Source organism: Mirounga leonina, unplaced genomic scaffold, assembly GCF_011800145.1.
Source record: "Mirounga leonina isolate KUSES-001 unplaced genomic scaffold, KU_Mleo_1.0 Mir_180, whole genome shotgun sequence".
Classification (NCBI taxonomy): domain Eukaryota; kingdom Metazoa; phylum Chordata; class Mammalia; order Carnivora; family Phocidae; genus Mirounga; species Mirounga leonina.
This window is the reverse complement of record NW_023270469.1, coordinates 36,085,702-36,138,761: the sequence shown is the minus strand read 5'-3', so window position 1 is coordinate 36,138,761 and position 53,060 is coordinate 36,085,702. Positions and strand designations below refer to the sequence as shown.

Below are 53,060 nucleotides of genomic sequence, written 5' to 3'. Positions count from 1 at the left end.
CAGGCCCACTGTTGAAGGAGTTAGTAGTCCTAGAAAACTTTTTGGAAAAGTTGTCACCAAAGCTGAATCCCTAAGGATATCAAGTGGCGTTCTCAATCAAAAGTGAAGCCCTACCAGGCAGATGGGGACAGTGTAAGCAAAGGCAGGAGAGGTCAGCAATTTGGTGTTGTGGGAACACCAAGTCCGGATCAAAGAGTTAAGGCTGGGGAAGTGGGCCATATCCTGTTATGCAGGGTCTTTGCTACCACGGGAAGAAGTTAAAGCTTTATCCTGAGGGCAATGGGACACCAGGGTGGCTCAGTCCGTTAAGCATCTGCCTTCGGCTCAGGTCATGATCCCAGGGTCCTGGGATAGAGCCCCAGGACTTCCTGCTCAGTGGGGAGGCTGCTTCTCCCTCTCCCTCTGCTCTGCCCACACACTGTGCCCACATGCGCGCTCTCTCTCAAATAATGAAATCTTACAAAAAAAAAAAAAAAAGGTCAGCAAAGAAGGAGATGGGAGGGATTAACAAAGTATGAAGGCTGTAGTATTAGCAGAACTTGAAAAGCCATTTTGCTGGGGCAGAGAGTGATCAGGGATATTTCCAGATGACTCTGAAGTTTCTATTGCAAAGGACTGGAGGCATAGAAGTAACAGTGGAAGATAGCACTGCAGTTTTCCCAGAATGGTGTGGGGCACAAATGAGAAATCTAAGCCTGCAATCCAGGCCCTGAGGAGTTTTCTGAAATTTTCATTTGAATAGGTCCTTTTTCAAAATTTCCTCAAAAGGCCACTTGGCTGGAGTAGTGTTAAGGAAGTGGTCTTTAAAATTTTTATGGGGTTTCTGAAATGGTTTATGTGCCAGAGACTGAGAGTTGGCTGATGCAAACTCCATCTAGGTCCCCCCTTCTCTCTAGCTGCCTTCTAGCTAAGAGTGATCATGTGGTGTTCTCTGGCCAATAAGATATAAACCAGTCTGCTGAGTGAGATTTTTTTTAAAGGTTCTGAGTTCTTGATAAAAATGAACAGATTGATGTGAAAAACCTCTTTGTCCTTTGCCTTTCACACTTTTTCTTACTGTGTGTGGAGCATGAACATGAGACCCTGAAGGTACAGAAGCCATCTTATGATATGCGATAATGAGGTGTCGTGTTAGTTATCTATTGTTATGTAACAAATTACCCCAAAACTTGATGGTTTAAAACAACAAACATTTATTATCTTGTTTTCTGTGGGTCAGGAATCCAGGTGTGGTTCTGCAGTCTCATCTGAATGCTCAACTAGGGGGAGATCTTTTTCTAAGCTCACTGTTTTGATTGTTGGCAGGCCCCATTGTCCCTCGTCACATCCACGTGGTCTCTTCACAACATGGCAATTGTGAGCTGCCTCATAATATGGCAATTTGGCTTTCCCGAGAAAAAAGAATGAGAAAGAATGCACATGAAAAAAGCAACATTCTTTTTATAACAATCTGAGAAATGGCATCCCCTTACTTCTGCTATATTCTATTAAAAGCTAGGGGTGCCTGGATGTCTCAGGCAGTTGAGCATCCAGTTTTTTATTTTGACCCAGGTCATGACCTCAAGGTTCTGGATCGATCCCTGGATCCAGGCTCCATGCTCTGCAGGGAGTCTGCTTGAGGATTTCTCTCCCTCTCCCTCTGCCCCCACCCTGGGGGCATATGCGTGCACGCACTCTCAAATAAATAAATCTTAAAAAAAAAAAGCTAGTCACTAAGTCCAGCCCACAATCAATGAGAGTAGATTACACAAGGGCAGGAATACCAAGAGGCAGGACTGCCTACCCCAGATGCCATGCATGGAACTATGATCAATCCACTAAGGATGAACAAAAAGCTATAAAGTGCCTGGGTCCCTGACTGCATTGTTAAGTACCTACCCCAGACATGGCCTGTCTCCCTAGATTCCTTAAAATGTGAAAGAGGGAAAATAGTTCAAAATAAGACACAGCTCCACCCCCACCAGAATAGATAAGAAGAATAACATCAAATGTTGGGGGAGGGGGGGCAGTAAAAAACGGTGTAATCACTTCGGAAAAAGGTCTAGGAAAACCAAATATACACATAGCCTATGACCTGGTATTTCCAATCTTAGGTATTCATCCAAGAGAAATGAAAACAAATGTCCACAGAAAGACTTGTGCAATAATATGTTTTATTTATAATAGGCTCAAATTGTGAAAAAAAAAAGAACCCACAAAGGTAAATAGATAAATTGTTATATTCATTTCATGGAAAACTAATCAGCTTTTAAAAGGAATGAAATATTGATACATGCAACAAAATGGATTAATTTCAAAAACACTATGCTTAGTAAAAGAAGCCTTACACAAAAGAGCACATACTGTATTTATGTGTAGTTCTAGAACAGGCATAACTATTCCATGGTAGAAAAAAATCAGAGCAGTGCTTGCCTCTAGGGGTAAGAGTGGGGATAAAATGAAAAGGTATGAGAGAACTTTCTGTACCTTCATAGGGGTTTGTGTTACATAAATGTTTGCATTTATTAAAACATACTGAATAGTACAATTAAGATTTGGGCATTTTATCGAATTTAAATTTACAAGAACAAGAACCTTAAGCCAAGGGCGCCTGGGTGGCTCAGTTGGTTAAGCGACTGCCTTCGGCTCAGGTCATGATCCTGGAGTCCCGGGATTGAGTCCCGCATTGGGCTCCCTGCTCAGCAGGGAGTCTGCTTCTCCCTCTGACCTTCCTCCTTCTCATTCTCTCTCTCTCAAATAAATAAATAAAATCTTAAAAAAAAAAAAAAAAAAAAGAACCTTAAGACAATATTGAACTCCAGGTAATGACAGGTATGCTGAAGTATTTAGGGTGAAATGTGCTAATGCCTGCTACTTTACATTGAAATGCATTAAAAAAAAAAAAAAAAGGATAGCTACATGAGTAGCTAAGTGATAAAGTATAGTAAAATGTCAATGGTATAATCTAGGTGGTTGGCATACAGGTGTTCACTGTAAAATTCAGGTATTTTGTATGTTTGAAAATTTTCTCTTTTTTTTAAGATTTTATTTATTTTCCTGACAGAGAGAGACACAGCGAGAGCAGGAACACAAGCAGGGGGAGTGGGAGAGGGAGAAGCAGGCTTCCCGCGGAGCAAGGAGCCCGATGTGGGGCTCGATCCCAGGACCCTGGGATCATGACCTGAGCCGAAGGCAGACACTTAAGGACTGAGCCACCCAGGAGCCCCCAAAACCTACTTATTTAAGCCACTGTTCATTAGGTTTTCAATTATTTGCTATCAACATATTCCTTACTTACACTGATACCAAAACAAGGGTTTTCTACAAAGTGGATGAGACTGGCCCTAACACTTATTCATTCATTTAACAAACATTTACTAGGTATCTACCATGTGCTGGACCTTGTGCTCTCAATGCAGGTATGATCTTGTGAGCAAAAACGTCCCTGCTGTTGTGAATTTTATAATCTAGCAGAGAAGATGACAAACACATACTATCACACAAACACATGTGATCACAATTATGAAGGAACCATACTGGGGTCCTAAGGCCATGACAAGGGGACCTGACCGATGGTGGGGTGGGGTAATCAGGTTAAGATGTCCTGGAGGAAATGTGTGTGACAGGTAGAGGTAACGACGTGAAGAGCAGTAGCAGCACAAACAAATTAGCTGAGGTCAAAGGAAGTGAAAGGAGGCTACTGTGGCCAAAGCACCAACAGAAAGAGGAATAGAGAGTCCAACATACTGACAGGTCCTAGAAGAGTCCACTTTCCATTGGCTTTTGATGCTTTCTCTAACTTCACCCAAGATCTTTCATGCATACTGTTAAAGTGGCTGTAGGTAGGCAAGAAACAACAAATGTTGGAGAGGTTGTGGAGAAAGAGGAACCCTCTTACACTGTTGGGAATGCAAGTTGGTACAGCCACTTTGGAAAACAGTGTGGAGGTTCCTCAAAAAATTAAAAATAGAGCTACCCTATGACCCAGCAATTGCACTTCTGGGCATTTACCCCAAAGACACAGATGTAGTGAAAAGAAGGGCCACATGCACCCCAATGTTCATAGCAGCGATGTCCACAATAGCCAAACTGTGGAAAGACCTGAGATGCCCTTCAACAGATGAATGGATAAAGAAGATGTGGTCCATATATACAATGGAATATTACTCAGCCATCAGAAAGGATGAATACCCACCATTTGCATCAACATGGATGGGACTGGAAGAAATTATACTAAGTGAAATAAGTCAAGCAGAGAAAGTCAATTATCATATGGTTTCACTTATTTGTGGAACCTAAGGAATAGCATGGAGGACATTAGGAGAAGGAAGGGAAATATGAAGGGGGGGAAATCAGAGGGGGAGACGAACCATGAGAGACTATGGACTCTGAGAAACAAACTGAGGGTTCTAGAGGGGAGGGGGTGGGGGATGGGTTAGCCCGGTGATGGGTATTAAGGAGGGCACGTACTGCACGGAGCACTGGGTATTAATACGCAAACAATGAATCATGGAACACTACAACAAAAACTAATGATGTACTGTATGGTGACTAACATAATTAAAAAAAAATTGCCCTGTCTGAAAATATTGAATTTGCTAACTAGTTGATTTATCCAGAGGTCCCTGCATATTTCAGTGTGCAATCAATTGTACTTTTAATACCATAAGCCATGAAAAACAAACAAACAAAAAAGTGGCTGTAGGTGCTCTAGTCTCACTGTAAGCAATTAGACCAAGGCAGGAGCTTCTTTAATAACAGCTATTATGTACATAATAAACCAAAATTCAAAGCTACTTTTGTTTTTTGTTTGTTTTTAAGTAAACTCTACCCCCAACATGGGGCTCTAACTCATTACTCCAAGATCAAGAGTTGCATGCTTTACTGACTGAGCCACCCAGGCACCCCTCAAAGCCACTTCTTACTCCCTTTTGTAATCAGGACCCAAGCTACCTCAGGGACATGGTGGGGAGATGAGATGTAGCAACCTCTACTTCCACTTTCTTTCTTTCTTTTGATACTCAACCAAGGAGCTTTTTAAAGCTTTGTTTTCTTTTCTGGGAAAGGAGAATAAGAGTACTAGGATGCTTGGCAGATGCTTGGTGTGTATAAAATTTATCATTTTTCCTGAAAATCCAATATAGCTCCTAAATACTTACAAATTTAAAGCTACAGTTCCGGGCGCCTGGGTGGCTCAGTTGGTTAAGCGACTGCCTTCGGCTCAGGTCATGATCCTGGAGTCCCGGGATCGAGTCCCGCATCGGGCTCCCTGCTCGGCGGGGAGTCTGCTTCTCCCTCTGACCCTCCCCCCCATGCTCTCTCTCTCTCTTATTCTCTCTCTCTCTCTCAAATAAATAAATAAAAACTGAACTATAATTAAAAAAAAAAAGCTACAGTTCCTACTTTTCCAAGGTAATGGAAAGATGATCATCATCATCATGAAAATGTCATCATTCCATGTTGAGTCTGTTGACTCCATATTTATACTCCATATTTTCAAAAAGGAATGATTTTTAAAAAGATACAAATAACTGCCATGGGGCGCCTGGCTGGCTCAGTCCGTGAAAGTGTGCAACTCTTGATCTTGGGGCTGTGAGTTCAAACCCCACACTGGGTGTAGAAATTACTTAAAAATAAAATCTTAAAAAAAAAAAAAGCCAAAGTAAAGACAAAGAAAGAGAAGCCTCTCTTTGTCCTGAAAGAGAGCTTTTCTTTTGTTCCTATGGGGCCAATAATGCCCTGGGTCAGGGAGCACTTACTGCAGAAAAGCCATAGGCTCACAATGACTGAAGAAGTCAGCCCTCTTTTACAGCTGCAAACCTCTAGACAGTCCAAGGCAGGCACCAGCCTTCACTGAGCACTGAACGCAGCTCAACTGGCCTGCCCTGGACACAGAGGGGCCTCCAGAGGTATCCCACACACCTTACTTTGCCTTGTTTGCTCCTACTTTTCATGGTATTAAATCATATCTATTGGGCATCTACTCTGTGCCTGTGCTTTACATTAACTGTCCCTCTTCCTCCCCAAGCCCTGCAAGGTAGTATCATGAATTTCATTTCATAGTTAAGTAAAGTAAGACTCAGGGATGGTATCTATCAGTCAGGAATCTTTCTTTTGCCAAAATGGAAAGCCTAGCTCTCCAAAATGGCTTAAGCAAAAAGGGTATTTACTATCTCACATAACCAATATACATTAATAGTAGTACAGGCACAACTCAATCCATATGCTTGCTCACAAGAACTACAGGGTCCATTTCTGCCTCTCAAATCTACACCCCTTGTTGGAGGTGGTAAGGATGATTGATGGGATAACTCAACATCCTGTAACTGCTCCTTTCCCGTCTCATCACATTTCACTGGTTCTTTTTGGAAGAAACCACTCATTTGGGCTGAACAGATCTGCTGTTTTAGACCAAAGTCCAGCATCCAGCTTGGGAAGTCTGACAAGGGGTCTGAGAATTGAGGGAAGGATGGATGGCCATAAAGCAACTACTACCCAGACTAAGTAACTATACAATACCACTTTCTTTCACATTGGTCCTCTGTGACCATTTGACTTCACCCTTGTGCTTGCTGCCTTTCATATAAAGTCCTTCCCACACTTCTGGTTTTAGCCTTGTTACCCTATCTAAATCTCAGGCTTCATTCTTCATCCTATACCCTAAATCTCAGGCTTCATTCTTGAGAGTAAGCAGGAGTCCAAAAAAACACTGAATAGATTCCTTGACAACCCAAGGATGGAGCAGTAAAATGAGCAGGGGACTCCAGACCAGGGCACCCAGCCAGGGGAGTAAATTAGAACTGAAAGACACTGCTTACAAATCTTGTGTCATAGTACTGGGCTGCTTCTACTCAAAGGAAGGGACTTTTTTTTTTTTTTTAATTTGCAGTAATGCATCCCATGGTCTTTAAATCTTTGGCTCATAGTCAAATTCTACTTTAGGGGATTTCCATTCCAGCTTTCCCTCCATTCCTCGCCTTCCCCCCTCCCCCCTCTCTCTCTCCAGGTAAGATCCATTCCAGATGTCCTTCTCTCACCTCTTAGCTTTTAGGATTCCTTAATTCTCCTTCACAGATTAGACACAGCAGATCACCAAGAGGGAGAGAGGCAGGAAGAGGACCATCCCAGTATCTTTACCCCAACTTAATCCCTGGATGCCAGAAGGTAACTGCAATCTAGCTACACAATCATAAAGAGGCCATTAATTATGATCTGATAGGCCACTTACATTTTTCTTAAAATAAAGAATCAGAGTGGAAAACACATGAAAGAAGGGACTGGCTTTGTGTGACAGAATAAGTATCATCACTCAAAAGCACCACTGTGCCATGCATGTCTACCATGTGCATGGCTTTTGTGTTAGAAACATGATTTCTTTATTCAAAAAATATTTTCTGAGAGCCTGAGAGCTTTTGATGAGGTTGCTCATCTCCCTAAAACCCTCTATACCTGGATTTTTGCATGACTGAGTCCTAAGCATCTTTCACACATACCTACACTCTGGGTTGTTCCACATTCCTCCAATGAAGAAGCCCAAAATTCAGGGGCAGCTTATAGTTTTCCAGTACATTACATATCTTAGAGTCTTCATGTTCTGCCAGGATCTGGGAAGGTATCAGGTTGAGCCATATGAAACTGCCTTTATATAAAAATGAAAATGTTGTAATTTTCAGGAAAAGAAAAGTTTTATTCAACCAAAATATGCACTGTTAGCATTAACTGCTTTCCCCCAATGATAAATTTCTCCAAATACTATATATTTGTAAAATTCAGCATTGTTAAAATTTATTCAAATCCTTCAATTACTGTTCTCTATTAGAGAATGTTCTGTTTCTTAGAGTTCCAAATGATGACAGAGTGCTAATCTGTTGAAAAAAGGTCAGATGAGTGTGATGGATATGGCAAAAGTTCTTGGCCCAATGCAGTCATTCCCTATGGTAGTCTGGGATTTCAGTGATCAAATGTTGTCATGTAAAAGTGTATGTCCATCCATGTCTGCTAACCAATGCAGAGTGCTTTTAGATCCATTTTTGATACATAATTTCAACTTCTTGACAATAAGATGCTACTGTTTTGCCTGAGTTAAAAGGAATGAAATACTCTCTTTGCAGACCACCATACAGTTACCAGAACCTTCTTTTTGGTTACAATGATGGTTTTAACACGTTTGGGAACTTCTTCAACATCCAACCATTGTCCAGACCACTTTCCTTTTTTGTCAAAGCTTACGATATTCTCCAAAATAGGTCTCTGCTCTTTTAAATCTTCAGGAATAAGCACATCTCTAAATATCTCAGTTTATGATTATCCATCAGTTGGTGTTACCTACCCACTTGTCCAACTTTTTCACCTTTCCTATTGCAGCCAGGTGTCGAGAAATTGTTGTAGCAGAAACTCCTAAGTCTGCTGCAAGGCCTCGAATTGCTGTTTTGGGGTTAGCTTCCACCATGGCTCTCAACTGATCTTCATTTAAAACAGATTTGGGTCTCCCTCGAGGCTCATTTTTCAGACTCAGATCCCCAGAACGAAATTTTTCAAACCACCACCGGATAGTCCTTTCACTAACAGAGCCTTTTCCAAAGACAGAATTGATGTTTCTACTTGCTGTGGCTGCACTATGTCCTAGTTTAAATTCATATAAAAATAGTATTCTCAAATCTTTCAAAGATATGGTACTGTTCACTTCTGTGGAAGAAATAAATAATAAAAATTCAACCATCAAAGGAAACTGAAGACCATAGTATCATTATGAATACTACACACAACTGAAAATAGACCTGATATCAACTTTATCAATCATGGTCAAGTTTCAACTAGTCAAATATCAGCAATTTAATCTGGAGGATACATGTTTTTATCACTGTGTTCTGCTGCCATCAGTTTATATCAGGCGATGACTTTACAGGAGGAATACAATTTCCAGTGATTTTATAAGCATTACCATAAAAGAAATACTTTTGAACTAAAATATGAGTTGTGCTTTTAAATCTACAAACTCAATGCCTGCCACACAATTTTTTCAGCACTATCAAATTAAGATCTCAGATCAATTTAATGCTTGGAAAAAAATGCTCCCATAATGGGTTGATAAATACTTGCTTCTGATGTTTTCTGACAGAAGTATTTGTAGGTCTTCCTCTTCCCTATTTCACATGATCTGAATGACTGCTACTTCACAAGTTCTTTGTTTTCTAAATCCTTATTTACTATGGAATTTTCCTTCTTTTGCCTATTTCACCTTCTTGGGCTTCATAGTTAATTTTCGTATAAATGAATAAAAATAATATTTCAGGTATATGAAAGAACTGTCTTCCATTTTCCCCTGGCAGTCACGTATTCTAAATGGCCCTAGGGTCCACTGCCCAGTGGACTTTTTAAAACAACATTACATACATGTGCCCTAAACCTACCAAAGGGTTAAAAAGGAGAGGGAGAAAGAGAGAGAGGGGGAGGGATTAATTCAGCAGAATTCAAATCTGGACAATGTTTGGGAGGAACCTTGGGGTAGGAAGGGGGAAGTTTTTCTTTTCAGCAGCTAAATTTAATTCCAGCCCCTTATAAGTATATATTCCTCCAATAGTAACTTGTCTGCCTTTTTCCTCCCCTATGCTTCCAAGATAGTAAAGTGGAAAGGGAAAAGGTTTCTATTCCTTTCTACCATCATTTGAGTTCTAAATTATTTCAAATAAGTTGATAATCTTCTATTACGAAAGCAGAAAAAAAATTCTGACCTTAACGATAATATACTGTTACCAAAAAACAAACAAAAACATATACTGCAAGTGTAAGATAAATAGTAGGAAAGTGAGTAGCTTTATTTTAGCCCCTAATACACTGAATGTAATTACCCTATTGTTTGTAAATGGAATAGGAATAGGGGAGAGGTTTCCCATCAATATAGTAGATTTAATTAATGCAAGAAGTCACCTCTTCCACTTCCAACATGCTAGTTGAGATATAACCGAAAAACAAAACTTGTTTTAATACAGAGCTAAATCCAAAAGCAAAAGAGAATTTCCCAAGTGCAAAAAAGTGGGAAACACTCAAAAAAAAAAGCACAGTGGTAAAGGACATGTGAATAGAATTCATATCTCAGAACTACATACAAATAATGGAACAATCTGAAACAGAGACATTTTAAGACAAAATAAGATATTTTAAAACATGCCTTTAATATTCAAAGAGAAAACAAAGAAAACAGATTTCATTTGGCAAGAACAGGCCATTGTCAAAGAAAAAAACTCCCACATTATATTTAGTCGTCACATCTTCTTAGATTCCTCCAATCTCTGACGATGCCTTGGGCTTCCCTATTTTTCATGTCCTTGACTCTCAGAGTACCGATTGCTTTACCTTGTCAAATATATCTCATTTGGGTTTGGCTGATGTTTTCTGATGATTGGACTAAGGTTATACATTTCTGGCAAGAATACAAAGAAATGATGTATCCTTTCTCTATCATGGGTCTCAAGATGTGAATATGTTTTATTATTGTGATGTGCACCTTGATCACTGATTAAGATAAATTTTGGCAGGTTTCATCCCAGTAAAGTTACTATATTTCCCTTTGTGATTAATGAAGATCTTGGGGGACATACTTTTAATCTTTAAAAATTTTACTTCTCAAATTTTCACTCACTAATTTTATAATCAATTGGTGGATGTTGTCTGCAACAATTATTACTGTGTTTAGCTAATGCTTATTTTCTACTTCCCTCAATCCATCCATCCTTCCACAGTTATTAACTGGAATTCTACTATAAGTGAGAACTGTTCATTTCCCCTTTTTATGTCTCTATCAGTATGGACTCATGGATATTTACTTTATTATTCTATGGATTATAATCCAATGATTTCATTATTTCTTTTGCTCAAATTGCTCCAGCTTTGGCCATTAGAACTCTTTTAGTTTGGCTCCCATGTTCTTTCAAACACTATCCCCCATCTTTTTTTAAGATTTTTTTTTTTTCTTTTTTTGACAGAGACAGCCACAGCGAGAGAGGGAACACAAGCAGGGGGAGTGGGAAAGGGAGAAGCAGGCTTCCCATGGAGCAGGGAGCCCGATACGGGGCTCGATCCCAGGACCCTGGGATCATGACCTGAGCTGAAGGCAGACGCTTAACCGACTGCGCCACCCAGGCGCCACCCCCAATCTTTTTTTTTAAGCACTTTGTTATCTGGCACACATCAAGGTGTTCCAGGCACCTTTCGTATTTTCTGTCTCAGTCCTGGAATCAAACTGGATCCTAGGTTTGTTCATTACTGCTGGGGTATCATACCTTTTAGTCACTCTCAGTAGACACAGCTAGGAAACATATGCAAAGTAACCCGATACATATACTGATATCTCAAACTCCAAAACCAACCCGCCAGAGTTCATTTTAGCCTTCTCCTTTCTTTATTTGTTAGAAATCCAGTTTTTGTTGTCCAAACATATTTACCTATTTGTTCAATTTGAGTACATACATAAGGCAGTTTCAGAACTGTAAATCTATGCCCTTGTGACAAATATATTTTATTTACTGACTATATTACAAATGCTGTATTACAGCATTAATGTGCAGTTCTTTTTATCTTTACCATATCTTTACCAAAATAACCTGGTCAGTTCTTTTTATCTTTACCATAACAGTACAGTCAAGATGTTATTTTCCAAAACAACTTGGAATAAAGTTCTTTTCTTCCCCATCCCCTCTAATGTCATTCCTTCCTCATTCCTGATACCCAGAGTTCCAATATCCTCACTTTTTTGCACCCATTTCCCACCTACCCCCTATAGGTTACCAATAATCACTTTAGTTTCCAGTGTATCCTTCCAGTATTGATTCTACAAAAATAAGCAGATACACGTGTACTGTCTTATATCGCTTTCTTACACAAAAGACCATATACTATAGCTACTCCTGTGCTTTACTTTTGTCATTTAACAGTATATTATCTCAGAAACACTCCATATCAGTTGATACAGACCACTTTTTTTTTTTTTTTACAGCTCCATTACTTCACTGAATGGATTTACCATTTTAATCACTTTGCTATGTATGGGCATTTAGACTGTTTCCAATATTTTCCAGTTACATTGCATTACATTGCTGTAGTGATGTATGTATTTTTATATTGTTGGAGGTATATCTTAACAGTAGAGTCCCAGAAATGGTCTTGCTGGGTCAAAAAGTAAATAAATACATATGTAGTATTTTTAAGTATTGCCAAATTTCCCTTTGGAAGGGCTATAACAACTCACATTCTCACCAGCAATGTACGAGAGTGCCCATTTCTCCACAGCTTCACCAACAAAGTACACTGTCATATTTTTAAATTTTTGCCATTGATAGGTATTATTTTAATTTGCAAAATAATCTTGAAAAAGAATGAAGTTGGAGAACTCACACTTCCTAACTTTGAAACTTACTACAAAGCCACAATAATTAAAACAATATGGTATGGGCATAAGAACAAACAAGACCAATGGAATAGAAAGCCCAGAAATAAACCCTCACACATATGGTCAACTGATTTTCGACAAGGGTGTCAAGACCATTATGGGAAAGCATGGTTTCTCAACAAATGGTACTGAGAAAACCGTGTATCTGCACGCAGTGTGAAGTTGGACCATAACCTATACCATATACAAAAATTAATTCAAAAATGGATCAGAGGGGCACTGGGTGGCTCAGTCATTAAGCGTCTGCCTTCGGCTCAGGTCATGGTCCCAGGGTCCTGGGATCAAGCCCCACATCAGGCTCGCTGCTCTGCAGGAAGCCTGCTTCTCCCTCTTCTACTCCCCCTGCTTGTGTTCCCTCTCTCGCATGTCTCTGTCAAATAAATCAATAAAATCTTAAAAAAAAAAAAAAAATGGATCAGAGACCTAATTGTAAAAACTAAAATTACAAAAGTCTTAAAGAGAACATTGAGGAAAATCTTGATGGCATTGGGATTTGGCAACAATTTAATGAATATAACAACAAAAGTAAAAAAAAAAAAAAAAACAGGTAAACTGGACTACATCAAAATTAAAACTTCTGTGCAAAGGAAAGGCAACCTACAGAACGGAATATTTGCAAATCACATTATCTGATAAGGCATAAATATCCAGAACATATAAAGAACTCCTACAACTCAACAAAAAAATACAAATAGCCTGATTTTAAAATGAGCAAAGGACTTCTATAACTGTTTCTCCAGCAAAAATATACACAAAGACAACAAGGATTTAAAAAGATGCTCAACATCATTAATCATTAGGGAAATGCAAATCAAAACCACAGTGAGATTATCAACTCACACCCATTAGGATAGCTACTAACGAGAGAAAACAAGTATTAGCAAAGATAAAGAGAAATTGAAACCCTTGGGCACAATTGGTGCAAGCCTCTATGGAAAACAATTATGTTAGTTTCTCAAAAAAATTAAAAATAGAATTACCATATGATCCAATAATTCTACTTCTGAGAATATATCCAAAAGATCTAAAAACAGAGTCTCAAAGAGGTATTTATACACCCACATTCATAGCATCATTATTCACAAGAGGCCAAAAGGTAGAAACAACCCAAGTGTCCATCAACCAATAAATGCATAAACAAAACATAGTAATTACATACAACAGAATATTATTCAGCCTTGAAAAGAAATTCTGACACATGTTACAACATACATGAACCATGAAGACATGATGCTAAGTAAAATAACCTGGTCACAAAAAGACAAATACTGTATGATTCCACTTAAATGACATACCTAGAATAGTCCTATTCTTAGAGACAGAATGTAGAATAGAGGTTAACAGGGGCCAGCGGGAAGGAAGGAATGGGAGTTGTTTAAGGCTATAGAGTTTGTTTCGGGAGACAAAAAAGTTCTGGAGATTGATAGCAAAGATGTGAAACTACTTAACACTACTGAACTATATATTTGAAAATGGCTAAAGATGGCAAATTTCGTATTTTTGTATGTTAACACAATTAACAATAAAAATCAAAGAAAAAATAGATAAGTTGGACCTCATCAAAATTAAGAAATTTGTGCATTAAAGAACACTATCAAGAAAGTGAAAGGAAAGGGACTCCTGGTGGCTCAGTCCGGTTAAGCATCTGCCTTCAGCTCAGGTCATTATCCCAGGGTCCTGGGATCTAGTCCCATGTCAGGCTCTCTGCTCAGTGGGGAGCCTGTTTCTCCCTCTGCTTCTGCCTGCCGTTCCCCTGCTTGTGCTCTCTGACAAATAAATAAAAGCTTTAAAAAAAAAAGTGAAAGGACAACCTACAGAATGGCAAAAAAATACTTGCAAATCATACTTCTGACAAGGGATTAATACTGAAAATATATAAAGTGCTTCTACAGCTTAACAAACAACCAAAACAACACAATTAAAAATGGGCAAAGGAGTTGAATAGACATTTCTCCAGAGAAGATATACAAATGGCCAATAAGCCCATGAAAAGATGCTTAACACTGTTAGTCTTTAGGGAAATGCATGTCAAGTAAGATAACAGTTTACACCTACGAGGGTGGCAATAAAAAAAAAAAATCGGGGGCACCTGGGTGGCTCAGTCTGTTAAGCATCTGACTCTTGATTTTTGGCTCAGGTCATGATCTCAGGGTCATGAGACGGACCCCCGTGACAGGCTCCTTGCTGAGCATGGAGCCTGCTTAAGATTCTCTCTCTCTGCCCTTCCCCACCTCCTCCAACCCCTGCTTACACACTTTCTCTCTGAAAAAAAAAAAAAAAAAAAAGGAAAATCTAACAAATTTTGGTAGGAATATGAGATATTGGAACCCCTGTGCATTGCTTGTGGGAATGTAAAACAGCACAACCACTATGGAAAACAGTTTGTCATTTCCTCAAAAGGTTAAACACAGAACTATCATATGACCCAGCAATTCTACTCCTAGGTATATATCCAAAAGAACTGACACCAGGGGTCTGAACAAATATCTATACACCAATGTTCATTACAACAACCCTAGTTGTTGCCCATTAGCAGATGAATGGATTAAAAAATGTGGCATACACCTAAAATGGTAATTATTCAGACATAAAAAGTAATGAAATTTTGATATATGCTACAATATGAGTAGACCTTGAAAACATTATGCTTAATAAAGTAAGCCAGACACAGGACAAATATTGTATGGTCCCACTTATATATGAGGTGCCTGGAATAGATAGGCACATTTACAGAGATACGAAGGAATGATTGCCAGGGATTGCGGGGAGGTGTTTGGGGGCAGGGCAGGGGTGGGGAGGAAGAGATTGCTTAATGGGTACAGGGTTTATGTTGGGGATGATAAAGTTTTAAGTAAAATACCAATGATGGAGACACAGTATTGTGAATGTTTTTAATGCCACTGAATTGTACACTTACAAATGGTTAAAATGATAAATGTTATTTATATATATTTTACCACAATAAAAAAAGGTCTAACTTTACCCTAGTGATCTGAAATACCACCTTTGTCATATATTAACTTTCCGTATGAATTTGGGTCTAATTCTGCACTGTTTATTCTTTTCCACTGGTCTATTTGTCCCTGCCAATGCCACAGTGTTTTAATTATAGAGGCTTTATCATATATATATATATATACTTTTTTTTTTCTTTTAATTAAGTAGGTTCCACATACAATGTGGGGCTTGAACTCACAACCCTGAAATCAAAAGTTGCATGCTCTACCGACTGAACCAGCCAGGCACCCCAGAGGCTTTATAATATATTTTAATGACTGGTAGGGCTATCCAACCCTGATAGTTTCTCTTTTTCAGTATTTTCCTGGCTATTTCTAAAATCAGTTTTATTGGGGCACCCGGGTGGCACAGCTGGTTAAGCATTCAACTCTTGGTTTCGGCTCAGGTCATGATCTCAGGGTCCTGAGATCAAACCCCAAGTCAGGCTCCGTGATCAGCGTGGAGTATGCTTGAGATTCTCTCTCCCTCTCCCTCTGTCCCTCCTGCTCATGTTCTCTCTCTAAAATAAATAAATAAATCTTTAAAAATAAATAAAATACAATCAGTTTTATTGAGATATAATTCACATCCCATACAATTTACCCATTTAAAACGTACAATTTGGTGGTTTTTAGTACACTCACAGGATTGTGAATCCAGTTTTAGGACATTTTTCTATAAAAGAAACTCTGTACCCATTAACAACTGTTTCCCACTCTCCCCCCATCCCTTTCCAAGCCCTAAACCATTAATCTATTTATTATCTATAAATTTGCCTATGTGGACATTTTCTATAATTGGAATCATAAAGTATGTGATCTTTTGTGACTGGCTTCTTGCACATAGCACATTTTCAAGAGTCATTCATTTTGTAGCATATATCAATACTTCCTTTCTTTTTAGTGTCAAATAATATTATCATCAGTTGATGGATATCAGGACTGTTTCCACTTTTTAGCTATTAGAATAATGCTGCTAATAACATTCATGTGTAAGTTTTTGTGTCCACTTCTGTGTTCAACTGTCTTGAATTTATACCTAGAGTAGAATTGTGGATCATATTATAATTCTATATTTAATCATCTGAGGAACTGGCAGATTGTTTTGAAAGTGTCTGCACCATTTTACACTCCTAATAGCAGCATATGAGGGTTTCAACTTTTCCACTTCTTCACCAATACTTGTTATTTTCTCTTATTATTGCACCTTAGTGGTGTGAAGTAGTATCTCATTATTTTGATCTGCACTTCCCTAATGACTAATAACGTTGAACATCTTTTGGTGTACTTACTGGTCATTTGCATACCTTCTTTGGACAAATTCCACTCAAATCCTCTGCCCAATTTTTAAATTGGGTTATTTCTCTTTTTATCATTGAGGAGTAAGAGTTCTTTATATATTAGGGATACAAGGTCCCTTATCAGATATGTGATTTGCAAATATTTTTCCCATTCTGTGAGTTGTCTTGATATCATCTGCAGCAAAAAAAAAAAAAAAAAGTTTTAAATTTTGATATAGCCCTATTTATTTATTTACTTATTTATTTATGTCATTTGAGCTTTGGGTGTCATATTTAAGAAAACATTGCCTAACCCAAAGTAACTAAGATTTACTGTTACGCTTTCCTCTAGGAGTTTTATAGTTTTATTAGCTCTTACACTTAGGTTTATGATCTATGTTGAATTAATTTTTTTAAGATTTTTAAAAAATTTATCTTAGAGATATAGAGTGAGAGGGAGTGCATGAGCCAGGGGAGGAGCAGAGGAAGAGGAAGAAGCAGACTCCATGTTGAGCCCAACACGGGGCTTGATCCCACAACCCTGATATCATGACCTGACCCGAAATCAAGACTTGGATGCTTAACCAACTGAGCCACCCAGGCACCCCATATTTTGAATTAATTTTTATGTATGGCATGAGATAGGGTCCCAACTTCATTCTTTTGCATATCCAGCACGGTATCCCAATACCATTTGTTGAAAAGACTATTCTTTCCCATTTAATTTCCTTAGACCTTCACTAAAAGTCAATTGACAACTTTTCCGGCTATTTTTGCATGTTTATTTTTCCATATGAACCTTAAAATCAGCTTGTCTGACTCAATTAAACAAGCTGTTAGGATTTTTATTAAAATTGCATTGATTTTACAAATTAACTTGGGAGGATTAACATCTTTATGTTGAATCATCCTATTCAAGAACAAGGGATGCTTTACCATTTGCTTACATCTGCTTTAGTGTCTTTTAGGAGTGTTTAAAATTTTCCTTGTATAGGTTTTAGGCCATTCTTATTAAATTTATTCCTAAACATTTAACCCTCCATGTTGCTATTGTAAATGGGCTTTTCTCTAACATTATGTTCAGTATAAGCTATTTCTATATATGAAAGCTGATTTTTGTATGTTAATTTTAAATCCCGGTACTTCACTCAATTCTTTTACTGTATGAGTTAGTTTTATTATTAATTCTCTGGAGTCCAGCTATACATGATCTGCAAAGAGATATTGTTCTACTGTTCTTTACCCATTTTTATGCCTCTTACTGATTTCTCTTATCTAATTGCCTTGGCTAATTTACCTCTAACATAATGCTGAATAGTAGTGAAGATAGAGAGGATGCTTGCCTTGTTCCTAATATGAATGGAAATGCCTGTAGCATTTCCCCATTTAAATAAGATACTAGCTTTAATGCTAAGATATATACTTCTTCAAGTTAAAAAAAGTACTCTTCAAATTCCCTGTGCCTAGAATTTACTTTCCCTGGTTTTCGTATGTCTAGCCCCTTCATCCATTCATAACTTATAAAATATCTCCTCCTCAGAGACGCATTCCCTGGACCACTCAATCAAAAGGAGCCTTCCAGTTAACCTATAGGACAGTATCCTTTTTTAATTTCCTACCCAGCACTTATTACTAGCTGCTATTTTCCCTGTATATCCCGTATGTGTATTCCTATGCATATGTCTTCAACCACTATGACAGTACTGAACCTGTCTTGGAAGTAGATTTATTGCTGTATGCCCAAGATACATAGTACCTGGCATATGTTAGGCCCTCAGTAATTGTTTGTAATAAAACTACTACCATTTAGGGTTGACTACTGTTACAACATGTGATTTTATCATAGGAAAAAATAGGAATAAAGCTAGAAACTCAAACAAAGTTGAAGTGGGCAATTTTTTAGATAGTCTAAATCAGTGAATCAAAAAAAATAACTGGTATTTAAAAAAATTATAATACTAAAATCGAGGTTCCCTTTCTTCCAATTAACATTTTCTAATTAAAATTTCTCCTTAAAATTTGTTACAAAATTTATCAGTAAAGGAGTTAACATTTAAATTGGATAAAGATCAACGTAAATGACTTATTGTACCCAGTAAAAACCAAAGATACACTTCAATAGATTTTAGTACTACAATTCATCAGCAAAAATTTAACTCACAAAAAATTAATTTTAACTTTATATAATGGAAACCATAAAAAAACAGAAAGGTGGTACTCTCTCAATTACCTGTAAAAGGTGATGATTTCTCTGAGTGTTTTACTTTTAGAAGTTTCCTATTAATAAATACATAACCACAGGGACAAGATTTACATGCAACAGGAACCTGGAGGGGGAAAAGAGGAAAAAAATATATTACTATTTCACTATTTATTAAATTTCTGAAGTGTTTATGTAGTCTCTTCAACTAAGCAATAAGTTACCTGAAGGTAGATTTACATCAAGATAGTGAATATATCCATCATCCCTAAGTTTCCTCATACACCTTTGTCATTACCCACCTACCTCTCCTTAGCGTCCCCCTCAATATCCCCAAGCAACTACTGATCAGTTTTCTGTCACTACAGATCAGTTTGAATTTTCTAGAGACTTATGTAAATGGAATCGTAAGTACATGCTCTTTGTTTAGCTTCTTTCATTTAGCATAATTATTTTGAGATTTGTCCATGTTTTTGCATATAACAAGTTCTTTCCTTTTATTGCTGAATATTATTCCATGTGAAGATACACCACAGTTCATCTGTACATGTTGACTGTTTTCTAGTTTTAGCTATTACAAATAAAGCTACTATGAACTTTCATGCAGAAGTCTTCGTATATATATATACACACACATTCTTTTCTCTTGAATAGCTAAAAGTGGAAATGGCTGGATCATATGGTAGGTTTAACTTTTTGAGAAAATTGCCAAACTATTTCCCAAAGAAATGTCCCTCTACATCCTCATCAATATTTGGTATGTTCTTTTTAACTTTAGTTATTCTAGTAGGGTCTCACTATGGTAATATGCATATCCCTAATAACTAATGATGTTGAGCATTTTTCTATAAGCTTATGTGTTGTCTGTAAGTCTACTCTGGTGAAGTGTCTATTCAAATTTTTGCCTATTTTTTAATTGAGTTGTTTGTTTTCTTATTATTAACCTTTAAGAGCCCTTTATATATTCTGGATACAAGTCCTCTAGTACATATATGCTTTGCAAAGGTTATTTGTTTGTGTCTTCTTTCCTTTTTCTAAACAGTGATTTTCAAAGAACAGAAGTTTTAATTTTGATTAGGTCCAATTTATCATTTTTTTCTTTTATGGGCCATGCTTTTGGTGTTATAACATCAAACAATTGCCTAAGTTCACAAAGATTTTTTTTGTATTTTCTGGAAGTTTCATAGTTTAAAATTTTTCATGTAGGTCTATAATCTATCTTGAAATACTATTTGTATATGGCACAGGTAAGAATTAAAGTTCATTTTTTTTAAAGAATTACTTATTTGAGAGAAAGAAAGAGAGCAGGGGGAAAGGGCAGAGGAAGAGGGAGAGAGAGAAACCTAAGCAGACTCTATGCTGAGCACAGAGCCTGACGCTGAGCGCAGAGCCTAACATGGGGCTCAATCTCACGACCCTGAGATCATGACCTGAGCCAAAACCAAGAGTCGGATGCTTAACCGACTGTGCCACCCAAGTGCCCCAAGTTCATTTTTTAAGACAGATATCAAAGTAACTTTTCCAACCACAACATGACAAAGTTAGAAACCAACAACAGAAAGTAAAACTAGAAAATTCAAAAAATTTTAGAAATTAACAACATACTCTGAAATAACCAATGGTTTAAAAAAGAAATCATAAGGGGCGCCTGGGTGGCTCAGTCATTAAGCATCTGCCTTCGGCTCAGGTCATGATCCCAGGGTCCTGGGATTGAGCCCCGCATCGGGGTCCCTGCTCACCGGGAAGCCTGCTTCTCCCTCTTCCATTCCCCCTGCTCGTATTCCCTCACTCGCTGTCTCTCTCCTGTCAAATAAATAAATAAAATCTTAAAAAAAGAAAAAAGAAATAAGGAAAATTAGAAAATACTTAGAGAGGAATGAAAACAAAAATACAACCTACCAAAACTCATAGGACACAGTGAAAGCAATGCTAAGGAGGAAAGTTATTGACCTGTAAAAGCTTACATTAAGAAAGAAGATCTCAAATCAACAATCTAACTTTATAACTTAAAGAACTAGAAAAAGAAGAGCAAACTAAACCCACGCCAACATAAAGAGGGAAATAAAGATTAGAGATAAAATAGAGAAAAGAGAACCAATAAAGAAAATCAATGAAATGAAAGTTGGTTTCTTTAAAAAAGCTGAACAAAATTGGGGTGCCTGGGTGGCTCAGTCGGTTTAAGTGTCTGCCTTTGGCTCAGGTTGTGATCCTGGGGTCCTGGGATGGAGCCCCACATTGGGCTCCCTGCTTGCCGGGAAGCCTGCCTCTCCCTCTCCCACTCCCCATGCTTGTGTTCCCTCTCTCGCTGTGTCTGTCAAATAAATAAATAAAATTTAAAAAATTAAAAGGGGGCGCCTGGGTGGCTCAGTCGTTAAGCGTCTGCCTTCAGCTCAGGTCATGGTCCCAGGGTCCTGGGATCGAGCCCCGCATCGGGCTCCCTGCTCAGCGGGGAGTCTGCTTCTCCCACTCCCACTCCCCCTGCTTGTGTTCCCTCTCTTGCTGTGTCTCTGTCAAATAAATAAAATCTTTAAAAAAATAAAAATAAAACAAAATTAAAAATTAAAAAAAAAAGATGAACAAAATTGACAAGCCATGGGCGCCTGAGTGGCTCAGTCAGTTAAGCATCTGCCTTCGGCTCAGGTCACGATCCCAGGGTTCTGGGATCGAGTCTCGCATCTGGCTCCCTGCTCCGCAAGGAGCCTGCTTCTCCCTCTGCCTCTCTCTCTCTCTGTCTCTCATGAATAAATAAAAATTTTAAAAAATTGACAAGCCTTTTGCTAGAGACAAAAAAAAAGAGAGAAGACTTAATTACAGACATACCTTATTTTATTACTTTGCTTTATTGTGCTTCACAGATACTCTGGGTTTTACATATTGAAGGTTAGTGGCAACCCTGCGTGGAGGAAGTCTCTCAGCACCATTTTTCCTTTTTGTTGTTGTTGTTGTTATGATACGATTTTTTTTATTATTATGTTATGTTAGTCACCATACAGTATATCATTAGTTTTTGATGTAGTGTTCCATGATTCATTGTTTGTGTATAACACCCAGTGCTCCATATAATACATAATACGTGCCCTCCTTAATACCCATCACCAGGCTAACCCATCCCCCCAACCTCCTCCCCTCTAAAACCCTCAGTTTGTTTCTCAGAGTCCATAGTCTCTCATGGTTCGTCTCCCCCTCCGATTCCCCCCCTTCATATTTCCCTTCCTTCTCCTAAGTCCTCCATGCTATTCCTTAGGTTCCACAAATAAGTGAAACCATATGATAATTGACTTTCTCTGCTTGACTTATTTCACTTAGCATAATCTCCTCCAGTTTCATCCATGTTGATGTAAAAGTTGGGTATTCATCCTTTCTGCTGGCTGAGTAATATTCCATTGTATATATGGACCACATCTTCTTTATCCATTCATCTGTTGAAGGGCATCTCAGCTCTTTCCACAGTTTGGCTATTGCGGACATCGCTGCTATGAACATTGGGGTGCATGTGGCCCTTCTTTTCACTACATCTGTGTCTTTGGGGGTAAATACCCAGTAGTCAGCACCATTTTTCCAATAGCATTTGCTCACTTCATGTCTTTGTCATATTGTGTTAATTTTTGAAATATTTCAAACTTTTTCATTATTATCTTTGTTATGGTGATCTGTGATCAGTGATCTTTGATGTTACCATTTTAATTGTTTTGGAGTGCCATGAAACCACACCCATACAAGACAGCAAACTTAATAAATGCGTGTGTTCTGAATGCTCTACCAATTGGCCATTCCCCCATCTATCTCCCTCTCCTCAGGCCTCCCTGTACCCTAAGACACAGCAATATTGAAATTAGGCCACTTAATAACCCTACAATGGCCTTTAAGTATTCAAGTTAAAGGAAAAGGCACACGTCTCTCATTTTAAATCCAAAGCTAGAAATGATTAAGCTCAGTACAAAAGGCATGTCAAAAGCCAAGAAAGGCCGAAAGTTAGGCCTCTTGAGCCAAACATAAATGCAAAGGAAAATTTCTTGAAAGAAATGGTGCTACTCCAGCGAACACATGAGTGATAAGAAAGTGAAACAGCCTTATAGTTGATATGCAGAAAGTTTTAGTGGTCTGGATAAAAAAAGATCAAACAAGCCACAACATTCCCTTAAGCCAAAGCCTAATTCAGAGCAAGGCCTGAACTCCATTCAATTCTATGAAGGCTGAGACAGAAAGCAAATTAGTAGTTGCTAGGGGCTGGAAAGAGGGTGGCACTGAGAGTGACTGCTTATTGGAAACAAGTCTCACTTCAGAGTGATAAAAATGTTCTGGAATTAGATAGTTGTGATGGTTGTACAACACTGTAAATATATTAATGCCACTGAAATAGATCCTTTAACATGGCTTAAATGGTGAATTTTATTTTTACCACAATGAAAAAAATCAATTGTATTTCTATACATAAAGAACACTGATAGGGCGCCTGGGTGGCTCAGTTGGTTGAGCGACTGCCTTCAGCTCAGGTCATGATCCCAGGGTCCTGGGATCGAGTCCCATATCGGGCTCCCTGCTCTGTGGGGAGCCTGCTTCTCCCTCTCCCACTCCCCCTGCTTGTGTTCCCTCTCTCGCTGTGTCTCTCTCTGTCAAATAAATAAATAAAAACCTTTAAAAAAAAAAAAAGAACACTGATAAAACAAAAAACAATTCCACTCACAATAGCATCCAAAAAATTGAATTCATAGGGATAAATTTACAAAATATGTACAAAATCTGTACAATGAAAACTACACACACTGCTGAGTGAAATATTTAGAGGAGGCAGTAAATTTCTCTTAACTAAGGGAGAGAAAGTAAAAAGAGGTAATTATTTTGAAAAGATAGACACTGCATTATGGCATAAAAGATGTCTTACAGATGGTTTTAATTGAAGGAGTTTCAAATGAATTCTACTTTTTCTAGTTAATAACAACCAAATTTTATAGACCAAGGAAACAGTTAAAAAATTTTCAAGGGGGGGGGGTGCCTGGGTGGCTCAATCGGTTAAGCGTCTGCCTTCAGCTCAGGTCATGATCCCGGGGTCCTGGGATCAAGCCCCACATCAGGCTCCCTGTCCGGCGGGAAGGCTGCTTCTCCCTCTGCCACTCCCCCTGCTGTGTTCCTGCTCTTGCTATCTCTGTCTCTGTCAAATAAATAAGTAAAATCTTTAAAAAAAAATTTTTTTCAAGGGATTATGACATGTTAGTAAAGGGTTAACAAAAGTCTTTCCTGAGGAAAAAAAGACCTTTGGTTAAGTCTAGCACTCTGACCCTGGCAGCCTAATCAAATAATATTATTAGACAATATTGCTTATGGTAAAAATGGCCCGTAATTGGCATCTGGACTGGAAGGCATGGGGTGACAAGCCACAGTTTTAGGCTTCCCTAAGTACAAAAAATATAATCATGCCATTCCCTGCAAAACCCTGGAAGCAAAGGCCTTACTCCTGGGCTAAGAAACATGTAATTTCTAAGCCATGGTTAGGTCTTGCAACCACTCCACCGTTTTGTTTTCACATCTGAGCTGTCATCTGGGGAGGCAGAGAAGGCCCCTAGTATGCTGTGAGGATCCTTACTGACCACAATTCTGATGCTGTTCTGATTACATGCAGTGTTTGTATCTGGGCGCAGGGTAGGCCTGAATGGCTAGCTGAACCCTAGACCACTGGTGGTCACAAAGCCATTGAATGACCTCACGAAATTAGTTTATAAAGCTGTTATTAAAAATTCAAGAAACCACACACAGGTAGGAATGGCAAACTCATCTTTTTAAAAACTTAGACAAATACATACCATTTTAAGAGGGGAGTGCTTAGAAAAGTAGGGCTTTTCAGCAGTGCTCTATCAAAAATTTAGAACAAAGTAATGATTATTTGGGTTATATGAAGTATTAAAAGACATATTAAGATCACCAATTTATTGACATCTAAAAGGAAAATATCATAATCGCTGCGGCCCTTTTTGTCACAGTATACGTCTGATGGGAACAAAGCAGCCCTGCGTGGCAGGAGCGGCTTTCGCAGCCAGGAGCCAGGAGCCTGGACTCGGAGTCGGGCACATTGGGCATTCTCGTCGGGGCAGGGGGGGCTGAAGGGGCCGTGCTCGTCCACTTAGGCCACTGCCCCCACACTCCCGCCGCTGTCACCCAGAGCCGGCCGGGCGACTCTCGGAGGCTTCGGACAGGGCGCCCCGACCGCTCCAGACAAACCCACGCCTCCCTCCCGCGCCACGGGCCGCAGGACACACACAGTCGCCCGGCTAACGCCGCCAGGTGGGCACCGGCCGGACTGAGACCCGGGAGTCTCCCTGGCATGCCCTCGGCTCAGCCCGGCCTCCCACCGGGCTCCCACCGTGGCCACCGAGCCCAAGGGCCAGACCACCCGGCGAGGCGGCCTCTCCACAGCCAACGGCCGCCGGCGACGGCCGCCCGGCCGCCCGCCCGCGCACCCGGCCCGCCGGCCCCCGGCGCCCACCTGTTGGTCGCACTCGGGGCACGATTTGGTGGCCATCTTCACTTTCTTGGCTCGAGTTGCAGACATGCTCATCTACAGCAGCAGCGGCGGCGACGGCGACGGCGGCAGGGGCGGCTCCTCCCCTCGTACCTCGGCGGCCCAGCCTCCACCCGCCCGATCGCCGCTGGCCAGACCGAAGCTTGAACGGGAGCGCGCGCGGAGCCTGCGTGCCGGGGAGGGGGCGGGGCAGGGCGTGCGCCCGCAGCGGCCACGGGCCTCTCGCGCCAGCTCCGCGGGGACGCGGAGCGCGCTCCCACGCGCACCAAGCCGGTCCTCGGGCACGTCCCGATTCTCACGAGAGGAGACCGTCTGAATCATCCAGCGGCACTATAGCCACGCCTTCTCTCGGCCCTGCGGACTGCGTGGGGGCGCGGCTTGGGCGGGACTCGGCAGTAACGGGCGTCGGGTTTGGCCAACGAATGCACAGATAGGGCGGGTCGTGGTGCTGGGCACGCCCTCTCCCCGGGAGGAAGGAGAACGTGAGTGAAAGAGGCGAAAGGGAAGAGCTTACGGAGGTCCTGGTATTTAATACACTTTTTTTTTTTTTAAAGATTTTATTTATTTATTTGACAGAGAGAGACACAGTGAGAGAGGGAACACGAGCAGGGGGAGTGGGAGAGGGAGAAGCAGGCTTCCCGCTGAGCAGGGAGTCTGCTTCTCCCTCTGACCTTACCCCCTCTCGCGCACTCTCTCTCTCTCTCAAATAAATAAATAAAATCTTAAAAAAAAAAAAAAGAATAAAGATGTCTGCAACTGTAATCATTGAGGGACTGTAACAGACATCTGATTAAGGGTGTGGGCCTAAGGTCGAGTATTGAAAATTCATTCATTTATTTAATTAATAATTGTCTAAGGCCCACTATCAGGCGAATCTGAATTAAATGCAGTCTGCTCTCAAAGAGCACACTACGTATTTAGACCAGTGCTACTTACAGTCCACGATGAAGGACCAGTTTTCTTTTAATCCATCGGTCACTGATACTTAACTAAATTAAGATTAAAAATAAATTACACGTAGATTAAAGTGGAAAAAATTGTACAAAACGCTATTTCACTTTTTAAATGTGAAATTCAACAGACATAAAATTACATTTCAATAAACAATCAGAACAGAGAGAAAGTAATTTAAGAAATTGTACACTTTGCTTAGAGAAAAACTACCAATTAGCATTTATTACAGTGAATGGATATTACACTAAATTTTTGTTCTACAATTGTAACTAAAGCAAAGATATGGGGCGCCTGGGTGGCTCAGTCGTTAAACGGCTGCCTTCGGCTCAGGTCATGATCTCAGAGTCCTGGGATCGAGCCCCTCATCGGGCTCCTCGCTCTGCGGGAGGCCTGCTTCTCCCTCTCCCACTCCCCCTACTTGTGTTCCCTCTCTCGCTGTGTCTATCTCTGTCAAATGAATAAATAAAATCTTTGAAAAAAAAATAAAGCAAAGATGTGAGTGAAATTCTATTCTCTTATTAAATGCCTGTAAGCACACTTTGAATGAATACACTGAATATAAATATTTAAAGCTTTCAATGTGACAAATGATATTGTTTCTTGTTTGGTCATTTATCTAAAGTAGGTTGGATTGATAAAAGCTCTACTTAACAGGAAAATTTATGTCTAAACTAGTTCTAAGGTCTCATGGTAGGAAAACTATCTCATGGAGGTATGTTAATGGAAATGGAAGAATAGATTTTAAAGCAACTTCATTAAATTTACGGTTCATTCTTGACCTTTACCCAAAATGAACTGATGATGTATTTTCAAAATTCATATTCAAACCTCATAAGTGGCTAGGTCCAACAGTTTATCCCATACAGTAATAATTAAAATTTTAAATATCTTTCAATAAAAGAAATGGGTTCTAGATCATCATTTTCCTATTCAGCAAACTTCTTTTGAGGGAAAGTACAATTCGAACTGTTCTATCATATTTGTAAAATATTTAATTATATTTTTCACAGGTGTGCAATGTGAAGTCTTATTGATGTTTTTAAAATATGAAAATAACAACATGTAAAATCTCTGTTCCTCCAATTTTTCTAAGTTAAATTTTTGTTCTTCCATATGTTGCATTCCTTCATTCCATTAAAATAGTAAGTTCCAAATATCACCCACCAAATACTAGCAAACTAAATTCAGCACGTATTAAAAGATTTATAGATTTAAAAAAAAAAACCATGCTGTTCTAATATGATAACATGTTTCCAAAAAAAAGAAAAAGTTTATACATCATGACCAAGTGAGATTTATTTCCAGAGTGCAGGGATGGTTCTACATACAAAAACCTTTCAATGTAATAAACTATAGGAGTAGTAGTTTTCTAACATCTTCCCCTCAAAAAACCCTGATTTTGACAACACTGGCGAATGAGAGTATCCGTTGTGGGAGTCCGACAGTCCAGTGGAGAAGTTCTTTTTTTTTTTTTTTTTAAAGATTTTATTTTTATTTATTTGACAGAGAGGGAACAGCGAGAGAGGGAACACAAGCAGGGGGAGTGGGAGAGGGAGAAGCAGGCTTCCCGCCGAGCAGGGAGCCCCATGCGGGACTCGATCCCATGACCCTGGGATCGTGACCTGAGCCGAAGGCAGACACTTAATGACTGAGCCACCCAGGCGCCCCCAGTGGAGAAGTTCTAGCACATCCTTGAAGAAAGAAAAAAAAATCCAAGATTGGATTTGAAGAAATCCATTGCATTGAAGAAAGTAAGAGGGGGCGCTTGGGTGGCTCAGTTGGTTAAACGACTGCCTTCGGCTCAGGTCATGATCCTGGAGTTCAGGGATCGAGTCCCACATGGGGCTCCCTGCTCAGCAGGGGGTCTGCTTCTCCCTCTGACCCTCCTCCCTCTCATGCTGTCTCTCATTCTCTGTCTCGCAAATAAATAAAATCTTAAAAAAAAAAAAAAGAAAGAAAGAAAGAGGAATAGTTTTACGTTGTCTTTGTCTCCGTTCCCACAGGGTGGCACAGCTTAGTACCAAGAGGAGCACATTGGCCTGCAATTTCTCCCACAGCAGAAAGTGAGAGCGTGTGAGTGAGTGCCCAGCTTCCCCAGCTATGTGAGACACTGCCAAAGAGGCCCACCCTTTTCTTACCCCATCTGGAATACTGAGGTAAGCTGCACACCTGAGGGTGAGGAGGGAATAGGAGCATAGCAGGCAGGACTTAGAGTGCATCACAGAGACGTGGAACGTACTTAACTGCTTTGTGGACTTCATTACAAAGGCCACCACAAACCACTCTAGAGGTCTTGCCTGCAGATTCCCCCAACTAGGCCACAGGCATCCCTAATGCTCCCTACACCTCATCCACATAACCTGCCCCCCCCAACACACACCTTGTGGTCAGTTCCCTGTGTGTCCCCGTGAGAGTGGCAAGTGCAAGCACTGGCAGAGGGTTCATGGACATACACGGAAAACTGGCCCAACTCTGCAAGATTGTGAAAAAGCAAACAAACTTGAACATTTACCACTATCCTGGGGAAAGTAAAGCTGAAGCTGTCAGTTAGCAGTAGGTCTAGCTTTGCAAAAAGAAGGCATATAATCTTAAGAATCACACACACACACACACATACACACACATAAAGGGACAAGAAGTGTGGAGCAGGCATACCCATAGAAAAGGTCTGAGGAAATCTCAGAATCCCTAGATAGGCTGACAGAAATTATTTCTCTCCCAAAGCCAAACAGTAAAGACTAGAGGACGTTACCATTTCTTCAAATGCCAAGACAGTATTCCAACACTTCAAGGAACATGAAAAATCAAGGAAATATGAAACCACCAAAAGAACACAATAATTTTTCAGTAACTAACCCAAAAGAAATGGAGATCTATGATTTGAATAAGACAAAATTCAAAATAGTTGCTTTAAGGAAGCTCAGTAAACTACAGAGAAACAAAGAAAAACAATTCAATAAATTCAGAAAAACAACACGTGAACAAAATGGGACGTTTAACAGAGAGAAAGAAATCACAAAAAAAGAACTAAACAAATTCTGGAGCTGAAGAACACAATGAATGAAATGAAAATTGCAATAACGAACATCAACAACTGACTTGATAAAAAAAAGAATCTCAACTCAAAGACAAATCACTTAAAATTATGTATTCAGAGATCAAAAACAACAAAAAGAATGACAAAGAGTGAAGAAAGACTACATGGATTATGAAATACCATCAACTGAAACAATTTCTGCATTTTGGGAAATACCAGAAGGAAAAGAGAGCAAGAAAGGGGCAGAAAACTTATTTAAAGGAGTAATGACTGAGGGGACGCCTGGGTGGCTCAATTAAGTGGCTGCCTTGGGCTCAGGTCATGATCCCAGGGTCCTGGAATTGAGTCCCGCATCCGGCTCCCTGCTCAGTGGGGAGCCTGCTTCTCCCTCTGCCTGCTGCTCCGCCTGCTTGTGCACTCTCCCTCTGACAAATAAATAAGTAAAAATCTTAAAAAAAAAAAAAAGAAAGAAAGAAAGAAAGAAAGAACGCCTGAGAACATCCCGTATCTAGAAAGAGATATAGGCAGCCAAGTTTATGAAGCTCATCAGTCCCCAAACAGATTCAACCCAAAGATATCTTCTACAAATATATTATAATAAAACAGTCTCAAATCAAAGAGAAAATATTAAAAGAAAAAAAAATCTCACTTACAAGGTAAACTCCATAAGGCTATTGGTGTCATTCTCAGCACAAACCTTGCAGGCCAGGACAGAGTAAGATGAAAAATCAAAGTGCTGCAAGAAAAAAACCAAAATACTTACCCAGGAAAGCTGTCGTTCAGAAGTGAAGGAGAGATAAAGAATTTCCCTGACAAAGTCTGAGGAAATTAATCGTCACTAGATCTGCCATAAAGGAGTTCCTCAAGCTGAAATGAAAGGATGTTAACTACTGACATGAAAACATATGAAAAAATAAAACATATTGGTAAAGGTAAGAAAATAGTAAATTACAGAATACTCATACTATAGTGTTGTATAAATCACTTAATTCTAATGCAAAGGTTAAAAGACAAAGCATTAAATAACTTGCTACAATAGTTTGTCAACAGATACAAAATATAAAAAACAGATGTGACATCAAAAACAAAATAGAGGGAGTAAAAGGGTAGTTTTTGTATGCAATCGAAGTTACCAGCTTAGAATACACTGTTACAACTATAAGATGTTTTATGTAAGCCTCATGTGAATATTATTCAGTCATGAGAAAAAAGGAAATCCTGCTATGTGCGATGATATGCATGAGCCTAGAAAACGTAATGCTTGGTGAAATATGCCAGACAGGTAAACACAAATACTGTATGATCTCACTTATATGTGGAATCTAAAAAAACAAAACAAAACCATAGAAAGGTCTAACTCATAGAAACAGAGAGTAGAATGGCAGTTACCAGGGCTGGGGAATAGGGAAAGTGGAAAGATGCTGGTTAAAGTGTACAAGCTTTCAGTTGTAGGATGAATAACTTTTGTGTATCTGATGTACATACATCATGATGAGTATAGTTAATAATACTGTCTTGTATACTTGAAATTTGCTAAGAGAGTAAGCATTCTCACCTCTAAAACAAAAGGTAATATAACTATGTAACATGATGTATATGTTAATTAATCTGAGTGTGGTAATCATTTCACAAAGTATATGTATATCAAATCAACACATTATACATGGTAAATATATACAATTTGAGTTGTCAATTATATCTCAATAAAGCTGGGAAAATGGAATGTACCAGATTAATAGAAAGAAGGGGGAAACCACATGACCATTTTGATTGAGGCAGAAAAAGCATGTTAACAAAAATCAGCACCCTTTCATGATAAAAACACTCAACAGCAAGTGTTGGTGTGGATGGGAGAATTTGGAACTCTTGTGCATTGCAGCTGGGAATGTAAAATGGTGCAGCTGCTGTGGAAAGCAGTATAGAGCTTCCTTAAAAACTTCAACATAGCATTACCATCTGATGCAACAATTTCATATCTGGGTATGGACACAAAAGAATTTGAAGAACAGACTCAGATTTTTTTTTTTATATGGGGATTTTTATTCTTTTTCTTCCAACTTTTTATACTAAGTGACTTTATTTTTTTTCTTCAAATTTTTATTCAAATTCTAGTTAGTTAACATACATTGCAATATTGGTTTCAGGAGTAGAATTCAGTGATTCATCACTTGCATACAATTCCCAGTGCCTAACATGACAAGTGCCCTCCATCACCCATCTAGCCCATCCCCTTCAATCAACCCTCAGTTTGTTCTCTATCTTTAAGAGTCCTTTATGGTTTGTTTCTCCTCTCTCTCTTTTTTCCCCTTCCCATATGTTCATCCTTATTGTTTCTTAAATTCCACATATGAGTGAACTCATATGATGTTTGTCTTTTTCTGACTGACTTATTTTGCTTAGCATAATACACTTTAGCTCTATGCATGTCCTTGTAAATGACAAGAGTTTATTCTTTTTTTTTTAAGATTTTATTTATTTATTTGACAGAGAGAGAGAGAGCACAAGCAGGCAGAGTGGCAGGCAGAGGGAGAGGGAGAAGCAGGCTCCCCACCAAGCAGGGAGCCGGACGTGGGGCTTGATCCCAGGACCCCAGGATCACAACCCGAGCCTAAGGCAGCCGCTTAACTGACTGAGCCACCCAGGCGCCCCAGGAGTTTATTCTTTTTGATGGCTGAGTAATATTCCATTGTGTATATATACCACATCTTCTTTATCCATTCATCGGTCCACAGACATTTGGGCTTTTTCCATAGTTTGGTATTGTTGATAATGCTGCTATGAACATTGGGGTGCATGCACCCCTTTGAATCTGTATATTTTTTTCCTTTGGGTAAATACCTAGTAGTGCAATTGCTGGATTGTAAGGTAGTTCTATTTTTGACTTTTTGAGGAACCTCTGTACTGTCAAACAGATATTTTTATACCAATTTCCATAGCACCATTTGTCACAATAGTCAAAAGGTGGAAACAATCCAAATATACATTCATGAAAGGGTGGCTAAGCAAAATGTGATATATATAGATAATAGAATATTATTCAGCATGGCTGAATCTTTTTTATGAAAAAGGAATGAAATTTTGATATATGCTACAGCAGGATGGATCTTAAAAAACAGGCTTAGTGAAATAAGACAGACACAAAAGGACAAATATTGTGTAATTCCACTTGTATGAGGTACCTAGATTAGCCAAATTTATAGACACAGAAAGCAAATAGTAGTTACCAGGGTCTCAGGGGAGGAAAGAGGGGAAATTTTTTGTGGATTTTTTCCAGTTTTATTAAAATGTACTTGTATAAGTTTAAGGTGTACAATGTAATGATTTGCTATATGTATACATTGTGAAATGATTACCACAATAAGTTTAATTAGTATCTATCACCCCACATATTTACATTTTTTTCTTGTGATGAAAACTTTTAAAATCTACTTTCTTAGGAACTTTCAAATATACAATACAATGTTGTTAACTGTAGTCAACATGCTATATATTACATCTCCAGAACTTACTTATCTTACAACTTCAAGTTTGTACCTTTTGATCTCCTTCACTCATTTCTCTCCTCCTGTACCCCCCCCCCGCCATTGGTAATCACCAGTTAATTCTTTGTTTTTATAAGTTTATTTGTTTGTTTAAGATTCCACATATATGTGAGATCATACAGTATGTTTTCCTCTGGCCATATGACCTTCTCACCCTACTTGGGCTTTGACATCTCGCCCTGACTCATACTACCTCCATCCCCATTGCATGTGTGTTTCTCACCCTGTTTAGGGTCTAACACCCCATACCAGCTGCTGCTGCTATCACCCCAACACACACAGTTGCTCTCCTTACCCTTCTTAAACCTGAACCCCGTGCTGGCTCCTGCCACCTCACCTTATGGATGCCCTCTTTACCCAGCTGGATCTGCAGCACTCCACACTGCGTTACCATAGTTGCCCTCTTCATCCTGCTTGAGACCCCATAGCCCATGGACCTTCCTATTATTGCCCCAACCCCACGTATGGATACATTCTTTATTCTTCTTAGACTTCAACACCTTGCACTGGGTCTTCAGCACAACTGCTCCCACCCCCATTTGCACACTCTGACATTCTACCTCATGCTGCAAGGATGTCTTCCTACCCTTGTTTGTACAACCTCTCACCAGGCTGTTCTACAACCCACACGGACTTAGCTTGCTTGGACTCACCTAATGGTTTTGGACTGAACTGTTCAAGAAGAAAGAAAGGAAGAAAGGACAAAAGGAAGGCAGGAAGGATTGAAGGATGGAAGGAAGAAGGGAAGGTAAGAAGAATGGAAAGAAAGAAGGGAAGAGTTACTTTCTGTTATAGCTAACATTGATTTTTTAGTTACAGGATTTTAGAGTACAATTTCTTTTTTTTTAATAGAGCAATTTTAGGTTCACAGAAAAATTAAGCAGAAGGTACACAGATTTCCCACACATATTCTGCCTGCACATAAACAGAGCCTTCCCCACTGTCAAAATCTGGCAACAGAATAATATATTTATTATAGGGGCACCTGGGTGGCTCAGTTGGTTAAGCGACTGCCTTCGGCTCAGGTCATGATCCTGGAGTCCCGGGACCGAGTCCCGCATCGGGCTCCCTGCTCGGCAGGGAGCCTGCTTCTCCCTCTGACCCTCCCCCCTCTCATGTGCTCTCTCATTCTCTCTCTCAAATAAATAAAATCTTAAAATATATATATATATATATTTATTATAATCAGTGAGCCCACATTGACACATCATTGTCACCCAAAATTCCTAGCTTATATTATGGTTCATTCCTGGTATTGTACATTCTATGGATTGGAATAATATGTAATGATTTATATCCACCATTATAGTATCACGCAGCATAGTTTCACTGCCCTAAAAATCGTTCATGTTCCATTCTTCCCTCCTCACCCTTAACCCTCAGCACCCACTGATGTTTTTACTGTCTCCTTAGTTTTGCCTTTTCCAGAAGGTCATGTAGTTGTAATCATACAGTGTGTAGATTTCTCAGATTGGCTTCTTTCACTAAGTAATATGCATTAAAGTTTGTGTTAAAGTTTTCTCTGTGTCTTTTCAGGGCTTGATAGCTCATTTCTTTTTAGTGCTAGATAATATTCCATCATCTGAATGGATGGAATATTCCATCATCTGAATAAACCACAGTTTATTCACCATTCACCCATTGAAGGATGTCTTACCTGCTTCCAAGTTTTGGCGATTATGAATTAAGCTGATATAGACATCCACATACAGGTTTTTGTATGGACATAAATTCTTAAGTCACTTGGATAAATGTTAATGGCACAATTAATGGATCGTGTGTTTAGTTTTGTAAGAAACTGCCAAACTGGGGTGCCTGGGTGGCTCAATTAGATAAGCACCTGCCTTTGGCTCAGGTCATGATCCTAGGGTCCTGGGATCAAGCCCCACATCAGGCTCCCTGCTCAGTGAGGAATCTGCTTCTCCCTCTCCCTCTGCCCCCCACCCCCGCTTGTATGCTTGCTCTCTCTCCCTCTCTCCCTCTTTCTCAAATAAATAAATAAAATCTCTTAAAAAAAAAAAAGAAAAGAAACTGCCAAATTGCTTTCCAAAGTGACTGTACCATTTTGCAGTCCCACCAGCAATGAATAAGAGTTCCTGTTGCTGTACATTCTCACCAGCATTTGGTGTTATCAGTGTTATGGAAATTAGCTATTCTAACAGATGTATAGTAGAATTTCATTGGTTTAATTTGCATTTCCCTAATGATATATGATGTGGCTTTAGGCTTCATTTGTTGTTCTTTTTCTAGATCCTTTAGGTGTAAGGTTAAGTTGTTTATTTGAGAGTTTTCTTGCTTCTTAACATAAGCCTATATTGCTATATACTTCCCTCTTAGAACTGCTTTTGTTGCATCCCAGAGGTTTGGACCATTGTGTTTTCATTTTCATTTGTTTCCCTGTTTGTTTGTTTTTTTCATTTCTTCTTTGATTTCCTGGTTAACCCACTCATTGTTTAGTAGCATGTTGTTTAACCTCCATGTATTTGTGGTCTTTCTAAATTTTTCCTTGTGGCTGACTTCAAGTTTCATAGAGTTGTGGTCAGAAAAGATACATGGTATGATCTCAATCTTTTCATATTTGTTGAAGCCTGATTTGTGACCTAATATGGGATCGATTCTGGAGAATGTTCCATATGCACTTGAAAAGAATGTATATTCTGCTGTTTTAGGATGAAATGTTTTGAATATATCTGTTAAGTCCATCTGGTCCAGTGTGTCATTCAAAGTCATTGTTTTCTTGTTGGTTTTCTGTTTGGATGATCTGTCCATTGATGTAGTGGGGTGTTAAAGTCCCCTTCTATTATTATATTATCACCAATCAGTTCCTTTATGTTTGTTATAATTGTTTTATATATTTGGGTGCTCCCATGTTGGGTGCATAAATATTTACAATTAGATCTTCTTGTCAGATTGTCCCCTTTATTATCATCTCATTACAATCTTTGTTTTAAAGTCCAGTTTGTCCAATATAAGTATTGCTACTCTGGTTTTCTTTTGACATCCATTTGCATGATTAATGTTTCTCCATTTCCTCACTTTCAATCTGCAGGTGTCTTTAGATCTAAAATGAGTCTCTTTTAGGCAGCATATAGATGGGTCTTGTTTTTTTTAATCCATTCTGACACCGTATGTCTTTTGAATGGAGAGTTTAGTCCATTTACATTCAAAGTAACTACTGATAAATATGTATTTAGTGCCATTTTATTACTTGTTTTGTCATTGTTTCTGGAGATTTTCTCTTGATTCTTTCTTGTCTTTATCACTTTTGGTCTCTCCTTTCCACTCAGAGTCCCCTTTAATATTTCTTGTGGGGCTGGTTTAGTGGTCACAAACTCCTTTAGTGTTTGTCTGAGGAACTCTTTTTCTCTTCTTCTATTCTGAATTATAGCCATGCTAGATAGAGTATTCTTGGCTACAGAGTTTTCTCATTCATATCATGCCACGCCCTTATTCTGGCTTGCCAAGTTTCTGTTGAGAAATCTCCAGCTAGCCTTATCAGTTTTCTCTTGTAAGTTAAGGGCTTCTTTTGTCTTGCTGCTTTTGAGATTTTTTCTTTATTACTATATTTTGCAACTTTAATAACAATATGTCTTGTGGTTGGCTTGCTTTTGTTGATTTTGATGGAAGTTCTCTGTTTTTCCTTGATCTGGATGTCTGTTTCCTTCCCCCAAATTAGGGAAGTTTTCAGCTATTATTTCCTGAAATAAATTTTCTCCTGCCTTTTCTCTCTCTTCTTATTCTGGCACATGAATGTTACAACATTTGAAGGAGTCACTGAGTTCCCTAAGTCTATTCTTGTGTTCTGTAATTCTTTTTCTCTTTTGTTCAGCTTCATTTTTTCTCATTATTTTTTCTTCTATATCACTTATTTATTCCTCTGCTTCTTCCAGCCTTTTGTTCATTGAATCAAGCCTGTTTCCAATCTTAATTATTGCCTTCTTCATTTCTGGCTGATTTTTTTTTTTATGTTATGTTAATCACCATACATTACATCATTAGTTTTTGATGTAGTGTTCCATGATTCATTGTTTGCATACAACACCCAGTGCTCCATGCAGAACATGCCCTCCTTAATACCCATCACCAGGCTAACCCATCCCCCCACCCCCCTGGCTGATTCTTTTTTAACGCTTTTATCTCTGTGGTAAGGGTCTCCCTGATGTTTTCCATTCTTTTCTCAAGCCCAGTGAGTATCCTTATGATTATTGCTTTAAATTCTTCATCAGGCATGTTACTTCTGTTTCATTCAGATCTGGCTGTGGCCTTATCTTATTTTTTCATTTGAGATAAATTCCTCTGTCTTGGCATTTTGTCTAAGTCTCTGCCTTCTTCTCTGTGTTAGAAAGCCTGTTGTATTACCTGCTCCTAAAAGTAATGGCTTTATGAAGAAGAGGTCATATAGTGTCGAGGGCCTGGCCCTTCAGGGAGTGTGGCTGGTGTGTGCTTCATGCACTCTGCTGTTGTGTTTTGGCTGCTCTATCCTTCAGGCCAGTTGTCTGCAGAGGCTGTCCTTGCCTGCAGTGGGCAGCGTTTGGTCCTTGGCTAGAATGTGGTGAGTTTTAACTAGGTGTGCTCTGGTCTGTTTGTTAAATGAGACCTCATACTACTTCCACTAGAACTGAGGCCCTGCCAAACTCTCTGATCAGGCAACATGGTGCAGGCAGAGGTTCCCAATGGTCTTCTAGATGCCTTTTATTCTTTTTCTTATCTAATTGCTGTAGCTAGGACTTCCAATACTACATGGAATAAAAGTGGCAAGAGCGATCATCCTAATCTTCTTCCTGATTGTAGAGGAAAAACCTTCAACTTTTCACTTTTGAGTATGATGTCAGCTGTGGATTTGTCATATGTGGACTTTATTATGTTGAGGTGCATTTCTTCTATACTCACTTTTTTGAGAGTTTTTATCATAAATAGATGTTGAATTTTGCCAAATGCTTTTTCTGCATCTGTTGAGATGGTCATATGACTTTTATCCTTTGTTTTATTAATGTTGTATATCTCCTTGATTGAGTTTTCGATGTTGAACCAGTCTTACATTCCTGCAACAAATCCCACTTGGGATTTGGTATGTGGTATGTGATCTTTTTAAGGTATTGTTACATTTTGTTTGCTAGTATTTTGTTGAGAAATTTTTGCGTGTATGTTCATCAGGAGTATTGGCCTGTAATTTTATTGATTGATTGGTGTTTTTTTCTGGTTTAGGTGTCAGAGTAATGCTGGCCTCATAGAATGAGATTGGAGGCATTCCTTCCTCTTCAATTTTTTGAAATAGTTTGAGAAGAAAAGTATAAACTGTTCTTTAAATGTTTGCTAAAATTCCCTTGTGAAGCAGTCTGGTCCTGGACTCTTGTTTCAGGGAGTTTTTTGATTACTGATTCATTTTCAATATTAGTAATCATTATATCTGAATTTTCTATCTTTTTTAAAAAGATTTTATTTATTTATTTATTTGTCAGAGAGAGAGAACACAAGCGGGGTGGGGGGGCAGCAGGCAGAGGGAGAAGCCGGCTTCCCCCTGAGCAAGAAGCCTGACACGGGACTCGATCCCAGGACCCTGGGATCATGACCTGAGCTGAAGGCAGATGCTCAACTGACTGAGCCACCCAGGCGTCCCTGAATTTTCTACCTTCCTGATTCAGTCTTAGTAAATTGTGTATTTCTAGGAATTTATCCAATTTTTCTAGGTTGTCCAATTTGTTGGCATATAACTGTTCATAGTAGTCTTTTATGATCCTTTGTATTTTGTGGTATTGGTTATAACTTCTCTTTCATTTCTAATTTTATTTATTTGGGCTCTCTCTTTTCTTCTTTCTTTTTAAAGGTTATTTTAGAGAGAGAGAGAGGGAGAGGGAGATTTATTTATTTTAGAGAGAGAGAGGGTGAATGTGGAGTGGGGATAGGGGCAGAGGGAGAGGGAGGGAGAGAATCCTCAAGCAGAATTCCAGATGAGCACAGAGCCTAACACAAGGTTTGATCCCAGGACCCTGAGATCATGACCTGAGCTGAGATCAACAGTCAGATGCTCAACCAACTGAGCCACCCAGGCACCCACCCCTTTCTCTTTTCTTTTTGATGAGTCTTGTGAAAGCTATATCAATTTTGTTTATCTTTTCAAAGAACCAGCTCTTAGTTTCATTAATCTTTTCTCTTTAAAAATTTTTAAAGATTTTATTTATTGGGGCACCTAGGTGGCTCAGTCGTTAAGCGTCTGCCTTCGGCAGGGAATACTTCAAGGAAAACTATAGAACTGTAGGGAAATCCACTCTCGGAGGGCTTGTGATCTAGAAACTAGCGCAAAAGCATCAGATGGGAAAGTGCACAGATCCTAGGTGAAGGAGACCCACTTACGAATCAGAGAACCTTCTGGAAAGGCAGGAGGCAGTTGGGTCTCTCTCCAGGGACTGAAACTGGCAGCAGCCTTTTTTGAAACTCATTCTGCGGTGCTGATCCCAGCAGTGGTGGGTGCCATTTCGGAATCTCCCTCTAGATTGCTAATGCCAAGGGGCATGACCTGCTGAAAGCCTCACCTAACCCTGCTGGGGTTGGCTGGGCCTCACAACTGACAGAATGATAACTCTGCCCACCAGTGGACCTGCAGCAGTCAAAGCTGGTCTTCATGGCCAGCTGAGACAGGGGTCATACCCCCCACAAGTGTGCCCACAACAACTGTGGCTCTGCCGTATGAGGAGGGTGCATGCAGCCCACAAAGGGGACACAGCTGGACCACCTGGCTTTTGTGGCCAGAGATGGCACCTCTGGGCTCCACAGAACATCTCTAATATAAGGCCACTTCTTCAAGACTGGGATACATAGCTTTACCACCTAATACACAGAAACAAACACACAAAATTAGGCAAAATGAGGAAAGAGAGGAAAATGTTCTAAATGAAAGACCCAGACAAAACCTTAGAAGAAAACTAAATGAAATGAAGATAAGCAATCTACCTGATAAAGAGTTTAAAGAAATAGTCATAAAAATGCTTACCAAGGGCGCCTGGGTGGCTCGGTCGTTAAGCGTCTGCCTTCGGCTCAGGTCATGATCCCAGGGTCCTGGGATCGAGTCCCACATCGGGTTCCCTCCTCGGCGGGAAGCCTGCTCTCCCTCTCCCACTCCCGGGGCTTGTGTTCCTGCTCTCGCTATCTCTGTCTCTCTCAAATAAATAAATAAAATCTTAAAAAAAAAAAAAATGCTTACCAAACTCAAGAGAGGAATGAACACAGTGAAAACTTCAATAAAGATAGAAAATATAAGAAAGTACTTTGGGGCGCCTGAGTGGCTCAGTTGGTTGGGCGACTGCCTTCAGCTCAAGTCATGATCCCAGAGTCCTGGGATCAAGTCCCATATCGGGCTCCCGGCTCGGCGGGGAGCCTGCTTCTCCCTCTGACCCTCTCCATTCTCATGCTGTTTCTCTCTCTCTCTCTCTCTCTCTCTCTCTCAAGTAAATAAATAAATAAAACCTTAAAAAAAAAAAAAGAAAATATAAGAAAGTACCTTAAATGATGCAGAAGAACAAATCAGGGATCTGGAATAAAGGGTAGTGCAATTCACCCAAACTGAACAACAGAAAGAAAAAAGAACTTTCAAAAATGGGGATAGTTTGGGGTGTCTGGGTGGCTCAGTCAGTTAAGCATCTGCCTTCGGCTCAGATCATGATCTCGGGGTCCTGGGATCAAATCCCACATCGGGCTCCCTGCTCAGGGGGAGTCTGCTTCTCCCTCTCCCTCTGCATCTCCCCCTGCTTGTGCTCTTTCTCTCTGTCAAAACTTTAAAACCCCACTTATATCAATGGATGGATCATCCAAACATAAGATTAATGAAGAAACATTAACCTTGAACAACACATTAGAACAGATGGACTTAATATCTATATATCTGTATCTACCTATTTATATATAGAGAGATAGAGACAGAGAGAGAGAGAGAAGGAGAGAGACAGAGAACATTCCATCTAGGAACAATATAGTACACATTATTCTCAAGTGCATGTGGGACACTCTCTAAGATAAATCACATATTAGGCAACAAAACAAGTATCAATAAATTTAAGAAGATTAAAGTCATATCAAACATCCTTTTCAACCACAATGTATAAAACCAGAAATCAACTACAAGAAGAAAAGTGGAAAAAACACAAACATGGAGTCTAAACAACATGCTTCCAAACAACCAATGAGTCAATGAAGAAATCAACAAGGAAATATTGAGGCAAATGGGAATGAGAAAACAACACTCTAAAATCTATGGGATACAGCAAAAAATTCCTTGTAAGAAGAAATTATGTAGCAATAAAGGCCCCCCCCTCAAGAAACAAGAAAAATCTCAAATAAACAATCTAATCTTACATCTAAAGGAGCTAGAAAAAGAAGAACAAATAAAGACCAAAGTTAACAGAGGGAAGGAAATAAAGATCAGTACAGAAAAAAATGAAATGGGGGCCTCAAAAAAATAATAGAAAAGATTAATGAGGGGTGCCTGGGTGGCTCAGTTGTTGGGCATCTGCCTTCGGCTCGGGTCGTGATCCCAGGGTCCTGGGATCGAGTCCCATATTGGGCTCATTGCTCAGTGGGGAGCCTGCTTCTCCTTCTGTCTGCCGCTCCCCCTGCTTGTGCTTGCTCGCGCTCTCTCTCTGACAAATAAATAAATAAATAATCTTAAAAAAACACAAACAAACAGAAGTGAGTCAACAAGTCCAGTCCACATTCAGAGAGAAAGGAATTAAGCTTCATTTCTTGAAGGGAGGTGTATCAAAGAATCTGTGGATACCTTTTAAAACTATCATACTGGCTGATGGCAGGGGGGCCCCATTCCTCACCACGGAGGCCTTTAAATAGGACTACTTGAGTGTCCTTATGACATGGCAGCTGGACTTCTACAGAGCAGGTGATCCAAGAGAGAACAAGAAGGAGTCCACAATGTCTTTTATGGCCTAATTTCAGAAGTTATACTCTGTCATTTCTGCAATATCCTATTGGTTACACAGGTCAGCCTTTTTTCAGGGTAGGATGGTACTAATTAAGGGCAGGTATCCCAGGAAGCAGGGATCACGGAGGTCATCCTGGATGCTGGCTACCACAGGTACCCAAAGGAAGCAATAATTAATTCTGCCAGGCCATTCTCTTTATGTCACAAGGGAAGTGACATAAAGATGGGCTTTTTGGGTCCCACCAACCCTGAGAAAAATGAGAAAAATCAGTAGAGATCATCTAGTCTATTCTTGACTTAAAGACAGAAAGAAAGAACCATGACAGGTGACAGAGGAGTATGTTTTCCACTGGCTTTTGATTCTCTCTCCATTTTTGCTCAAGGTCTTTTATGCATGCTACTAAAGTGGCTGTAGGTGCTCCGGTCTCACAATAAGCAATTAGACCAGGCAGGAGGTTCTTTAATAATAGCTATTAAGTACTTGATGAACCAGAATGGCTATTCAAAGCCACTCTTTGTTCTCTGTAATAATTAGGACATGAGCTCAGGGAGAGAAGGAGAATTGAGATGCAGCAGCCCCCACCTCTATTCCTGTCGTTGCTTTAGCATTCAGAACACAGAGTCTCTACCAATGAGTCTTTTAAAGCTTTTACATTTTTGGTGGGAGAACAGAAGAAGAGCAGTGGGAAGCTCAGCAGATTTTTAAAATATAAAATTTCCCATTTCTCTCAGAAAACTGAAAATAGCTCTTGAGTTATAAATTAGAAGTCTTTGTTCTTTCTTGTTTTGCTTTGTTTTTTTTTTTCCCCCAAAAGCTTTGGAATTATCACAATGCTGCAAATGTAGTCGTGTTTATTCTTTTTATTTTGTTATAAACTTTCACAAAGGAAGAGTTTGCAAACAACAATAACAAATATAAATTCAAAGAACTGTCCAGGCAAAGAAAAAGAGGATGAGAATCCTCATCTTTGGCCAGAAAGAAGACTTTTTTTCCTCCTACATGGACAATAATATGTTGGGTTGGGGAGCACTCATTGCAGAAATCCACAGGCTCACAGTGGCTCAAGAGGCCTGTCCTTCTTTACAGCTGGACACCTCTGGACAGTCCAAGCCAGGTACCAGCCTTTGCTGAGCCCTGAACTCAGCCCACTTGCCTGCCCTGGACACAGAGGGGCCTCCAGAGATGTCCATTCCTTGCTTTGCCACCTTTGCTTTTTCCTCTCATAATATTAAATACTATTTATTGGGCATCTTCTCTGTGCCTATGCTTTACATTAATTGTCCCTCTTCCTTCTCAAATGCTGCAAGGTGTATCATGAACCTCATTTTACAGTTAAGTAAAGTGAAGCTCAGGGAGTGTATTAATCAGGAATCTTCTTTTGCTGAAACAGAAAGCTCAAACTCAAAATGGCTTAAGCAAAGAGTATTTATTAGTTCATGTAACCAAAAAAAGGCAAACATATGATGGGCCTCAGGCACAGCTGGATCTATGTGCTCATGTGAACCACCAGGGCCACGTTTCTCTCTCTGACCCTTGTTCCTATACTCTTTGTAAGCAGGCTCTTCCTTCTTGGTGTTAGGGAGATGGCTGAGGCGACCAAATATGCTACATTTATTAAGTGTGGCCGCTATGGAGGTGCTCTATTTGGATCCTCCTTCTAAAAGAAGTTGCTGGGGCGCCTGGGTGGCTCAGTTAGTTAAGCAACTGCCTTCAGCTCAGGTCATGATCCTGGAATCCTGGGATCGAGTCCTGCATCGGGCTCCCTGCTCAGGGGGAGTCTGCTTCTCCCTGTGACCCTCCCCCCACCCCATGCTCTCTCTCTCTCTCTCTCTCGCTCATTCTCTCTCTCGCAAATAAATAAAATCTTTAAAAAAAAAAAAAAAGAAGTTGCTATTCAGCTGCAAGGAGCACCACTAGCTGACAGCCTCCAGTTGTATCACCTTCGGGATCCATGCCCTTCCTCGTCAACTACTAGCCAACAGCTGGACATGGCAAGGGGTACTAGGGCCTGGATATTTCTGCCCAGCGCATGACTCCTCTCGTGGTCAGTATTTGCTCCAGAGCTCCCTTTGGATTGGCTGAGAATGTCAGATCTGATTGTGCCTTGAGGCTCCCCCTTTATCTTTCACATGCATTATCTTCTGCCTTAAACAAATCCATTGCACTTCAAAACCATCTCACCATCTTCCTCCTTATCTCCCTGGCTCCCATCCCCACATGAGGCAGATGTCCTTGCTTCACCAAGATCCCTTTGGATCCCTTTGAACTTTCAGTGTGCTCGTCTAACACTCAGCACCCACAGCTGTGCTCAGGCAGTGTTCTCAGAGCCTCAGAGTTAGCCCTTCACCCTTCTTGAACATTCAGAAGGTCCAGGGCCTAGGTTACTCCCATGCTTCCTCTCCTTGCCTCCCACCTGACTGGTGACTGGCAGGTCGAGAGTTTCAATGCTAAGGCTCTCTGCTTCTAGGCAGACCTTCTGAAACATAACCTACCCTCCAGAGCTCCTGTGCAGCATCAGGCCAAAGCAACCCTCCACAGGACTTTGCCTGGGATCACACCTTGCCTGGCTTTCTCACCTACACTACCCTCCTTCTCCCACTTCACTCCCGATCTGCCCTGGGAGTACTTCCTTAATAAATGACCCACACGTGAATCCTCTTCTTAGCGTGCTTTACAAGAACCCAACCAAGAACCAGCAGCTGGGACCACAGCACCTGTCACGTGGCCTCTTCCACAGAACAGCTCCTACTGGGTCCTCTCCCTATTTTTGCTCCATCAGGCCTATGGGTTGTAGCTGCTTCCTACTGCCACTGATTTTAGCATGCTTCCCCAGGCCTTGATTGCTTCCCTGGGCTCCCTCCCACTCCTCTGTAAGTAGCCCTTTCATTAAACTCTCCCTAGTTGCCAGAACCCTGAATCATTAATATGACCATTACAGGATTTATTTTTTTAGTTACCTATCTGTCTATCTATCATCTGTCTATCTAGTCTATCTATAAAATTCATAGTATCCTAGAGGTTTGAAATGAGATGGAAGTTTAACATTGTGGAATGATTGCGCTTTTCCCCTAGCTAATCAATTAGGCTTCGGGACTGCATCTATAATAAGCTAAATTAGAGATAATATTGAAAATCTGATCTTGAAGTTCTTCCTGACGTAGACAGAGGTAATGACCTCCTCCTTCCAGTTGGCCCTCAAAAGCCTTCCAGCTGGAAATAACCAGTAAACAACTTGCAAAAGGTGACTTCGGACGCTAGATGGCAGCCGTGACCCACCAGTGCTGTTGCTCACGGAGGCCATGGACCTTCCCAGCTTGCCTGGCTCTGCAGGTCCAGCAAAAACCAGTTTGCCTGCCAGCACTCTCTCTTCAATCAAGGTTGTTACTCATTTCCTCCGACAGACACCGAGGCAGTTTGTGCTTTTCCAGCACCTCGGGGACCTGAGCCTCCCTGCCCTGCCGGAGCTTGGGAAGGTTTCTGTTTGTCTCTCCCTTTACCAGCCCTCCCTCAGTGCTCTGTTACTAGACACTCAAACCCCCATGCAGACCCAAGGCTCTGGATCTCTGCGGACGAGGCTGTAGAATATAAAGGCTCAGTACAGGATATATGAGTGTGTTTAGGCTGCCCCTCCTGGCTAACTGACCTCCACAATTGCTTCGGCTGGCCTCCCCCACCCACTTTGGCTTTATTATTATTATTTTTTTTAAAGATTTTATTTATTTATTTGAGAGAGAGAGAATGAGAGAGCACATGAGAGGGGGGAGGGTCAGAGGGAGAAGCAGGCTCCCCGCCGAGCAGGGAGCCCGATGCGGGACTCGATCCCAGGACTCCAGGATCATGACCTGAGCCGAAGGCAGTCGCTTAACCAACTGAGCCACCCAGGCGCCCTATTATTTTTTTTTTTAAGGTTTATTTATTTTTAAAGCAAGAGAGCACAAGAACACGTTCTGGGGAGTAAGGGGCAGAGGGAGAGGAAGAGAATTTCAAGCAGACTCCACACTGAGCACGGACCCTGATGCAGGGCTCGATTCCACAACCCTGAGATCATGACCTGAGCCACAACCAAGCGTCAGATGCTCAACCAACCGAGCCTCCGAGGTGCCCCCACCCTTTGGCTTTAGCAAAATATTAGTTAAAATCATTGTATTAATAAAGACACTTTTAGTTGCAAGTGACCAAGGCCCTGTGAAAATGAGCTCAAGCCCATTTGGCTATAAGCCTTTTTACTTATGGGAGAATTGTTTAGCCAATAGCTTTGAGAGCCATACATATGTGAATTTATTTATTTATTTATTTGAGAGAGAAAGAAAGGAGAGCATGAGAGGGGAAGAGGCAGAGGGAGAGGGAATCTCAGGCACACTGCACCCTTAATACAAGGCTTGATCTCATGACCCTGAGATCATGACCTGAACCGAAATCAAGAGTCGGACACCCAACTGACTGAGCCACCAAGGCACCCCTATACATATGTGAATTTATTTTATTATTATTTTTTAAAGATTTTATTTATTTATTTGACAGAGAGAGACACAGCGAGAGAGGGAACACAAGCAGGGGGAGCGGGAGCGGGAGAGGGAGAAGCAGGCTCTCTGCAGAGCAGGGAGCCCAATGTGGGGCTCGATCCCAGGACCCTGGGACCATGACCTGAGCCGAAGGCAGACGCTTAACGACTGAGCCATCCAGGCGCCCTACATATGTGAATTTAGACACAACTATATCCACCTGAGTTTTAGGCATGGCTGGATCCAGGTGCTGAAAAAAAATCATCAGGAATCTATTTGTCTCCATCTATCTTTTCCCCTTTCTTTTGAACACAAACTCCTAAGTGAAATAAATACTTGTCTTTTTTCATAGTTTTGCTGAGACTCCCAGACTTGACTTAGGTCCATATTCATCCCTAGACTAATCACATGATCACTAGTCAAATGCCCATTACTAGAAAAAGGCATAGATCAGGATGGAAATGAAGAAGGCTTAGATTCCCAAGAAGAAAACTCAGGGCACTATTATCTGGAGAAGGACACAGGACAAGCCATGTCAACAGATGCCCATGATAACTAAGCAGGCTAGTCCTCTTTCCCCTCTCCCCCACTCACTCACATATCTACTGACTCATTCAGTACACCTCCAAGTCTCCTGCCAGAAAGCCCTTCCACTTTTCCCTCTACACTTCCACCCAGGCAAAAGTCCTGTTTATCCAACCTCTGTGTCCTCCTACCACACAGCCTCCTAACATCCTGTTGTTTTCCGTCGTTCAAGATTGTATAGTGACATGCAATTATTAACCTAGTGTGTATCCTTCCACTAGATTATAATCTTTAAAGAAACAAGATTTTGGTGTCCCAAAAGCCTAGTACAGTACAGTGACTGGTACAGTAGGTACTCAGTAAGTATGTGTTCATTCGTTCACTTGATACTTACCTGTAAGACACTGGGGATAGTAAGTCCAATCAGACATGGTCTCTGCCTGGCTTCTACACTAGTGAGGGAGACAGACAGTTAAATCAGTGCTTACTATCAAACTGCAATGCTTTCTCCAAGAATGGCAGACTCAAGGGAGCCAAGGGGAGGAATATATAAATCAGAAGGATCCAGGACAGTTTTCCTAAAAAGTTATGAGGTTGACTTAACTTTAGAAAAATGAGAAAAATAAGATGAATGAGAGGAGGAGGATGCCCTCAGAATCATGTTAGGAAACATGGAAATATAACATAGCCTGAAATTTTCCTTGGAGAATTGATGGCCTCAGTCTCATTTATTAACTGCCTAGAATAGGGATAACTATATAAGAATTAGGCCTTTAGCTAAAACTATGCCTTTAATAATAAAAAAAAGAGGGGCGCCTGGGTGGCTCAGTTGGTTAGGCGACTGCCTTCGGCTCAGGTCATGATCCCGGAGTCCCGGGATCGAGTCCCACATCGGGCTCCCTGCTCGGCGGGGAGTCTGCTTCTCCCTCTGACCCTCCTCCCTCTTGCGCTCTCTCTCACACTCTCTCTCTAATAAATAAATTAAAAAAAAAAAATCTTAAAAAAAAATAAAAACTAAAAAAAAGAATGAAAGAAAGAAAAGAAAAGGGGGCAGTGTCTAAAGTAGAATTTTTTTGGAAAAAAAAATGAAGTAGAATTTTTTGGACTTCTTAAAAACTAGCTTAAGAGGATAGGGAGAAGCTCTCTGATTACATCAGCAACCGGCAAGGCAATGGCCCCATAGTAGGCCCTCAGTAAATGTGTGAATACCTGGATGAAAGTCATTGGAATCAATATGTTTTGCTTAAAAGCAAGAGCAAAACCAGCCAAGGATAATGGCCCATTAAGATTCCAAGCAGACTCCTAAAGGCACACAAAAGAGATAAAGGGCAAAAGAAATTACTTTAAAGCCGGAAGACTTATATAACGTTGTGTGTGTAGAATAAAAATGTGCCCAGCTTCACATGCCATTTGCTGCCAGGATCTGAGATTGTTACTAAGAAAAGGGTGGGAGGAGGCTGTTGGGGGGAATCAGATGGCAGGCCAAGACACAGGCACAGAAAATTCAACATTTGGGGTTTGAAAAGAGGGCCAGGAACACAAGCCTCTTTTGTTTTTCAGGCTTCTCTTAATTACCATGTTTGAGACCTGGGATTTATGAAAAAAACACTATTCAAAAGGACAATTTACACTCTGTTATAGAGGAAGCTCAGTCACAGTCCCCAGTTTCCCCTCTGGTTGCAACCTGAGTCATTTGTGGAATGGCAGTGTTAAGTGTGGAGGAGAGCTATAAATGGTTTATAAATCAGCGTGTTGCATCACAAACCGAAGTGGTTGCTGCTCCCCAGGCTGGCAGCAAAATCATGAATCAGAGTCTAAAGTTCTAGAACAATGTTTGTGAATCAAATCTCACAACGGGTTGTCCTTAACGGCATTCTACAGCTATGCCCTCATCCCCAGATCACCTCGGTGCAAACCACACCCGTCACGCACATGCATGGACCCTGGAAGCTCTTCTTTCCATTCCAAGATGGATGAGCTAATGAAAGGGATCACTTCCCATCACTTTACCTCATAGCCTTTGGTCAAAGGAACCCTACCCTTTATTCAATACTTACTATGAGGAACACTTCCTCTACTTTGTCCTCAGGATCATTAAATCTCTCTCAATAATGGCAAAGACTTTAGATCTTATCCCATGCCAGTCTCTGTTCTAAGTGTTTCATGCATATATAATCAAGTTTATGTCACAACAATCTTAGGGGGGATCTTGCTATCATCCCCCACTTTCCAGATGAGGAAGCTTTGGCCCAAAGAGGTTTGGTGACTTGCCTAAGGTCACATAGCCCTAAGGTCACATGGCCCTTAAATGGTTATGCCAATATTGGAACCAAGGTCATTAGGCTCCATAGTCGACACTCTAAACTATGATAATATGCTGCCTTGTAAGAGGGGGTGCCATCTAAGCCAGATGGAGCTATCCCTTGTCACAGCCCCACTCTGTTAACCATGCCTGGTCCCAGCTACTCCCCGCCCCCACCGCCACTCACAAAGTTCTGAAGAACCTGCCAACCTTGACCAGGCATGAGCCAATCAGCATATCAGTGTTCCCCTGACCTTAGTTATTGGCTCAGGGCTGGGCCCGTGATTCAGTCAGAGCCAGTGGATCATGATGGGACTTTTCCTGGGGCTTCTGGGAGAAGGTAGTCCTCTTGTTCTCTCCTGCTACTGGTGAGGGGAGGATGTGGAGGAGATACGACAGCACTTTTACTGCTATGAAGGGAGGCCCCTAAGAGGGAGTCAACAAACAGAGAATATAGAACAAAGAGAAGAACCCCCCAACACAAGACTACCAGGGCATTGCCAAGAGTACATAGTGTTGGGCTCATGCCATGCAATATAGTGAGGGCCCCTGAAGTTGGGTAAGGCATATTGCCATGATCTGATTGGAGCCCTGAATCCAGCAACTCTTGAAGTGCCAAATACCTCCACACTGTTTGGTTCCATGAACCAGTGTATCCCTTATAAAAGCCAATATGAGTAGGGTTTTTTTGCAACTTGAATCATAATGTATTATAATCAAAACGATTTCAACAAACCTTGCGATAGCAGAGCAAAAAAGCCCGCTAGTTACTGTAGTGAAACAGTAAGATTACTGGTAAGATGAAACCAAGGCCCTCACCAGGCTAAAGAACAGAGAAAGAGCCAAATTTCTTAAATTCTCAACCATTCTCAAGATTCACACTTTTGTACAAATGGACAACAGCACAGATAATCCTCCCCAAATGGCTATTAATGGATTCACTTTCATAATCACATTTAACTTTAGTTAATGTTAAAATGACTTTAAATGCTCCCAGCAGGGCAGAAGGTTGTGGATCAGAAGTCTGTTGAAGATGAGGCAAAGTCAGCCAGGCATCAAAAAATAGCCAGTGGATTTGGGTTGTGAGGTGGTCAAAGAGGACTTTAGCCTTATGTATGTTTAATCTCTTATAAAGGAATGTATTTGTAAATCATTCATGTAATTAAAAGTTAACTTTAAAATAGTGTTAAAAGGGCAAGTCATGTATTTGCATTATCATACTTTTTTTTGGTAGTTTTATGGTTTTATTAACACAAATATGACGTACACATATGCTCACTGTCTATTCACTTTCCTCACTGTGCAGCCTGGCATTGGGCTTGGTGACTCTGATGGCCAGGTGGGCTGCTCTTTCCATAGTGGCTTTGAGGTTCTTAGAGGAGTCAATGTGAGCAATCTCTACACAGTAAGATTTGTTGCACTTCAAGCTCCTTGATGTGTCCTGGGAACTTCCCGAAGGCACTGGATGGCACGTGCTTTGCTTTCTTGTTGCTCCCATAACCAATGTTGGGCATCAAGATCTGGCCCTTGATTCTTCTGTGCACCATATTGTCAGTGTCTCTGGGTTTCTGCCAGTTGTGCTTAATTTTGACATATGGGTCTGGCTGGTGCTGGATGAATTTCTTGGTCCTCTTTCGAACGATCTTGGGCTTCACCAGAGGTCTGAGGATGGCCACGATGCCAAGTAGGAGATGGCCTCCACCTCCGCAGGCAGTGCCAAGGAAGAGCTCTCATGCTTTTTTTTTTTAAATAGTGGAACCCCTCAAATGAAATGTTTTATAAAACACTGTAGTGAACATCTGTTGTGTTTTCCTTCTATTTCCTTTGGTATAGAATTCAAAAATATGATAGCTTGCTTCTTGGGAACCACCTTCGCCTACTCACACTCAACTTTGGTTCAGACACATGGTCTTGATGAAAATATAATAAATTGATTCCTGAGCTCTCCTGGCTCTTTTTTCCTCCATGACAATTCTGGAAAGAGACAGCAGTAGCATAGTTTTTTAATCTCCCTGAATCCTCACCCCGTCCAAAAACAAAAACAAAAAACAAAACACAGAATAATTAGGTGGTAAAACCAAAAACAACTATGGACAACATCAACAACAAGGTCAGATGATAGGGTATCCCTACAAAATTCAAAAATACAAGAGAGTGAGGACAACTAGCACCACCACTATGAGATCTACATTATATTCACATTTATACAGGAGAAAGCAGAGGGAAGAAACAGTGCAGCTGATGGCCAGCAAAATTGTATTCACTGAAGGCGGAGTGGGCTGATTCGAACAAAGCAGCTGAAGTGACAGACGGTTTGCTCCAATATTAGATGAATACAAGGGGTCTCTGATAAGATCTGAAGAGGCTGGAGCAGTTTAAGCAACATGGATTCATAAATCTAATTGACCAGGTTTCCTTCCACAAAACTGATGCAAAGTATAAACTAGTATTTCAAAACTAGCTAAAAGATATCTCAAAAGATACAAGATATCAAAGATTAACAATAATTAGAACTAGAAAAATACTGCAATTAAGTGACAAAACTTAGGGAAAATTAAGAATAAGTAATTTATTTCAGAAATAAAGCTAAACCAGAAAAAGACAAGAGTGAATATATACTACAGATATTGTCTTTTGAGAAATAGAAGGTGAAAAAAGAAAGGCTTTTAAATTCAGAATAAAGAAAGAAGAATTTGAAAGAAAGTGATTGAAGTCATGTAAATAAGATATAAGAGGCTATATTAGGAGTAACTGCAAATGAAAACAAAACCAATGAGACAACATGACATACTAAAAATTATAATTCAAGAAAACTTTCCTAAAATAAAGATTTGAAACAAGGCACCTGGGTGGCTCAGTTGGTTAAGTGTCCAAGTCTTGATTTCTGCTCAGGTCATATCTCAGGGTCATAACATCGAGCCCCTCTCAGACTCCACGCTGGTCATGGTGTTTGCTTAAGATTCTCTCTCTCCCTCTCCCTCTGCCCCTCCACCCCCCTTAAAAAAAAAAAAAAGATTTGAAACTACATTTTGAAAAGGCACACCTTAAAACTGAAAATATTGACCCAGAAAGACAAACACTAAGACATATTCTAAACTTTAAAGAAAAGACTAAAATTGGCCCTTTTTGTAACTAGGCCAAAAATCCAAGTGAATTATAATGGAAAAAAATTAGATTTTCATTAGACTTTCAACAGTAATTGTTTATGCGGGAAGAAAATAGAGTCACATATTTAAGATATCTAGAAAAGAAAATGTGAGCCAAAGATTTTGTATCCAACTGAGTATAAAGGGCACAGAAACAAAGAACCTGCTACCGACATGCTGAAACTCAGGGAATCTTGCTCGGAATTGTGGTCACTTTGAAAAAGGGTTGATTGTGGGGGGCCTGGGTGACTCAGTCATTAGGGTCTGCCTTTGGCTCAGGTCATGACCGCAGAGTCTGGGATCGAGTCCCACATCAGGGATCCCTGGCTCAGTGGGGAGCCTGCTTCTCCCTCTACCCTTCCCCCCTGCTCGTGATCTCTCTCTCACTCTCTCCCTAATAAATAAATTTTTAAAAAATAATAATTCGGGGCGCCTGGGTGGCTCAGTCGGTTAAGCGTCTGCCTTCGGCTCAGGTCATGATCCCGGGGTCCTGGGATCGAGCCCCGCATCAGGCTCCTTGCTCTGCGGGGAAGCCTGCTTCTCCCTCTCCCATTCCCCCTGCTTGTGTTCCCTCTCTCGCTGTGTATCTATCTGTCAAATAAATAAATAAATAAAATCTTTAAAAAAGAAAGAAAGAAAGAAAGAAAGAAAGAAAGAAAGAAAGAAAGAAAGAAAGAAAGAAAGAAAGAAAGAAAGAAAGAAAGAAAGAAA

The 53,060-nt window shown here is 40.3% G+C and overlaps 1 protein-coding gene across 6 annotated transcripts; it reads right to left on the bottom strand.

The window, feature by feature from the left end:
- Positions 1–894: 894 nt before the first annotated feature.
- On the bottom strand, positions 895–25,566 carry LOC118023824 (histone-lysine N-methyltransferase SETMAR-like). 6 transcript variants are annotated; one of them, XM_035025288.1, is made up of 5 exons: positions 25,379–25,566; positions 24,699–24,746; positions 18,931–19,027; positions 7,473–7,618; positions 895–1,385 (listed from the first exon to the last, which is right to left on the bottom strand). In XM_035025288.1, the coding sequence occupies exons 1-4, from the start codon at positions 25,448–25,450 to the stop codon at positions 7,473–7,475; spliced, it is 363 nt and encodes a 120-aa protein (XP_034881179.1). In that variant the 5' UTR covers positions 25,451–25,566; the 3' UTR covers positions 895–1,385. The 6 variants fall into 6 exon arrangements, 4 of the variants coding, with proteins under 4 accessions (XP_034881179.1, XP_034881175.1, XP_034881178.1 ...); XM_035025284.1 differs by lacking the exon at positions 895–1,385 and having other exon boundaries at positions 5,709–8,664; XM_035025287.1 differs by lacking the exon at positions 895–1,385 and having other exon boundaries at positions 5,709–7,618.
- Between the last annotated feature and the right edge of the window lie 27,494 nt (positions 25,567–53,060).

Excerpts from the sequence above, each read along its gene's own strand:
- LOC118023824 (XM_035025284.1), bottom strand. The coding sequence starts at position 25,450 with ATGAGCATGTCTGCAACTCGAGCCAAGAAAGTGAAGATGGCCACCAAA. Across the intron at positions 24,747-25,378 it reads GCCCCGAGTGCGACCAACAG|AGCACTGCTGAAAAGCCCTA; the intron begins GTGGGCGCCGGG and ends AATTTTTGATAG. Across the intron at positions 8,665-18,930 it reads GAAATCATCACCTTTTACAG|AAGTGAACAGTACCATATCT; the intron begins GTAATTGAGAGA and ends TTTCTTCCACAG.